The 50880-nt window shown below is 53.5% G+C and overlaps 1 protein-coding gene across 3 annotated transcripts; it reads left to right on the top strand.

Moving 5' to 3' along the window:
- The first annotated feature begins 4900 nt into the window (after positions 1-4900).
- RUNX3 (RUNX family transcription factor 3) lies at positions 4901-45032 on the top strand. 3 transcript variants are annotated; one of them, XR_012838664.1, is made up of 6 exons: positions 4901-5511; positions 6608-6764; positions 11709-11813; positions 29551-29715; positions 41689-43796; positions 44057-45032. XR_012838664.1 is itself a non-coding variant. In XM_075773971.1 (5 exons), the coding sequence occupies exons 1-5, from the start codon at positions 5251-5253 to the stop codon at positions 42210-42212; spliced, it is 1212 nt and encodes a 403-aa protein (XP_075630086.1). In that variant the 5' UTR covers positions 4901-5250; the 3' UTR covers positions 42213-45032. The 3 variants fall into 3 exon arrangements, 2 of the variants coding, with proteins under 2 accessions (XP_075630086.1, XP_075630087.1); XM_075773971.1 differs by having other exon boundaries at positions 41689-45032; XM_075773972.1 differs by lacking the exon at positions 29551-29715 and having other exon boundaries at positions 41689-45032.
- Positions 45033-50880: the final 5848 nt, after the last annotated feature.

The following is a 50880-nucleotide window of genomic DNA, read 5'->3' as shown; positions in this document are numbered from 1 at the left end:
TTTATGACTAGTTTTTATCTCATGCCATGCATACAAAACATACTTGATTTCTTTCCTAAAAGTTTTTTCAAGTGCAAAGTTTTAAAAACATGTGGCTTTTATTGCAGGCAGGAATGAATAACAGCATTCCACCAGTAACCACATTAAATGGAACAGTAATATTCATATGCGTAAGGGCAAAAGCTGCCTTGTTTCCTATTTGCAGTTGAACTCTGAAATTAATTAAGGACTAAAAGGATCTGACAGTCATTAGGATCTTTTAAAAAGGAGTGGAAGTGGCAGATGGGACCCACGCTCCAAAAAGCTCGGCCGTGCTATCAATAGCACAGAGGATGTGAGCCCTGAACATGCTCCTCATTGTCGGGCTGTTGTGGGGAGAGGAGAATCGTGGTCCCGAACAATGAAGAATGGCACTTTCGTGACTTCAGAACCGCAGGATTCACGTCAATCGCACTCGTGTTCCTAAGTCACTTCGTAGCTTTTGAAAACCCCGTCTCATCCCGTTGGCACTGCACACGCTCGAGTATTTCTGCTGTGCCCAGAGTGCAGGGTGCCCACCAAAGGTGGGTGCTGGGGGAGCGGTGGGTCCCGGCTCCCCTCGTGCGCTGTTTAGCGAGGCGATAAATCCCCCGACGGCAGCGGCATCGCTCCTGATTCACCCCGATGCGTGCACTTGGGGGTCACCACTCTGGTCCCCAGGTGGCCGAGGATGCATGTGTGGGTGCACACGTGTGTGGCGTGTCTCCCTGGGGATGCTGACTTAAATGAGAATTGGTAATAAAATGCACTGGTATAAAATGGGGAGAACTGGGAGGACAAGCAAGCCCCAAAGCTGTAAGGGGAGTCTCTGGCGTGGCCTTTTGTAGTCATTCAAATGATGGTGAACGAAACCTGGCCCTGGGCAACCAGGTGGGAATCTGATACTGATTTTCCCTGGTGACAGCATTTCATGCCAGGATCTGAAACTCTTGCTAAAGTCTTCCTCCTCCTCCTCCTCTTGCTGTCCCAAGCAGGGATCCTGGGCACCAGGCACCAGGACTGCGTGTGCAGACAGCAAGGTGGATTTGGGCAGCCATGGCTCCCACGGGGTTAATGGATGTCCCGGCTCGGGATTTGATGTCAAGCTGCAGCCCTGGCCCTGGAAGCGGGTGCTGAGAAGGGTTTCCCCCACTGCGGGTATCGCCCAAGCCCGGGCGCAGCGGGCGCCGAGCAGAGCCCGGTGCAGCACTGCTGGAGTCGTCAACAGGCCAGTCTCGCAGCTGGTCCCTCGCCCAAGCGCAGGCTTCCCCCTGATTTATGTCTGGGGCAGCCACTGCCTTTTCTCCCCCACCCCTGGTTTCCCTTTATTTCTTCCCCTGAGCCCCACAGCTTCCTCCCGCAGGAACCTCTGCCTGCAGCGCCCGTAATTGCCCCATGGGAGCCCGTTTTAGCGGTGACACTCAGGGGTTAAAAATTGTCACCATCGTGCACCCCATTGGACCCAGCATCTGTTGTTTGATTTATGAATGAATAGCACGCTCCCTCCCTGCATGCTGCTCTCAGATCCCCTTCCCTTAACTACAAAATAGATCCAGACACCCGCATGGCCCTACTGAGCGCCGTGCTCCTGAGAGGTCTGAGGCAGAGTTTGCGATGAATTTTTAATAGAAAGCTTCCTATGAGCCACTGCGCTCACTTCCTCGCCGTCAAAATGAGTGGCTCTGCTGCTAAATAGCAGCTCAAATGAATTAAAAACTGCAGAGGAGCCTGTAAGGGAAGTAATCCCAGCAAGTAATGATTTAAAGAGCCGCTGACCTCCTTGCGATGCGAGCAGTAGCTTTTAAGTATTTGAAAAGAGGCCCATGCAAATCCTGGGTCTCATACTCTATTAACCTCCTCTAGAGTGCAGGGAGGGTGGCGGAGGAATAATCCCCACGTGTCGATGTCTCCTGGTTGGTGGAGGAACGGAGCAGTGTGAGATTTCTCCCCTTGGTTGCGACTCTGAATCCTGCTGTGCTGAAAAGGAAGGATAATTCAAATGAAATGTAATTCCCCCAAGGGCACGGTGCCACGGGTCCCTGTAGCTTTAGGACAGCTTGAACACCTCTTTGCAAAAATAGCTGCTGGGTTGCTTTGGTGGGCTCTGCACCTCCAGGGGTCACCAGCCAATTTGGGGTTGGGGGGAGCCTGTTTTGCCACCGCCCCGTGTTTTGGGTCTCCTTTTATATTGCTGCAAGTCGGCGACTGGCTTTGCACCCACGCAGCGGAGAAGCGGAGGGCCGTGCAATGGGTTGTAGGGGTGAGCCTGCATCCCTTCGTCCTCAAGTCAAGAGCAAGTCAGGGTGGGAGGGCAGAGGGTGCCAGGGTGGCTTTTGAGGAGGGAGGAGGACGTGCTACGCTGTGTGCCTGGGAATAGCCAGCATCGGGGACTGACTCGCAGTATTTTGGGGAGGTATTTGTACGTTGCTTTGAGGACACCGAGGTGATGTAGTTAGGTGCCCTCTCCAACAGGTTGCTCCCCGTATAAAAACGGTTTTGAGAAATTTGTGGATGGCAGGGCTGTGAGCGGCCACTGCTGGGACTGAACCCCCAATGGCTCCATGGGGGTTTGCAGGACGGGGCGGGCAGCCACGGCGGGGCTCTACCTGCCCGTGGGGGGGGGACACCCTCCGTGCACAGCTCCACGGCAACAGCTCCCGGGGCGGGGGGGTGACGAGGTGACACCCCCAGGGCTGCTCAGGGAGGCGGCTGGGGCAAAGGCGGGGTATCCCCGGGGGGTCGGTTCAGCAGCGGGAAGAGGCAGGAGCGGCACCGCCTTGCAGAGGGCCGGGGGGGTCTGAGAGGGGTGGGGTAGGGGGGCCCTGAGGGGGTGTGGGGGGCAGTGAGGGGGTGGGCGGGGGCCGTGAGGGGGTGGGGGGGGCAGTGGGGGGCTGTGTGGGGGCCCTGAGGGGGTGGGGTGGGCCGTGAGGGGGTGGGGGGGGCAGTGGGGGGGTGTGGGGGGCCGTGAGGGGGTGGGGGGGGCCGTGGGGGGGGGGGGCCGGGCCTCCCCATCGCGCCCGCCCCGTCGCGGAGCCGCCCCGCCGCCACGGCGGAACCTCGGCGCCAACTAGCGGCCGCGCGGCCGCACTGCAGCGCATGCGCATGCGCGGTGTGTGTCCGTCCCAGTTGCCCCCCCCCCCCCCCCCTCCCGGTGGGTACCGGGGCTGGGGGGTACCGAGGTGGGGACGTGTCGAGCCCCCGACAAACCCCGGCGCGGGGCGGCGGCAGCCCGGGCGCGGTAGGTCCTCCCCGCCCGCAGCTCTGCCTCCTGCTCCGGGTTTTGTGTGGGTCCCCCCCGCTGCCGAACGGGGGGCGAAAAATAGAACGAAACCCGGCGGCCGCTTTCACCTAAAAAGGGCAGGATTTCAGCGCCGGTAACTGCGGGAGACGGCCCGGCATGAGGGGCTGGTGGCCGCTCCCCCCGGGCCCCGCCACCCCCAGGGGCCGGTTGGGCTTGGATCTCCCCCCCGGCACCGGCTCGACGGACCCGGCTGCTCCCCGGGGGGCCGGCTCAGCCCCGGTTGTTAACGGGGCGCTGCAGCGAGGGACCCTCCTCTCATCTTAGTTGGAAAAAAAAATTTAAAAAAAAAAAAAATTATTTTGTTTTCTTTTGGACAAATACGGGGGGGTTGGGGGGTCTGGCGAGCAGCGGGACACGGAGCCCGGGCCGGGCTCGCCCCGCCGCACACTGCGGCTTGCGGAGGAAAATGTTTCATTAGTTTGCGGAGAGAGTTCAGGAAAAGGAGTTTACTTTTTTTTTTTTTTTTTTTTTGGGGGGGGGGTGTTGGGGTTTATTTTGGTTTGTTTTAAGGAAAATTGCATTTCGCACCGCGCACCGCCGAGCCGGCAACGCTGCGACCCGGCCGGCTCCGCTCCGACGGGCCGTCCCGGTCCCTGAACGTTATCGGCAGCGCTCAGGCGGAGCTCAGCCCCGCCGGGAAACAGCCGGGCAGTGCGGGCAAAGAAACCTCCGCCTCGACCCCCCGGTTCTGCCAACCCCCCGTCCCCCCCGTCCCCCCGCCCAGCCCCGCGGTTCGGTGTTTCCGCGGCCGGGGCACCGCGGGCAGCCGCGGAGCGGAGCGGAGCGAACCGCCGCCGTCGTTGTGTTCCCGCAGAACCGGTGGCTTCGCCACGAATTTTCTCGTCAACGATTCCGGACGGAGCCGCCGGCCCTGCCCGCAGCCGCAACACCGGGGGAGCTGCCGGGGGCGCCGGGCGCTGCGGGCACCCCGGGACCGCCGGAGATCGAGGAGGGGTTTATTTTTTTTTTGGGGGGGGAGGGAGGGCCGAAGGCGGAGATCGGGGAGCAAGCGGCTTTCAGCGCAGGCCGTAGGGCGAGCCGCCCCCGTCGGGGACGCGTGTCCCGGCGGTCCCCAGCGGTTCCCCCGCGGCCGCCGCTGCCCCCGTCCCGCCACGATGGAGCCACCGCCGGGGGCGCGGGCTGCGGCAGCGGGAGCGCTTCGCGGCGGGGAGGCGGCGGGGGGACGTGCTCTGTTCCCAGCCGTTCTGCACGGCGACGGCGGCGGCTCCGACCCCAAACCGGCCCCATCGCGCCCCAAAACCCTCCGCCGGCGGCGGCGGCGGCCAGAAGCCACCGGGGCCCCGACGTGCGCCCGCCCCGCCGGGCCAGCCCATGGGGGCGGGGCTACGCCCGGTTCCCCACAGACCACGCCCCCTTTGAACCTTGACCACGCCCCTTTCCGTTTTGGTCACGCCCCTTCGCCCCACAGAAGCCGGGTGGTGGGCGGGGAGAAGGACCCCCCACGGCCGCTCCATTGGCGGGGCGCCCCGTCCGTCAGGGCGCGGCCCGCCCCCCCCCCGGGGCCGGCAGTAAATACGGTACCGGACGGCGCGGCTGACACTTGGGAGCTGGTTTCGGGGCCGCCCGGCGGAGGGGACCCGCCTGCAGCCGAGGGTGCCCGGCCGCGACGTGGCTGTGCCGGGGCTCTGCGCCGCCTTTCTTCGGGCGGGGCGGACGGAACCGCAGCGAAACCGCCGGGGACGAGCCCCGGAGCCGGGCGGGAACGAACACCCCGCGCTGCTTTCCCTGCGCTGCCCCGCCGAGGACGGCGGTCTGCCGGGACGGAGCGAGGCAGCGCGGGGCCCGGCCGCCGCTGCCCCCGCCGCGTCCCGCCACCGAGCCCCGCCGCAGCCGAGCGGTGGGCACCGGGCCCCGCCGGGCCCCTTCTCGTACCCCCCGGCCGCGGCGGCTCCCTGACGCCCGCCGTTGTGATGCGTATTCCCGTAGACCCGAGCACCAGCAGGCGCTTCACACCCCCCTCCACAGCCTTCCCCTGCGGTAAGATGGGCGAGAACAGCGGGGCGCTGGGGGCCCCCGCACCGGGAGCCCGGGCTCGATCCGAGGTCCGCTCCGTCGTGGATGTACTGGCCGACCACGCCGGCGAGCTGGTGCGCACCGACAGCCCCAACTTCTTGTGCTCGGTGCTGCCGTCCCACTGGAGGTGCAACAAGACGCTGCCCGTCGCCTTCAAGGTAAGCCATGAGCTCCGGGGAGGGCTGCGGCCGGGCGGGTAGCCCCGGCGGCTCGGGGGGGACCGGCTCGGCTCCGGGCTTGCCCTCCGCCCCGACCCACTCGTCTCTTTCCCTCCGCCCCTTTCGCTTTAACTCGCTCCTGACATCACCTTCAAGGGAGCCCGGTTTATTATTTTTAATCAAGTCTCCGCATTGCCCCGCGGTCACAGCATCTTAGATATTCCGTACAGTTAGGAGCTCTCAGGCAACTTTGAAGTTTAATGAGAGTGGAGGTTAATTACCTTCCTGGGAGAGGGAGAGAGAGGCAGGGAAGGGAAGATCTAATCTGCAAGAAGAAAGTGTGGAGCTGAAGCACCCGCACCGGGCTGCGCTGCCCGGGCTCCCCGCGGCCGCCCGGCTCCGCTCCCGCGGGACGGGGGGACCCGACGGGGCACCCCCGGGCCGGGCATCCCCGCTGCGGCCCCCCCCCCGGGGGGCTGAGGCTTGGGGAAACGGGGCTGAGGCGAGGGAAGCAAAAAAATCAGCGGGAGGAGAGGTGGGGGGAGCCGGGCAGGACGGCGGCGGAGTCCCGGGGAGCTCGGCGGGGGCGTGTGTGTACGGCGGGGGGGGGGGGGGGGGGGGGTTGCAAACCGGGTTCCCCCGGCAGTCCCGGCGCTGGGAGCTCGGAGAGCTGCTCCCGGGGCTGGGGGGGGGACGGGGGGGGAACGGGGACGACCCTTCTCCACCAGCCGGGCGCAGATTCCGCGGCCGCGCAGCGCTGCCGGTTCCCCGCACTTCCCCCGGGCCGGGCGCAGAGCTCGGCAGCGCTTATTTTTTCGCCCCGAATCAAACAAAATAAAAGCACAATTCCCCAACCCCCCGGCGTGGCTGAGGGCGGCCCGACCCCCCCATTCCCCACCCTGTGGAAGCCCCTCGCTCCTTTTAACCTCCCCCCCCCCCTTTTTTTTTTTAAAGCTCATTTTCCCCTTCCGATTTGCCAGCTTTCCTCGGGGGTTCGGATTGCTTTTGGTTTTGGTTTTGGGGGGGGGGAAACCGTAGAGCAGGTTAATTCTGACCGCGGTTAATTTTAGCCTAAAATCCTCTCGTCCTGCCCTAGGTCGTAGCCCTCGGAGATGTGCCCGACGGGACGGTGGTCACGGTGATGGCAGGGAACGACGAAAATTACTCGGCGGAGCTCCGCAACGCCTCCGCCGTGATGAAAAACCAAGTAGCAAGATTTAACGACCTCAGATTTGTTGGGAGAAGCGGCAGGGGTAGGTACCAGCCGGGAAATGGTTGGCCTTTTTATTTAGCTTTTTCTAAGAGAGGGGAGGAAAAAAAAAAAAAAAAAAGGTTTAATTTTGTTCTATTTTATTTTAACGGTTTATTTCTTGCGGGCCGGTGGTTTCGTTGCTGCGGGAATGGGTTTGTCGTGTAGGGAGGAACCCCCCAGCCCCGAAGCGGTTCCCGAGTGGGCGATGGGAGGGATGCGGGAGGGATGCCGGGGGATGCGGGAGCAGCCCCGGCCGCCCCCCCGCAGCGGTTCTACCCCGCTCGTCGGGAAAGAACGGTGCAGGGGGAAAAAAACAAAAACAAAAAAACCCAAACCCAAAAAAACCAAAAAACCCCCAAACCAACCAAACCCCAAACAACCCCAAACCTCGTTGTAAAACCTCCGCGGTGGTGTAAGGCAGCCCCTCGCAGGTGCAGGGGCTGGCAGGCAGCCCCAGCCCAAATCCTCCCGAATTTACCTCATCCGCGGCGTGTCCGCAGGTGAATGTGCTCGGGGACAATAAACCCACCTGGCAGCTCGGTTTTAAACGGTGAGAATCGAGTGTTTAAAGTAAAATCATAATCCGGTGCTCGGCATGAAGGGAATGCAGCGGGTTGGGGTGCAGAAAGGCTCCTTTCGATTCGGAGGTGCGGGTGCAAGGCAGAGCTGTGGGTGGCTTTTTTTTTGGGGGGGGGGGGAAGATTGGCTCATTTTCTCCACGCTTGTTGCATGGAAAAGCAAGACAGAAATTTTACTGTCTGGCCGTAAAGGTTGGCTCTATCGTTTCGCCTTACACGGATCATGCTGCTGGCTTCTTTTTTTTTTTTTTTTTTAAAAAAAAAACCAAATCGTCAAGGAAATCAGACTGTGCCATCCCAGGAAAGTGAAATAAATCCCCTGAAAATATTGACCACCAGCGGGTGTTGCGGGGGAGAGCCCTGCCCCATCCCTTGCAACCGTATTGTACCTGAACTTCAAATAGTATAAATAGAATTTCAGCATTTCATCACCAATAAACACTGCAGATCGAAGCACTTAATTGTTCACTTAAACAAAAATCCGAATGCTATATGTTAATAGCCATATGCCAGCATTTTCTCAAAGGCTTCAAATGTATACACACAATGTCAGAGATATTTTGGCTTCTCTGCATTAATTAAAAGCAGTGATGTTAGGAATTATTTGCATGTAATAACTGTTTACTTGTTCCTCTTTATGAAACTTGAATAGTTTACATTCTTTCATACATTTCCTTTTTCCTGTTGGCTCCTTCTCCATGTTGCAGTTTCTTTAAAACTCTCCACTTAACTGGTTGCAGGTTGATGGATGGAAAATGTTTTTCTTTTATGAATTAAGTTTTCATTTCTGTAATCAATTATTCTCTTAGGCTCTTTTCTTTCTGGATTTTTTTTTTTAATCGTCCTTACACAAATTTCCAAACTGAATGCAACCCAATCTCAGCTTGACTCTTGAATTCATTATTAACTTTCCTCCTCTGCACTCCCAAACTCTGAGTTAACAGTAGTTTACAGTCTCAGAAAGCGTTTGGGTGAATATTCTCCTTCCTCGGGCAGAGTCCTGGCAAATACTCATTACAGCATTGAAACATCTCTGCTGCCTCTAACGGGCTTTGGAGCGAGGAACATAATTCAAGTGCCGATTTATATATATATATATATATATTTAAAATATATTCTTGTGGGATTAGGCTTTGTAATATTTGCAGAGAAATAACGCCATCAGGGTTCCCTGGGGCTGGCGTGAAGGCGGCACGGTGGGGTTTTCTCGCAGCGTGAAGTGTGTGTTTAGTTCCCCATGTACGGCCGTGCTTTCCCAGCAAGGGGCTCTTTCAGACCTATTTAGTGTGAAAAATCGTTTCTATTGAATTTTTATTCTGGGTGTCATACTTGCTTTCCCTTGTTTGGCTTAATCTTTGAAAGCCCGGTGCTGATTTCATTTATTCTGGCAGAAATCTGGATTCACTGCAAAATAGTTTGTTGGAGCAGGGCTGCGCGTAAATCCGATGCGTGGACGTGTGCATCTGTAAACACGCACAGTCTGCCTCCGTGAACAGCCCGTACGTGTGCCTGAGCTGCAGCAGCCCTGTAAAATCAGAGGCAGCAAGGCTCTTGTTTTGAAAACATGACTTGAAATAGTTCAGAAATGGGCATTTTTTAGTATTAACCTCTCTGGGATCATTCCCGGGCACTGTGAGTGGGGAAAAGCAGGTCCTTACACCCCCACCCCACCCCCAAATTACCATCTCCATGAGCAAGACAGAGGGAGGGGAGAAGGAGCAGTTTCCCCCTATGCTTTGCTCTTAAAAAAAAAAAAAAAAAGCCAAACAACTCTTTTGCTTAGATTGCACTGTGTAAAAAAAGAAAGCCAAGGCCAGTGGGGTGCTGCGATGCCCGCTGCGTCCCACCGCCTGCTCTCCCAGCCGGAATATCCCCCCGGAGCATCTCAGGGAGTCCTGGGTGCTCCCAAACCCACCCAGGAGCTGGGATCCTGCCCCGTGAACCGTGGCTGCCGCAGAGGTGCTGGGGCACGGTGGGAATGAGTAACCTCAGCCCGGCTTCCCGAGAAGGCGGGAAATGAGTAAAAAATGATGCTGAGTAATAATTGTCATTTTCGATTCATGGGAGGATTTTTGAAAGCTGTTAAGAGATGCAAAAATGGCCCGGCCGGCTCCACGCTGCGGCTGTCCTCCCTGGAGAGGTGTTCGTTTCTGCAGCGAGCAAGGGGGGAAACTGAAATGCAGGGAAATCATTTCACATGGAGTATGAAAAAATTAAAAATAATTAAAAAAAAAAAAAATCAGATGCAGTGAGTAGGGGAGCCGGGCACGGAGCTGCTGGGCTCAGCTCCTCGGGCGTGCGAGAGGGTTGTGTGTCTCACAAGCTGGATGCGTGCAAACCGAGAGGCTCCCTCCCCTTGCCTCTCCTCCCGTAGAATTTCCTAAATAATTGCTCTTAATAATCCTCATCCCCGCACTCTGGTTCTGCAAATCTTTTTGCCAACAAATACTCGGTGTTGGTTGTTTTTTTTACGTGGCCGTGCAGGCGCTCGGGAGCCTTCATGCTCCGCAGGCTGCGGCAGCGCGGCTCTTCCGTGCAGGTTGTCAGCGCAACCATTTCACCAAGGATTAAAATTGAACTTGAGAGGGTTAAAAAAAAAAAATAATAATAAAAAAAAAAAATCATTTTTGTGCAGAAAATGAGCTGAAGCTTTGTGCAGTGTTTAGTCCTGTTTTGAAAGCTGAGGCAGGGCACGGACTGATGCTTGCTGTTTGCTTTAAAGCCAGCGTTTCTCCCCCTGACGCTCCCGTAGAGAAACTCTCCCACCTGGGATAATTGCAGGATGTTCTCCAGAGGAGATAATTTCATTTTTCCGTTTATTCTTTCTTCCTTCTAGCTGTATAAATACTGTTTTGTTTTGCCATGTATATTCTCAAGTCCAACCCTGTAGATAGATGATGGTCGGGATCTGAAAACCCCTAATTTCCTTAGGGGAAAAGGAGGTGGTTTTCTTACTGCATTTATTTGTGAAATAAAGGCTGGAGGGAGCTACGGGCTATTGCACGGGCATTTCCAGCCTGATTCCTGCTGGGGTTTATACCTCTGAAATACTCGATACCTTTGAAATCCCACAGCGATCGCTCTTGGGAGGGGTTGGTTAAAGCGGTTTGCTCCCTTGCGTGTGCAAACTCTCCCCTTTGCCCAAGGGACTCCCGATCCCGGGGAGGCTGCGGGAGAGCGGAGGCTACACGCCGGGTGCCACGGGAGGGGGTGTCCGCTCTCCCGCAGCCTCCCCGTCGGCTGGGCATCGAGTGCGCGGTGGCAGCCGGGATCGGGCAAGGAGAGGGCAGAGGTCCGGGATGGGGATGCTGAGGCTGCAGGAGGTGAATGGGAGTGGGGTGGGTGCTGGGGGGGGGGTGTCGGTGTCAGGGTGGCATGTGGGTGCAGGGGTGATGACGCGCTCCGCGACGCTTAAAGTGTTTGTGGGCTGCGGATGGAAACCTGTTCTGCTGGAGCAAGGGGTCAGTCACTATCGTGTTCTTGCAAAATTAGGTCCCAAGAGATTTTCACTACTTTACCCTTTTTAAAAAATTATTACTTTTTTTTTTAAAAAAGGTGACAAACTCGGTGCTTCAGAAGCATCCCTCAAAGCTCCCTCTTGGAGCAGAGGCTTCCTGCTCTTTGGTGTGGGCTGGGAGAGGGGCACAGTCCCCGCAGCCAGCGGGGCCACCTGTCCGGTGGCCACTTCTGGTGGCCAAAGCCGGCTGGATTCAGTTCCCATTTTGCAGTTTCCAACTTCTGGCCCTGGCCCCACCGTACGTGAGCCGTGGGTGCCTGCACGGCCGAGAGCCTGGCGCAGCTCCCCTCCAAACATGCCCACGTAGTGGCCAAAGCCACCAGGTTTCCCCAGCAAATGGCAGCACCCATCTCCTGCAGACTGATGCCGTCTCACCGCCTTGCTCCCTCAGGAGCATCCCATGGGTGCCAGGACCCAAATCCGTCCCTTGCGGAGGGGGTCCTGCGTCCAGTGCCACGTTTCAGGGCTGGATTCCCATGGGAAAAGGGGAAGTATCTGAGGGGGAAGGCACTGGGATGCTGCTGTGGGTGGAGGGGTCGATGCGGGGACAGGGCAGGGGAGAGGGGCAGCAAGTGACTTTTCCATCCAGGAAGGTCCTGGCTCCCGCTCTGAACCGGGTCCAAGCCTCTCTCTGCTGCAGCCAGCTGAAGCCCAGCGGGAGCCGGCCGAACTTTGTGTCTCGGCAATAATGTCTCATAAAATTAAATGTTGTGTGTGCTGGAGTTCGGTGGATGTGGATATTTGTGTCTGAGCTTGCTCCAGCAGGAACCTTTTGCTCCCACAAGAGCTGAACCCACATGAATATCCTCATTTCTCTTACTTTTTTTTATTATTTTCTCGCCCCCCTTAGGAAAAAGCTTTACCCTGACGATCACTGTGTTCACCAACCCCACCCAAGTCGCTACCTATCACCGAGCCATTAAAGTGACTGTAGACGGACCCCGGGAGCCACGAAGTAAGTGATGTGTTTTATTTGGCAGCCACCGAGAAGCGCGGGGATGGAGGGGGGAGGTTTGCAGGGGGCCGAGCTCTCCGTGACCGAAGGATGCCAGGATCCCTCTGCGGCCGGGCAAAGCCAGCCGGGGCAAGGCACCGTTTGCGGAGGTAACGAGACGGCGTTGGTGTGGCCGAGCGAGCCCCAGGAGCTGCGGCGGGCACGGCTTGGCTGCTTTTATTTTATTTTTTCTGCACAGCAGAGCATGGCCTGTGTCCCTGCTTCTAGCTTGCTCCGACCTTGCTCCGTATCCTGTGGCGGAGGGAAAGGTTTTATAGCTCCAGTCCTCACGGCGGTTGGGACACGGGGAAAATGCTTTGGGCTTAGACAGCAAAAATACAGAAGACTGAAATCTGGAGGTGCGCAGGGCATTTCTGGGGGGGGTTACAAAGCCGGAGGTGCTGTGCCCGGCTTCGGAGGCTGACTTGCTGATTATTACACTAAAAATGTTTGCAGGTTCCTTCTGCACTGTGCTTGTATTTGCCTGTCTGTCCGCATGAGCCCAAAAGAGCTCGGTGAACACCTTCCCCTTTTGGTTAGCGGTGGTTTCGCTTTTGGGTTGTCAAAGGCTCCGGCTGGCAGCGGCCGGGGGCTGCGTTGCTCGAGAAAACCAAAGAGACGATTCAACCACAGAAACGTCTTTTTGTTTTGATCGGGTCGGCTCCCTTGGATGCAGGACGGTGCCTCTTGGTTGAGGGTGGCTCTTTGCAAAGGCGGCCGCGAACCCACCTCGCTGGGTTGGTTTTCGGTGTCGGGCTGGTTTGAGCTCACCTTGGCATCTTCCGTGATCCCAGGAGTGTGGGGAAATGCTCCGGTGCGGTCGGCCGGAGGAGTTTCCTTCTACCACGAGTATTATTTGCTCTGTGGGACCCCCTGTGCGGTGGAACCTCATCCCCAGGGCCCCCGTCTCCGGCTTTTTGCTCCGGCTTTGCCTTCCTGCTCGCTCAGCACCACCCCGGGGACTATAAAGCAGAGTTTGTTCCCTTTGCGTGTAAAGCTGTCAGTGCCCAAATTGAAGGGAAACGGTTTGATCCTTCTAAATATGCTTTAGAAAATATTTTCTGTTGATGCTGTCGTTGGGCCATCGGGGCCCCTTGATGTCAGGCCAGGTGGAGGCTGTTACCTCGGCGAGGGGGGTTTTTTTTATTTGCATCGGGGTTTGTTGGATTTTGTTCCCCCTGGATTTTTATTTTGGGGCGTGAGAGGCTTTACGGGAGCTTTTGCTTTTTGCAAAGCCGGCATGCAGGCGATGCAACGCTGTCGGTTTTTCTCTTAAGCCAGAAACACAAGGCAGGTCCCTGTTGTGGGGCTGCTGCGGCGAGCAAACGTTGGGTCGTGGTGGGTGCCGCAGCTGCCCGGAATGGGCTCAGCCTGGGGCTGGGAGGCGAAAGCAGGCAGGGTTTGGGCAGGGAAAATTTCACAACTCTTCCAGGTCAGGAATAGAAACCAAGTCTCCTGACTCCTGGCTCAGCCCCTTATCTGCTGCATCAGATCGCCTTTCTAATAATAATAATAATCAGGAATACATAAATAATAATACAAGGCGAGATAGTTACTACTCTTAGCGTTTGGTTTGCTCTGACTTCACCCATAGCCAGCGCTCGCCAAACCCCCACTGAATCATACCTGCTCCTCCTGAATTTCAACAGCTCGGCCGATCGCTCCCGATCTTTAATTTAAATTTTCTTGATACAGAGGCGAAAGCTTCGTAGCCAGGTGGGGAGCTGGGGCGCTGAGCCGTAGGCATGCCCGCCCTGCGCTGTTTGGGTTGGGGCCGTGCCTTCGTTTGGCACGATTAGGCAAAACCGGAGGATGGAGCGGCTTGCCCTGGCTCTGGCTTGGCGTGCCCGAGGGATGCCCTCCCTGGGACGCTGTCCCAGGCTGCAAGGTCAGCAGTTTTCTGCCTTTTTTTTTCTTTTCTTTTCTTTTTTTCTGATTTGTGGACCTCAGTATGTTTGTGCTGGTGTAGGCTCCTTAAAGAGGTCTGTGGTGTTTATTTGCTGTTTATGTCCTTGCCTTGTGTGGACCCTGAAGGTCAATCTCTTCCCCAGCCCGTAAATTGTCAATCTAAGGAGTTTAGACCCAAGTAGTGTTGTTTTGTTTGTTTTTAATTTTTTCAGATGAGCATAGATTTGTTGGCAGTAAAGGTCATATTTTAATTCCCAATTTGACCCTGGGGATTAAATTCATCATTGATGAAAATCAGGTCTTGCAATGGAAGGGAAAAAAAAAAAAAACCTGAAATTAAAACAAATACCCTTAGTCCTTCCCTCCCTGCAGTCCTCTGCAGAAACCCTTGGTGTGGAAATAGTGGCTGCAAAATGATCCGGGCTCATTCGTGGAAACCCAGCGGTGTTTTCCCAGTTAACTTACCACTGGGTGGCTCTCCGGCATAGCACCCCTCGGTGCGCCGGCACCCCCGGAGCTCACCGGCTGGCAGCCGGAGCCGGTAAAGCCCCGGTAATATCCACCTTTGGCCAAAGACGATGGCTCACGCTGCCCTCCCCTGCTTGGCTTTGGGAGGTGAGAGCTGCCAGCAGGAATTGCAATTTTTTATGTCTTTATATATACTTTTTTTTTTACTTATATATATGTAAATACGTGTGTGTGTGTATATGTGCGTAAAAATTATATGTATTTTTTCCCCTTCTTGGCTGCAGTGTTGCAAATGAGTGGGACACGGTGTGTGTTGGCTCCTGTTGTGCAGGATCGGTGGTGGCCGGGGCTGGGGAGGGGCTGGTGTGAGCGGGCAGAAAAGCACCCGTAATGTGGAAAGAATTGCCCATTTGTCTTGGTATCCTGGGAAAGCCCTGGGCATCATCTTCTCAGATGCGGCAAAATTCTTCCAGCAAATGTTCTCGTGGGGTTTTTGGGTCAAACGCGGCTGGGCTCCACGCCCCACCTCTGAGCATCCCATTCATCTTCCACCCCTGCCCCATCGCTTCATCTCAGCCCTTGAGCGACTCTTTTAACTAAAGCTGCGCCCAGAAAAACTTCTGAGGAGTTTGAAATCGAGTCGAGATGAGTGAGAAATCGCAGGGAAGCGGGTGACAACCGGAGCCCCTCGCGGGGCCGGGGGACGAAGCCTGGATGGGGGGGACCAGGAGAGGAGGACCGCGGGGCTGAAGATGCCCAAGCGGGCTCGGTTGAAGGACCCGCAGCAAAGCGAGGAGCAGCGCCGGGGCGTGCGTGGGGCTGAGAACGGCCGTGGCTTTGGCCAAGCCACCGTCTCGGCTGCTTCGCTGCAGTCCCCAAGCATCCCCTGCAAAGCCATCACACAGGCTCCCTCCAAGTGCCCCGCTTACTCTGAGATTCTTTATTTTTATTTTTTTTTCCTTGTGCCCAGGCTCCTTCTGGGTTAGATCTGGAGAGAAAAAGGACATTTTTTCAAGTTGACACCTTAGCGCTAAACAAATGGCGCAGCGGGTGCCAAGTGTTGACATACTTTGTGCAAACAGGAAGTAATAAAATATTTGAACTTCCTGTGGAATTTCCTTCTTTTTTTTCCCCCCTTCTCTGCAACTCTTTATTTAGCAAGAGCCCGACTCGGCCGAGCTGCAGCCCTGGCGCAAAGCTCTCTTGCATCCACAGCTGCTTGCAAAATAATCCACAAGAGGCAGAACATGGAAAAATGGATAGCTGGAAGCTATACGGGGATGTTTAGTCTGTTCCTGGGTAAATGGGAGCATCTCCAGGGCCTCCCCCATCACACCCACCTGCTGGCTGCCTTCCCTTTCCCTTCCTTTTCCCTTCCCTTTCCTTTTCCCTCCCACTGCTGTCACTTTTGCTCACCTCTCAGCTCCTCCTTGCAGCACCAGCCCCTCCTTGCCCATCTCCTGGGAACTCTTGTGCAAACTCCTTTTTTTCCCTTTTTTTCCTTTAAATGCCCCCCTGCCCTTTGACTTTTTTTTTTTTCTCCTCGCTGCCATTCAGTCTTTCTTAACCTCTCTTCCCCCCTTTCTAAATCTCCTTTGCCCTTAACCCCTTGTTTCTGATTTCCACCCCATCCCTGCTGTCCTGGCCACCATGTCCAGGAGGAAAGGGTGACCAAGAGGACTTGATTCCCCGACCATAACCCTTACGGGGAAGCACAGCTGTACCCAGCCGTGCTCGCCCGGGGTAAAAGCCATCCCTCTGGTTGTGAGCGTGCACAGAGCCCTGTGTGCCCGTGCTGGGGAGGTGAGAAGGAGGTGCAAGGATGTGCGGAGCCGTCTCTGCTTGTAAGGGGAGGGCTTGGACCGCTTTGAGTGTAAAGTTGCTTTCTGAGGTTTAATGCTGCGGAAGTTTGGGTGAATGGAGCTGGTTTTCTTCCCTCAGCAAAGAAGGCAAGTAGAGGGGGAAGCAGGATGCTGGAGCGAGGCGTTGGGGGTGCAGCCCTTGCCCAGTGGTGCGGAACTCCCCGCTCTTACATTGCAGTTTAATTTTCTCCTGCCCTGGGCTGGATGATGCAATGGAGGGTGAAGAAGGGAGGGTTGTAGCTTGGGTTTCCACACCTGAAGAGTGAGGGGCAGGAGGGTCCCCGTGTGTCCCCCCTTGTTGTCCTCTTGGTCACAGCAGCAGTGCAAATGCTCATGGAGGTGCCGGTGATGGTTGTTGGTGTCCCCTGCTCTGCTCATTTTGGGTGTGTATGTCAGAGATTCGGTATTTTCAATTGTGTTCCCCACTCGGTGGGACCACAGTGAACACCAGGAGCGTGTCCCTATGCTGCAGCATGGAGCAGAAGGGGGCTTGTTGTTGGGCTCCCCCCCACCAGGCAAGAACATTTCATATCCCCTCTCCATCGTGTCCCTGCAGGGTTTTTCTGGCTGGGCCCCATCCTGCACAGGCACAAGTCCCCTCTGTGGCCGCTTTCCTTGCCGGAAGGCTCCTTCCCCCCGTGTCCGTGGGGAGGGAGTGATGGGGCCATGGCAGGAGCACTGTCACCCCGGAGGAGACGGTGCAGCGGCCGCTGCTCTGGTTAACCCCAGCACCCGTTCCCCTCTTGCACGGCACGTAGCCGGTGGGTAGAAAGGCTTCTCACCTCCCACAGCTCTGAGTAGTTTCCAAGAACCTCTGCTTTTTGCTTTCGTGTTTTCGAGAGCTTCAGCTGGGTGAGGGCTTCCCTCCCCACCTGCCCCCTGTGCACGATGTCAGCCTGAGCCATAGCCTGGCCCCGTGCTCTCAGGTGGGAAACGAAGAGTTTGGGATCTGCAGAGGGTGGAAACCCCCGTTGTCAGTGCCTGTGCAAAGGTGTTAGTGGCATCTGTGTCCCCAGGGTGCTGGCGGTTGGTGGGTGCAAGGCTGTGACTTGGGTGCTGGCTGCCCTTGAGCATCCCCTGCATTGGGGGGGCTCTTGGCTTCAAGGACAGGGCAAAAAAAGGCAAAAAAAAAAAAAAAAAGGGGAGGGGGAAAGTTTGACTGTGAAAGGGGGAAAATCCTGTCTGTAAATCCAGCCTGAAGAGGCTTTGCCACTGTTAGCAGTGGGGTGCTGGGGTGGCTGCAGGAGGAGGGTGCCCGTGGCCCCCGCTGTATCAGCACTTACTGGGGATGACACGTACCTCGCTGTGGCTTCTCTATCCATCTCAAAGCTGTGCTGATAAAAGCAGCGCCCTGAACCACCCTGTCCTGCATGGGACCCACCAGCCCAGACACACCTCGGCACCGCTGCCCACACCCCTGTATCTCACTGCCTCCATCTCGGTTCTCATCCCACGCCCAGCGTCTCGCTGGCCCCGGCTCCCCGAACCCCAACGCGTCCACAAACCACCCTGAAAAAACCTTTCTCACTTTTTTTTTTTTTTTTTAAAACTTAAGGTGCATCTGAAACCATTTTTCTTGAGATTTGAGGGGTCTGTGCTGTGGGGTTTTTCCTTTTTTTTTTTTTATTCCTAGCGGATACTCCAGTTTAAGGCTGAGAGAGAAAAAGGATGTGCAGGACCGCGCTAGTGAGGCAAGCAACCCCCCCCCCCCCCTACTTTCCCCATCCTTTGTGGCTGTAGATGAGTCTGAGATTTACTACTAGAAATAGCAAAACTGAAACTCGTTTCACTCAGGGAAGGGAAAAGAGGTGCAATATTGCACCCCATTTATCAGAATAAGCTCTGTAGAGGCCCCGGTACGATGCTAACAACTAGAAATCACCAGGCATCCCCTATAAGATGGTGCTGCCCTAATTTGAGCCTCCCATCCCGCCCGATTTGACCCACAGATTTTCGGCAGCGGGGTGGGAGTCCGAGCACCCGGGGTTTGTGTTCACCGCGGGCTGCGGTGGGAAGCTTCGGTGCTTGAATTCGCACGGAGTCGGTGCCTCTGCACCGGGCTTGACCCCTCTCCCCCCCGGCCCCAAACCAGCTCTGCTCCCCTACACCCCCCGAGCGCGGAGGGAATGTATTTATTTGCAGGCAAAGGCAGCTTGCCCGGAGCCGAGGCCGTGCCGTGGCTGGGTGAGGCCGAAGAGCTGAGTCAGCCCCTCCGCGCTCGCTGGCACTGGGCTCAGATTTGGGGGGTTTCGGCAGTGAGAGCTTCCCCGTGGCGCGACTTTCCAGGCTCCTGTTTGTTTTTGCTGGGGTACAGCAGCCCTGTGCAGACTTGATTCCTATAGAGGTATCGTATTTTCATGCCATAATGGCTTAAATGCCATCAAAAGTACAAAATTATGTGTTTAATATATTGCAGAGTTGGTTATTTCCTTGCTAAGTTTTGGGTTGTAATGTCTAATGGTTTCTGGCGAGATTTCTGACTCCTTGGTAATCGCTTGTAACAAAGAACATCTCTTTAGAGCTTCCCTCATTTGCACTGTTTTGGGGGAAAAAAGAGAGAGAAAGACGAAGCAGAAAAGTTCCCGTTAACCTTTGAGAAAAGTGACCGATCCAAGGAATCACCCATCACATCCTGGCCCTGCCAGACACTGTGCTTCACGGAAGGGACATTGGGAAAGGCAGAGCTGCTGTCATTTGCCCCCCAGCCCGGTGGGATTTTGGCCAGCCCGTCTCGGGATGCTTTGTCGCATGGACCTGTGCTGCCGGGGAGGGGGGGGTTGTGTAAATCCACGCCGTGCTTCCTCCACATGGAGGGGGGAAAAAAAAAAGTTGTCTCATGGTTTTGTTATGATTGGAAGTAACTTTGAGAGGAGACGGGGACCTGGAAGAACTCTGCGGGGCTCGGATGCGCTGTGGGGAGGCTTGGGGCGATGCATCGTGGTCCTCTGGTAGCCAGCTCCGTGAATCTGGATGGTGAAATAAAATCTGTAGCTCTCCCGTTCCTGGGACGTGGGGGAATCGGGACCTACCGAGTGGCAGACACGGGCGCGGGTCAGTGAGGGACAGTCTGAAATAGCTGAGGATGAAGAAGAGGGAGTGGGGGGGTCGGACGGGGTTACAGGATGGGAGCCAAAGAGGAGCAAGGACAAAATGATCCCCTGTTGCCATATTCCTACGGGTCCTTTTGGGACCCCGCGGTCTGCAGTGTCCCCAAGGCAGTGACACCCCGTGTTTGCTGCACCTTTTACCCTCGGAGATCTGATACAGCTTTGGCAAGTGCTCGGAGAAGAGATAATAAATTATTAGAGGGTCTTGTGCTTCTCAGAAGCTCGACTGGAGACCCGGGACGGGGGCTGCGTCGTGCCAGTATTGTACGATTTTAGATCTTTGTCTTGGCAAAAAGGCTTCCTTCTGGGGATGCGTAAAATTTGAACTTGAGATGTTTCTGTAATTAAAAGCAGGCTCAGTGCTGAAGTGCTCCTGTGGGGTGATAGTTTTGGGTATTATTAGGGTCTTTTGTTTTATTCCCCTGCTTGTCCTTAGCTAGATATAAATACACAGACATTTCCCAGTTTGTCCGGGAATTAGAAAAAAAAAAAAAAAAGGAAAAAAGAAAAAAAAAAGGAAATGGTGAAGAAAAAGGAAAAATAAGAAAAGAAAAAAGACAACTGATTCAATCAAACCAACAAGATAATTTAAATAAGTAAATGACCTTGCCACGTCCTGGACAGTTATTTGTCGATGTAAACTTGCTAGAATTTCTCTTAATTTCAAATACGATGCTTAAAATACACAGATTTCTCACTTCTCAAGACCTCTCCCCTTCCCGGAGAGGAAGAGGAGGAAATCCTGAGTGACACTTTCTCACCTGGGATGGGGTACGTGCACAGACAGTGCCCAAGAGCCCCGGCTGCCCCGCGCCTCCTGCACAGAGACCGTCCAGCTCCATCCCACCCTTCCCTGTCCTGTTTGTTCTTTGGAGACAAATGAAAAGCAAACGCTGGCCGGGGCAAGGGGCTGGGAGGATGGCACGGCATCGGTGCCATCACTGCACGCCCCATCATGCAGCTCGAGCCGGGCACGACGAAGCGCCCGCTCTCCCTTCCGTCGGCCAGATCCCATAAAAACCTCCCTAACGCCCCATTAACCGCGGCTTTGCAGCGAGCGGCCGGGCAGGAGGCAAAGTTCGAGGTCAAACCCGCATCTCTCGGAGCACGGAGGAGACCCGCGCGTGGTGGGGCAGCAGCTGGCCCCGGGGTAGGGAGGGATGAGGAGACGCCGGCGCGAGGCTCGGGGCTCCCGAGTTCATGCAGGAGCCCTTGCAAATCGGTACTTGCTGCGCAGGAGGGTTTCTCTGTTTGTATTTCCATCGCTAATGTGTTTTGATCCCAGCGGGGAAATTTGCACCCTTTGGTATCTGCCGAGACCGTCCAGGGCATTGTTTTCTTGCAGAGGCAGTTCGGGGACCGCTGTTGATACATGCATCGCAAGCAATTATGTTAAACTACCTCCTCCTCTAATTTCTTATAGGCACTGCTACCCAGTTAACCCCTTCGGGGTCCAATCCTGCAGAGACGAGGCGAGGGGGAGTCAGGGCTCATCTCTGGGGCTTGGATAAAAGTCCCTTGGGGAGGAAGGCAGCCCTCCGAGGGCCGGGCTGTGCAAGACCCCCAGCCCCATGTGAGACCCGTTCGCCCCTCGGCAAGGTATGGGGATGCCCGGTTGCCGGGGGGGGGGGTGCTTGCGGAGTGTGCCCCCGGGAATGCAGAGCGGGGACGGAGGTTGCCCAGCTGTGCTCGAAGTGATGGGTTTGCATCGCCTGGGCCTTTGGTGCTGCAGCTTCAGGCTGTAATCCCGGCCTCAAAAGAAGTATTAATAGAGCAACCGAAATTATATGGGCTCCAGTAAATTCACTCCTCTAATTATTTGCCACATATAGTAAACTCCACTTCTCCTTTTATAATCATCTGGTGCATAATAACTTCAAAATTATCAATATTTTTGAAACGAAGCAGTATTGGGAGTCAGAACAGGGAAATTATTTTTGCTCGCATCGTACAATGAAATCTTTGTTGAAATTGGTTGCAACACCTCCTGGTTTTGAAAGCTTTGGGAAAACCCCAGGGCACGATTCTCAGCTGGGGTGGAAGAGGCATACCTGCCCCTGCTCTGGCTTTGAAAATAAATCAGAATCAGAGAAGCGGGCATTGGCGGTGTATTTGGAAGAGATTAAACTGGAGCAAAAGGATCCTCTGGTGGATGGGGGTTGTTTGGAGAATTAAGTTTCATTGAAGGCTTCTTCCAGAAAGATGTCAGCGGTGTTTTGATGCCGGACGCGGGTTGTGCCAGGTGCTGTATGAATAAATAGCAAAATAAATTCCTGCGGGATCCAGCGGCGTGGCCCGAGCAGAGCTGTGCGAAGGGATGAGCAGGTTGAGCTGGGTGACGGGATGCGTCGACACTAAAACGGAGTTATTTGTGAGCATTGCGGCGAGGATGTTGGTGAGCTTCACTCCTTCGCAAAGGAGCGGTGTTTTGCCCCGTGCCTCAGTTTACCCATTTGTAAAGCGGGCAGCGGGTGACGTGGGAGCGTCGCACGTACGCGGAGGCTGTCGTCGGTGAGGATTTATCATGCTGTAGCTGGGACCGCATGTTGCAGGATTATTAATGCAATGCGGCCCCGGTTCCCTTGGGCAGGATTTGCGAGCTCAGGAGGACAGTGTGAAGGGTCACGGATTGGAAAAGAGAAAAAAAAAAAGTCAATGCTAAAAGGCGAGTTTCTTTTCAGGGAAGACACCAGCTAAAGGACCAGAACTATCAAATAAAACCACAAGATCACATCAGATGTCAGGGCAGGACACATCTCGTTTCTCCCTCTCGAAAGGGCTTATCAGCACAACCAATCACTTTAATGATGTGGCGGAGGGAGGAAGAAGATTTGACTCAGAGTGAGATGAAATTTAGTTCCTAAGACCCTTCTCTTCCGCTGCCAGAGACCAGTCACCTGTTCTCTGGCAATCACCCAGAGATAAATCATATCCTGCAGCGGAAGGTGCTTAGACATGAGTTTGCATTATTTTATCTTACTCTTTCCAGTGAATCTTTGCACTATAGTGAGAGAGGAGGGAGGGAAGAAGAGGGACCCAGCGAGCGGAGAGCAGCTCCGGCGCCCATCTAATCCTCCGAGCCCTCGAACGGAGGACGATGGCAGCGGGAAGGTGCCGAGCAGCCGAGCCCCATGCTGCCGTGCTATTGCGCACGGAGGTTCCTAGCCAAGCACACCCCGAAACTGTGTGCGGGAGCAGGCAGCGGCTCAGCAGCCCCGTGCTGCCTGCAGCCGCGGAGCCCAGCGCAGTCCCCCTGCCTGCGGTTAGCCCGCGCACAGCTCTGCTTTTTTGGCTTTAGAGGAGCAGCGTTGCAGAGAGGATTAAGGGTGCTGTGCAGGTAGCGTTGCTCCGGGGCTCTCGCTTACAGCGTTGCGTTGTGTGCGCTGGCAAAGCTCGGCAGGAGCTGTAATTATCCGACATACCAGGCAGTCTCTGGAGATGGAGCTTGGAGCTCAGTCCTGGGATCGGGGGATATTAACATTCAAATGTCAGGGCTCGGCTCCAGCTCTGTCCTAGGGCAAAGGGGAAACCCAGCACTCAGCACCCTCAAACCTTGGGAAAGTTTGGGTCTGATCTGGGTTGAGCTGTGTTACTGAGAGCGCAGGACCGGCTGGCAAAATGCTGCTATATCCAGTCGGCTGCCGCGTGGCCCCGCAGCGTCAGATGCGTCTCTCATCCATTAGCTGCACCACGGCACATTCCTTGCACAGGTCTGAACCCAGCCAGTGGTCCTCCCCATCCCGGGCAGAGTATCCTTAACCAGTGTCACCCAAAGGAATTTGATGTGCTTGCCCTAATGGAACAGGTTATTCACTGGGAAAAACCAGCTATACTGGTACGGCGCAGGTCCCATTTCAAGTTGTTAGATAGCAGGCATTAACTCACTGTAAATTGGCATCACTCCACTGATCTACGTAGTGACAGCTAATATATGCAGTTGAAAATCTGATCTCAGACTTGACTGAGGCAATACCAGCTGGATGTACTTGAGATCTGTCTGCTTCCTCCCAAGCACCCAGCTTTGAAATCTTTGAATCAGGGGTTTTGCCTAATTTCATGAGAATTGGATCACAGCCCATAAATGAATTTTTGCCTTCCTGGAAATGGGAGCAACTGCAGAGAAGTCAGCGAGGCTGGTGGGTTTTGCACCCTGTTACAAAAGCAGCTGTATTTCCCGCAGATGTGCACCGACCTGCTAGTTTGTGACACACGGGGTGAAAGTTTCAGATCTGCAGATCAAAACTTTTAAAACCCACCTAATTCACTCCGCAGTCTCAGAGCCAGATTTTCAGAGATCTTTAAGGATGGAAAGATGCAGGAAAGCACTTGCGGGGATTTTCAGTGAGGCACGAGCGGGCTACATTCTTAAACCTGATGAATTTTACCCAGTCTGCTGCTGGGAATGGCCCCAGTTTTACCTGTGCTGTATAGTGCTTTAAATACTTTTTCGAATCCAGAAAGACTCAGTCTCCCCGCTGAAACCCTGGGAATGGGGAGCCCGTGTCCTTTAGGGTTTTGTGCTGGAGCTGCATGGAAATTTGGGTGTGATGTTCCTTTTGATTTGAACACGGGCCATGGCTCTCGCATCCCAGGAGGTTTTGGAAATGCTACCCTCAATTTCTGATTTAAATATCTGAGTTGATGCCCTGCTTTGTTTTCCTTCCAGAGGACTTAGGTTTTGGGTCTCCCGGTGTAATAAAAGGCCACCACAGGATTTATGCCCTGCTTGCACGGCCTCCCATCGCAGGGTGGGCAGGGGGAGAGGCAAACTCAAGGGACTAACCCAGAAGTGAGAGGAGATTTGGGGCTTGCAAAGCCAGCTAATCAATACCAGGCTGCCTAGAACGAACATCTCTCCCGCTGCTGTAGCTTCAGACAGTAAAAAACCTACTGTAAATGCAACATATCTCTGTGCTTCCTGCCAGCTGGCCAGGAGCCAGCCTATTTCCTTCAAAAAGAGGGATATTTATTTTCATCCTTTTAGAGGCAGCCAATTCATCTCAGACCACCACCAGCTAAAAAAGCTTTATAAATTAGCAGCCTTTTTTTTCTTTTTTTTTTTTTTTTTAAATTCTCTCCCCTACTCCCTTAAATATTATTTTCCTTTCGTTGTTCAAGTCAGTGTAAATCCTCTGCCAGGACATGCGAGCCGAGGCGCATTGCGACACACTCCCCTTTCTCTCCAAGCTGGAGAAAGACAGTAGCGGTAGTGTCTCAGGAAAGCCAGAGGAAACCAAAGCAAAGCCTTGCCGTGACTGATTCTCTTTCCAAATGGCGTAAGCAGGCCAACTTCAAACATGTGAATAATGAGTTATCTGTGCTTGACTTTGTTCGGCAGCAGAAGAGACGGTTCCTTCTAACGTTTTCCTCCTGCTCCCTCCTGTGAACTTCTGGGCTTCGACTTTTAGAGTTGGGCTGAAGTAGCGTTGGCACTTGTTGGCTGCTGCTGCTCACCGGAGCTCAGTGGAGATCTCCGTCATCCTCCGTGGAGACGTCATGTTTGAGTCCCTTCCAGCTGCCGGCGCTGCGGGTAGCCCGGTTCACGTCTCCACACTGTCCTCCCCTCCCTCTTTCACTGGCCATGGGCTCCACCAAACTCTTCTCAGCCAGGAATTTCCCCTGGCGAGTCTCGAGCCGGAGGTGGGTTTCCAGGGAAAACCTGAGGGATGTTCATGTCTTGTGTTACAGGTGTGCAAAGATGAACCCACCCCAACATCTGCTGTAAGGGACAGGTCTGCTGTTCCCATAACACAGGCGTTTCACACGTGGCTTGTTTCTGGAGCACATGCTGGGACTTGAGAGTCTAGCCGAGACTCAGACTGGGAAAAAATTCAACCCTCTATAGAGGATTGGCGTGTCTCTCTGAAGTACCTATTTTGAGGGCTACAAGAGGGATTTGAAAGGTGTTTTGCGCATTGAGCTGGAGTTTTATCCACTTGCTGATTGCTTTCTTGTGGTCCATCCTCACGGACGTGTAGAAACTAAGCCACTGCATTGTGTGCAGCATGGCTGCATGGGCTGCTCCTGGTGAGCTCCTTCTCGGCTAAGCCGTGGAGTTTGGCTGATAATGTTTGAGCAGAGTCTTGGGTGGAGGATGGTGGGAGCTTGCTGGTGGGATGCTTGGAGCCTTGCTTTGAAGGTGGACAAGTGGGGGGGCTCTATGGTTGCTGATGGCTCGGCTGGAGCTGCTGCCCCAGCCCATGCTACCGCCTCCTGGTTCTTGTCTCCTCCTCAGTGGAGCTTAGGAAATGATCTGCAAATGTGTGTGTTAATGAATATCCCCCCCCCCCAGCTGAAACGCTCCGCGTTTCCTTTGCTCCAGCTTGCCGCCAGCGTTTCGCAGCAAGACGCCTGGGGAAGGCCAAGCCACTTCCCACCATCTGCTCTCCCGTCCTTTGGTAGCACGGGGCTACGATGGGGGACGGGGGTGAACGTGACACCCAAATCCGAACCTGCCGAGATCGAAGAGCAGACTGTGCAGCTCCTTGTCCTTCCCAACTGTAAGCCCATCTACATCTAAACACAGACAAATCCCCCAGAGGGTGTTTTTTCAAATAAAATCTGCCAGCTCTGAAATTTTGGTATTACTCAAGCTGTGGAGTTTGTGGAGCCCCTTTCTACCTTTGATCAATGATATTCTGCATCTCAGTAATCTGGAGAAATAAGCTGCTTTTGGTGAACACTGTGGACGCTCCCCGCACTGCCTGGAAACCCCATCCAGGTCCCAGCTTCGGAAGCCACATTAGGTTGCACACTCCCAGAAGGAAGAGCAGGGTCTGTTTGGTCTTTGAAATGTTTTAATGCAGAAAGCATGTCTTTAAATCACAGCTTTGAGGGCCTGAGCTCCAGTGCGGCACACACTGTTTCGCTGTCTGCATTCCAAGGAAACACCCAAAACTTCCAGTATGCTTCTTATTACTGGCCTAAAGTGTCAAATTCACGTCGGCTCTTCCAGCTGGGAAGTGTTCAATGGGATCGTTTGTTTGATATGCTGATACAGATCTTGTTATTACATCAGGATCGTAGGTGATCTGTCAGTGTTTACATCATGTCATGTTCAATATTGGAGTTCACTGATTTGGAAACCCGATCCAGCGTTAAAACCCTTGCGCTGTTAGCAAGAAGTGCCTACGGTCAGTAGCTGCTATCATTTTATGGTACTAAGGACTGTCGTTTCCATAAATATTGACCTGCAAGCCCGTGCTAGCACAGATGGAAATGCAGTGCAAAATCTCCAACCCAAAAGTGGGTTTTGAGCCCCAAAATTCACAGGTCGGGGTGATTAAGACTTCTCTGATTTCTTGGGATGAGGTCTGGAGCTGTTTGAAGTCTATTGAAAATCTGCCCACTGGCTTCAGGAGGCATTGAGTCAGTCCTTGGGTTAAGCTAGAAACCACCTTCCTCTTCTCTAAGGTATGAGCTATTGTTCACTTGACGGCATTGGTTTCCTCTCCGTGACAGCTGTGGGTAGATGGGGAAGGGCTTTTAATGAAGCCAACCGCTGCAGAAATTAAAAAGCTCAGGTTGTTCTGATGAAAGAAACCCATTAATAGCGATTCTCTCTTGCGTGACAAAGTCTGACGTCCTTAACTCTAAGTGACAAGCGCCAGGAAGTCCTGGGGAGACAGCTTGTACCAAAGAGGGTTGGCAGTCCAAGTTGGTGGTTTTTAACTCATTCGCTGCCTTGTTTCATATGGTTTAGCGCTGCAAGGACCCACCTGTGGAGACGGGGTGGGATACAAACCGGAGAGGGTCTAGGAGAGCTGGGAAGGGTCCTGATCCCACCACAGCTCTCATCTGGGTTTTCGCTCCTAAATGAGCCCCTGCGTTTGCTTTGACTTATATTTGCATCAAGTTTTCTACTTTCTTTTCATCAGGATAGTTTTAGGTTTTTGGGGTTTTTGCTGGTAATTGCTGGGTCTTCCCACAAACCAGCCCCTTTCAGAGGGTGTAAGTACAGCACTGCTATTTACTTGAGGCTTAAAAACCCCACAGGGCCGTGCCCGCGTTCAGACAGCACGGGGACCGGAGCAACCACAGTGCAGCATGATGCAGCCACATGAAGCCCTCGGTTAAGTCGTACGGCTGAATAATCTTTAAAAAACATTATCAACGTAGAGATCACTTGATTTATTTTTCAGGATTTTCTCCGTCACATGCCAGATACTACTGCAGGATAGGGTTTCAGCTGAGGTAGAGGCAGAGAGTTTAATTTCCATTAAATTTCTGTGGAACTTGATCTTTGAAGTCCTTTTGGCTTCTCTGCTAAGCTCTGCCTGAGAAAACTGGTTAAAGGTAAAACGAAAACCTATTTTTCTCCTTCTGTGCTCAAAAGTATACTGAAATAATGAAATGTGGGCCAAAACAAGACACCTCACTGCACACACTTTCCCCCTTGGGGAAAGCACAAATACTGTGTGACAGACGCTGCTCGCATCTCTGAAGGCCCTCGGGTAACGCAGAGATGCCCAAGGTCTGGGGAGGCACAGAGATTATCAGAGATTGTTTCTGGTGTTGATTTGAGGTTTCCTTGGTTTACTTCACACAGCAGGGAAAATACATTTTCAAAATACCGCTGGGTTTTGCTTTCTGCTGAGACTTTGTCCTTACCGAGTTTTCCTCTTTGGCATCAGCGCATTTTCGTTCGGTTTAGACTTTTACTCATGCGGAAGCCTGGGGTTTATAGAGTTTGGGGGGGATGGTGGGGCTCACCTGGATGTGGAGCTCCCAGGGGAGGGTCAAAAACCCTCAAAAACTGTGGCTGAGGGCAGTTGGCTGTTGGGATACCCGTGGAGCGATGCCGTGGCAGGCAGCTCAGCTGGGACCATGAGATCCCTTCTGGAGTCGATGCTCTCCCCTCCCGTCCAAGTCATCCGACGTCTCCGCAGACAGCCTGGCAAGTGCAGCCCGAGTGCAACGAGCCAAGCAAATGCAAGATGAGAAGATATCAGACATCAGATTTAAAGAGGGGGAAGTCTGGGGACTTTCTGTGACTTTGCTATAAATTGACACCGAGCTCTCGCTGTGCAGATGTGAGGGAGGAGGGAAGGGGGGGTGTGAGCAAGAGGTGGCTGCGTTTTTCGCCTTTTTAATGTGTTGCTTTTCTTCTTAAAAGCCACTGAGAGTTGAGCTTGACTTGGTGGATGTTGGGCTGTAGGGCTGGATCTGATAAGGCCCAGCTCTCAGAAGAGCTGCAGAAGGGTTTTTCTTCCCAGCTCCTCTCCTACCTCCCCGGCGTGCCCGCACACCTCCAGTGCCCCCGAGCTCTGCTCTCGATTATGCTGGGATAAGGCATTCGCCACCTTGGGAAGGTCCTTTCATGGCAGGTGCAAAGAGCTGGGGGTGTTGCACGGCCGTCTGGCTGCGGCAGGTAAAGAACAAGGAGAATCCAAGGTCTGAACCCGGCGCTGATGTAAAATTGAAGCAGCTCTGGCTTCTCTGGAGTCCCTCCAGCTTTGTGCGGGTGTAACTGAGACTGGAATCTGGCCCAGAGAGAGTGAAGCCATTCGGCGATGATTAATATAGTAAAATGCGAAAGTTATGTATCAAGTGTATTTCATGTGCCTCTTGCCTCAGGACAATTAGCATAAATTTAATAATTATTGCCCTGTTCCAGCAGCTGCTACCTAAGGAGCTGGGAGTGCTTTACAAACGCTCATTAGTTGCTGCCCTGCCTGGGGGAGGCAGGTGAATAGTCTCCCCATTTTACGGGTAGGAAAAGAGGAACAGAAAGAAGCAAAGTGAGATGGCCAAGGTGTGGTGCCGCGGCTGGGCTGCTCCCTTCCCTCCTCCTGCGCCCTCCTGCTTGGCTCTGGCCCTGTTGGGTGGGCAGAGCTGGGGAGGTGGCTGGAGTAAGATGAGAGTTTATTCTTTGTGCATTGAGCAAATGCTCTAGAAAATACTTAAAATTCCATGTTTCCTTTGCTGGTTCCCCAGTCACCACCCTGCCAGTCACCACCTTGCCTTGCATGTGTCTCCCCTCCTTGTTCGGAGCCAGTGAGGGCTGGTGTAGGCTGGTTGCTCGGGCATGGCACTGGGCATCCTGACCCCGGCGCCCACATCCTGCTCCTTGACCAGACACTGACTTGCCAGATGATCTGGGGCCTCTTGCATGGGTCAGTCTGTGTCCCTTCTTCAGCAGGCTTTGTTTGCCGGAACGGTGAGGTCTTCCCGTGTGCATGTGTGCTGTGCAAAGCCCCCAGGGTGCCGATCTCCGCCGGGGCTGCCACACGTTACCCCTGTGCAAATAATAGCAAACCATGAAGACGGAGGCTGCGTTGACTTGGTGTGTAACCAGGGTGCTCTAGCCAAAGGGTAACTGATCAGATATCAGACTCTCTTATCATGTTCCAGGGCACAGACAAAAGCTAGAAGATCAAGCCAAACCCTTCACCGACCGCTACGGGGATCTGGAACGGCTGCGCCAGTCCATGAGAGTCACCCCAACAACACCCAACCCCCGTGGATCCCTCAGCACCCCAAGCCACTTTGGGTCCCAGGCTCAAACTCCAATACAAGGTAACTGGCTGGATGCCCCAGCCTGGTGTCGCACCCCAAACCCTCGTGCTCCCGACACGGCCAGGCAGGGAGTGGAGCCGTCCTGGCCAAGCAAGCTTCCCTCCAGATGGTATTTTAGGGCTGGAGTCCAGCTCTCCCCTGGGTAAGGAGCCCTGCCTGGGGGCAAAGCCGGGGGACTAGTTGGGTTTCTTGACTCTGGAAGCCTTTTTGCACCCATTAAATCAGCAGATGGCTCCTGAATCATAAACCCAGGTGATTTTGCTCAGTGCACCATTAGATATGAGGTCTTAGGAAAAACTGAGCAGCTTCAGCAGGAGCGCGCGGGAGATCAGAGCAACATACTTTGAATCCAGTAGCTTTTTTGACATGAAGGCACCCGCATAGATGCATCAGCTAGAAAGGGTGTATTATACTTTACATGTAAATCCAAATGGTTTCTTATCTTGTTGCATTGTGTTTATGCCAAGTCTGGTGATCCATCACCCAACTCCAGCATAATTCCCCACACATATGCACACCTGCATGGGTGCACGCGTGCGCACACACACACAGAGGCTTTGCTCTTCCCATATTTGCCGTCAGCATAGCCGAGCCCTCGGGCATTCCCTGTGAATCTGCATCGTAGCTCGTTGCCAGGAAAAAGGTAGGAATTGCCACCAGACTTACCCGAGAGAGGTCAGTCTGCTAATTCCCGTGCAACTGAATTTCACCCCCAAACCGAGCATTGCATTTGAAAATATCCAGCTGCCTTGCTGCTCCCAGCTTTCTGCACGTCTCAGCACAGCCAGATGCACCAGGATGTATTAAGAGAGATGGTTTCTCCTGTCTGCACGTGAGATGTGCTCCTTTTCCATGCATTTTTAATCTCAGCGGTGTTTTCCCTTGCAAATCAGCAGAAATACTAGTGGGTATTCAAGGGACAATATTTAAGCTGTTTGCATTTTGAGTTTTGCTGAAAAGTGGCCCTTTTGGAAGGTTTCATATGAAAAGTTCCAAAAGCCTTTGTGTTGCATCTTCAGAAGTGACGTGGATGTTTGAAAACCTCAGTGTCATTGGCAAAGAGGGTGTCTCAGGCACAAAAACATGTTTGAGAAAGTTACCCAAATTGTAAAAGCTGCCCCGCTCCTCCCAACCCAAAATTACAGTGAAAATTTAATTTATTTCTCATTGAAATGCAAATCTTTATGCTTGGCATTTTCATTGATATTAGCACAGTTTATGAGAAGAACCCGGGCATTTTGTGTAGGATTATCATTTGATTTTCGTTAAAAAAAGCAAGAGGGAGAGAGAGAAAGAGTTTTATAGGCTCGTCTCATTGGCTGAGTAATAAAGAAAGAGATTCTTGGGGGGAAGAAAAAGAGATGCGTATTTTAAATTAGCCCAGCCCCCTGTAGTGCCAGAAACCCAAAGAGCGTCGTTTGGAGCAAAGAATCAGGTGACGACACAAATTCAACAAGAAAAAAAATGAAACTGGCCGCAAGCTACCGCCCGTGCCAAATTCCCAAATGTCAAGTGACAGCAGGAGTGGAGACACACAAAATTAGCCATCTAAAATCATTCCTGCGGAGTGAATCCAAAGTACCAGGAATGCTGCAAAAGGCAGTTCGTGCACGCTCTGCTCTTGGCTCCCTTGTTCCCAAGTTGGAGGAACTGTCTTAAAATTACTGTGGGTTCTTACCAGCGTAACTGGGAGCAGAATCAGTTCAGTAACTTTAATCTCAGCCCTGTCCTTTTGACACAACGTTGACTATAACCAATCACAACAAAAAAACCCCAACACAACCCTACTCTCTCTCTCTCTCACACACACACACACGGCTTATTCACAAAGATCATAATTTTTACCCAAGCAAGTGGAGCCTGGCCCGTGCCAAGAATAACACAGGAGTTAACAGGCCTGTAATTCTCGCGACTTGGCACGTTCTTAGGTAACACACACGAGAAGCCGATTAGCAAAAAGCATAACGAGATATCGGTTAGGAGGGACGAATGGGGCAGGCTGGAGTTCATCCGGCCCCCGTTATCCTTTACCTGGATGCTTCTTAACCTTAATGGTTTTAGCATCCTTGCATCCCTGTGCGGGAACTAAAATGGGGCCAGCGAGGGCGGAGAGGCAGGTTTTCCCCCTGCGAGCACCTACGCCCAGCAGCCCTCCGCTCGTGTGCCGGAGGTAGTTGGCCTCTCGGTTGTGCTGACCCAGCAGTTTGCACGAACGCTTCCTAATCCACTTCTGGCAAAACCAGGCCGGTGAGCTGAGATGCTCAGAAACAACTTCGGCCACCGAGGGGGGGATTCAGGCACCTCAAATTCCTGAACGCAGCACGTGGAGTTTGGGCTTTGAAGCAGACAGACACGTAGGAGACAGCATTTATCCCTGGGAGGAATTGGGGTCCTTCGGAGCTGTGTTTGCTCTGGCCCAGTCCAGTCTTTCCTCCGTGGGAGCGAAGGCTGTAGCCGCGGTGGAGATCACAGCAAGGACACTGGTGCAAATGGGAGAAGGATCTGGCCCCCAGCCATTTGCAGAAGACTTTCAGTAAAGCAGCCCCTGGAGGTTATAAATAGCCCCCATGTAAAATGATCATCCTGAGGTTAAATGGTCTCAAACCAAAAACCTCCCGGTAAGAGAAAACCAATCGTTTCTGAAGGGCATGCCAGGAAACATGGGAGGAGAGCATGCTGAGGAGAGCGTGCTCAGCACCGTGGTCAAGCGGGTCAGATCCTGCTCTCACACTGGTTTCCCACTGCCCAGTATCAGTGTATTTCAGTGGCTTCAGTCTTACTTTACCTCGTGCAGATGGGCAGAGAATCAGTCCCTTCCCATGCCTGTCTGCAAACGGGACAGGCATTGGAATCCCTCCACAGACCAGACTTCATTCCCATTTCCACTGCTGCTTTGTGGGGGGAAATAGGGTAATTCTGGGTTCACCCCAGTGTATCTGGGATGAGAATCTGGCCCGGTAGCCAGGCAGGTAGGACAGACAGATCCTCATCTAGCACCAACTGGTGCTGCTTCCCTGGCTTCAGCAGAGCAGAGCCGTTTGCCCCCGTTGAGGATTTGGCCCAATGCTTCTCTAGTGAGGTCTGGAAAATCTGAGGTTTTGAAATCCCGGCTCTCCCGTCTCCGCAGCGAGACACCAAGCTGTCATTAGGATGGCTTGAAATGGTTCCTTATTATGGGGCATGCAAAGCCAGAGCCTTGCGTGCTTGCTTCATTTTGAGTTTTGTCTTCTAGCTTAAAAAAAAAAAATCAAGTAGCTCACAAAAGTGAAGCAAGATGTAAAAGGAACTTGCTGCTGCCCTTCTTCGGCTGCTTCTCAGGGCCCCCTGGCTCTGGGGAAGTGGGATGGTGACAGACACACGTCCTCTCAGGGAGAACCAGGATGGTCCTAGCAGCCCCCAGTTCTCCGCGCGACACTTTGCCCATGCCCATGGTTCAGCAGTGGTTCATGCTGAACCGTTTTATTCCCATTGCAACAGAGGAGGACCGCCCACGCAGCCGGCTCCTGTGTTCTAGCTTTGTGGTGGAAACATCTTCAACCACTCAAAAGCAATTGTGTGCATTGTCCAGCAACATGTAGGGGCCTTGCATACATGAGGACAATTGCAAAGTGATTTTAAATTTGATCTACTCAGTAACAGAACAAGCTGTTTTGATTAATGCACTTAACATCCCCTTGCACGCTCTTCATATTGCTCCAGCGAAACCAAATTCCCTTGACTTCACAGGGAGAGCAGTCAACGCTGGATCCTTTTGCAAACTCCATCCTGCCTCTCCCAGCCTCAGCGTCTGCTGAACGGTTTGGGAGACAGTGTCTTTGCTGGTGAAGAGCTTTCAGATCTCCTCATCTGGAAACTGCTCAGCTTTAACCAGCTTCATTTCCAATCCATTACTTAAAGCCAGTGCGACGTTTTTAACATAGGCCAGTCATCAGCAGAATGCTTCACCATATGCGTTTAAAGGAAAATCTCTCTCTCTCTTTTTCTTTTTAAATACATATTTTTAAAGTATTACATTACTTTTAAGAAGCCTCTTGGTATAGGCAGCGAGTGCCCTATTGTTTCCGAAATGCAACGTGGCTGCTCTGAGGTTAAGTCCTGAATTATGGGCCCAGCAAATACACTGAATTGCTGCTTCCTAATCCTTGTCCAGATCGACTTATGGTTTCTTTAAAATATCCGTTTCTTAATGGATAAAAACATTCTACCACGGGCAGAGACTAAATTGTTTCCAAAGGAAGCTAGGCAAGCATTAGTGGGAAGAAAACATATTGTGGGATTCAGCTTCAGCCTCAAAGGAAGGAACACGCTTAAGATGGGTTTCCTGCCTGCTTTCAGGCTCCGCAGCCTTCTGTGCCTATCTTTAAACTGCTTTTCTGCTCCTCTCAATTACATTTGCCCGCTGTGTAGTGGATGTCCCTTAAATGAATGTGGCATGTAACGGTCAAAGACGAACCACAGGCTGGTGCTGGATGGGAGCATCCCCTGAGAAAGAGTCCAAGCGCCCACGACCGCTGCTTTTGCCGCTGACGTGCAGCCGCCTCCGTCCCCCAGCCGCAGCTCAGGGTACCAAAGTGCTGCAGTTCCTATGAAAAAGCAGACGAGCGAAATAGCAAGACGAGTTTGCAAATGAGTCTGGCTGAATTTGCCCCAGGCTCCAGGAATGCCATCCTGCCTTTGACCATGAGATTTTCCAATGCGCTGGGATCTTCACTGCCAGATTCAGGCTGCTGGTGGAGATCCTCCAGCCCAGGGTCCCGCTGCAGGAGGGCACTGCCTGCATCGCCGGGCTGCGTGGCTGCGGTACAGCCTGGGAGCGGCAGAGCAGGGCAGGAGCCCTCTCTCCTATCACTCCCCTCGGCCTCCCCTATCAGCCTGCCGCTCCGCAGTGGGTTTCCCATGGCAGACTTGGCCTGGTCCAAACCTGCTCGGCAGGCAAGGTGGTCTAGCTGCAGGCTGGGTTGTAAATTCAGCAACTTCCTTTTATGTAGTCAGGGCTTGTTAATTTTTTTTTTTTTAATACCCTTTGAATACAGGTAAAGAGCAAAGCGCAGGCAGGCCAGAGGGAGTGCCTGCAATCAAGGGGAGCGTTTCCCGTTCAGCCCACCCACCTGCTCCAGTTAGCACCGTTAGCTTATTCATTAGCTTTGTGGGATGGAGCGACGGGGATTGAGGCCGATGCGGTGTGTGCCGGGCAGGGGGATGCGGGCAGAGGAGGGCTCTGGGGATGGCGAGGGGAAGAGAGAGGCTGTCGCGGGAGAGGAAGCTGGGAGAGCCTGGCTTGTTTAGTCTAGCAAAAGGCAGGCTGGGAGCAGAGCTGATGGCTCTGTGTAAATACATCCAGGGGGTAAACATCAGGGAGGGAGAGGAGCTAATGTAAGCTATGAAGGACAGTGCTGGCACAGGAGATGGGGCTGAACTGGCCCTGAGTAAATCCAGGCTGGATGTTAGAAGCAGGGTCCTTCCCAGAAGGGCAGGATGGGTCCTTCGCATGGCTGGGAGCATCCTGATGGACCTTGAAGAGTTTGTAGAGGAGGATGAGACGTGGTGCGTGATTCACTGAGCTGGGAATACCTGGGAATTTCCCTGCTTCACTGCCCTGCCCCTCTGTACAGACCGGGTGAGAGGACCCAGGAGAGCACAGTTAAGGTTTGCGATGCTCACTGGGGTAGGTTTGAGGGCTGAGTATGTCTGCAACAGCAACACACGGTATTTGAAGAGAATTAGAAAACTGAGCAGCAAATGTGCTCAGCAATCTTGAGGTGGTGCCTGGCGATGCTGTGATAAGCGACGTGTGGTGGTGTGTTTTGGTTTGGGGTTGGTGTTTTGTTTTTTTTAAAAAACTCTGCAGAGGAAGTACTTGCACCCAGTTTGTGAACTGGTTCTATCAGATACAGAACAATTGCTCCATGGGCGTGTAACAACGGATGCTGTTCACACCCTCATTTTTTTTTTTCAACACCTCCCCTCCTCCCTCAAAATAAATTTTGCTCTATTTTTTGTGGGGTAGGAGGAAGGGGCCGTTTTCTTTTTTAGTTGGCTCTGACTTGGAAACGAATCAACTTCTTCACATATGTGACAGAGGCGTGAGAGCGTGCCTGCATGCGTGGGTGGGGAGGAGACCGGCACCTTCTCTAGAGATGAGCTGGGTCTTCAGAGATCAAATGCATCTCCTGCACCTTCCTGTACAAAGCAGATTCTCTCCATCTTTGGCCACCTGCCTCTCCGTGCTCCCAGATGGAGCCGTTTATGATCAGGGGAAGGAAGCAGAGAGGAAGAGAGGTCAGAAAAATGCTGAAAGACAACTTGGAGGTCCAAGCATCACAGAAACCAGTAGAGGAAAAACAGCCAAAGGTATATACAGAGAGAGGATTTCTGTCCCTGCTCCGTCTCGCACATGCCTGCTTATTATATACATAAGCATAAAGTATCATTAGAGTTTACATTGTCGTCAATCATCATGGCATAAGACAGGAAAGGAGGGGTTTTTTTTTCCCCCGGGCTAGATTTTTCATGACAATTTTGCAAGGCACGTGTACGCATATAAATAAAACAGTGATATATGGCCAAGTTGAAGATATTTATATATTCTATACACTTGGAGAGTGCCACACTATCAAGTTCCCTTTAAATTTCCTTTATTCTCTCTGTGTGCATCACACACTATGTGCATTTGTGTGTGTTGTGTAATGTACACACATGCTTAGGTTTATTGCCGACTTTATTCAGTAAGCCACTGCGTGTTCCCCACATCTCTAAAATGGGGACCAGAGAGTGATACCCTGTGTGCTGTGGAATTGCTCAGGTTCCATACGTCACTGCACAGTTCCCGACGGTCCGATAGTCTGCTCCTACCACTGTACGTCGAGTCCCGGAGCTGTGCTCTGCGCACATGCCCTGGCTGAGCTTGTTCAGTTGTCCCTCAAAGCTCTTTCCGTGCTGCAGCACTGAAGAGGCCCTGCCATTGCTGTCCTTTCCTCTCCCCAGGCAGAACAGGCATTTTCCTGGGTTAGGAGGCTGAGGAAGCCTCCACCACTTTGCTGCACTGGATGCATGTCAGTGCCGTTAGTCCCTAAAACGTCTCGCAGGGTGCATTGCCTCGGCTCCACAATGGCTTCCAGGGAAGTCCGGGCAGATCCACCAGTCCTGGCCCAGCAAGGGACCAGTTTCACTCCATCCAAGGCAGCTCCCAAACCCAGCGTGGTCTTAAGGGAGGCGGCCGAACACACCCAGAGACACTCAGTGGTCAGCAGCCTCACGAACCGGCCTCCCCACCTCCGTGCTCACCACCAGCCCTCGCCATCCTGCCTGGACCAGCCAAGGTTCAACTCCCATCAGAGGCAGCTCTTTGCATTTATCTCCTTGCCATCCACCCCAAGAAAAGACCCATATTGTTTCCGAGGCGAAAAGAAAGCTTCCGTGTCACTTGAGTGTGGTTGTTTTATCTGGAAAGGGGCTGAGCGGCTTTGAAAGCGTGTTTCTATCCAGCTCCACGTGCGGGGGGGACTTGGGGGTCCTCAAAAGGTGCAAATTGCAGCTGCACAATTAAACAACGGGGTGTGTCCTGGCCTCTGCGGTCCCCTGGGCAGCACAGCTCTAACGAGGAGACAGTGGCATTACTAATCAGGGCTTTGACCTTTACATGGCTTTTATTTAATACACATTCCACACTTCCCCAAACTCCCATCCAAAACATTGACATTTCCGCTGATAGATTGGGTCAGATTTTGGAGTAGTTGGGGGACTCAATTCACTCTTACAATGGTTAAATTCTTACAGCTAAATGGGCTTATTCAGTTAGTGCAGCAGCTGGTGTGATTTCGAGAAGAAAATAAACATTTCCTTCAAATATTTTGATTGGCAACTGGACAACTGAAATACTCAAGCTCAGATTGCCAGGGTCCAAAAAAGCAAATGGGGGCTGGACGGCGAGGAAGCGAGGCAAACCGTAGTAAATCCTCTGAGGCAGCACTACCACGCAGATGGTGTGTGTGAGATGCGCTAAGCTCTGCCTGTGCTGGGGAAGGGGACAGTGAGATGTGATTTTTAAAGCACTTTATCAGCTGTGATTTTGAAGGCAGCGCAGGGCCTGAGCGTACAGCTTTGCCTGCTCCTATTTTCCTGGCTTTTGCTTAGTACATTGCTTGCTCCGGGTTGCTGTTTGATGGCTGGCTGGGCGTGACGGAGGGTTGCTTTGCTGCTGAGTTAGGTGGTAATGGCCATGTTTTATTTGGACCTTGCTGGGGCTGTTTCAGCAGGGATCTCCTCGGATGCAGGGCAGGAGGGCCAATGCCCCCGCATGGGGTGGCGGGCATGCGGCTGCATGGCTCCAAATTGCGTGGATCCGTGAGGTGGAGGGGCAGCCCTGAGGTGAAGGCTGAGATGGAGGGGCAGCTCTGAAGTGATGGCACTGTGATGGAGAGGGGCAGCCCTGAGGTGAAAGCTGAGATGGAGAGGGGCAGCCCGGAGGGGCAGCCCTGAGGCCAGGGCGCTGAGATGGACACACAGCTCTGAGGTGAAGGCTGAGAGGGAGAGGGCCAGCCTGGAGATGAAGGCACTGAGCTGGAGGGGCAGCCCCGAGGCGATGGCTGAGATGGAGAGGGACAGCCCCGAGGCGATGGCTGAGATGGAGAGGGGCAGCCTGCAAGGGCAGCCCCGAGGTGATGGCGCTGAGGCGAAGGGCCCCGCCGTGAGGGCGGCAGCGAGGCCGGCGCGGCCGCGGCTCCCTCTAGCGGCCGCCTCCCTCTTTCCGCCGCGGGCCCGGCGGCCGTTGCCCCCTGCTGGTGGCGGGACGGGCCCGGCCGGGGCTTCCCCTCAGCCGGCGGGCACGAAGGCGGCGGCCTGTCCCGGCCCTGTGTCCTCCGGGGAGCCGGCATCGTCGCCGAGCCCCGCGGCCGGCCGGGCCGCGTACAACACGGCGGTGGTTAACGAGGAGACCCCGCGGGGAACCGCCCTCTGCCAGGCAGCCCTGTGCCTTGGCCCGGCGATGGCTGCCCCGGCCCCATGCCTCTTTGTAACCTCAGACTGGTCCTAGGAAAGCCTGGGCTTTATTCTGGGCCAGACTTAAAGCCCAAGACCCAGCTAAGATGAAAGCAAGTTGCTCACGGTCGCTTGGCTGCCCCAGTCGCTCTGCGGGGCCGTGGGTTTCCCTGGCCGGGTGGGCACAGCCGAGGGATTTGCTTTCTAAGGGGTTTGCACCCCAATGCCCAGCTTTAGGGAGACCTGCGGAGTTCTGTCAGAGACAGGGGGCTTCAAAGCCTGGCTCCTGGAGAGCTCGCCCGCTGCCCGCCAGTGGTCTGCAGGCAATAGCTGCAGCGTCGCTAGACCCGACGGTATCTCTGCTTTGCTCGTCACGCACGCAGCCTGTAATTAACACTCTTGCGTCTAAATTAGTAGCAAGGACCCATTGCCAAACGTTGCAAGTTCAGGCCAATAAAATGTAGCCTTTAAAAAAAAAAAATCCTTTGAGTGTGATATAGAGGAAAAGTGAAATGTGCCCTAAGCACTTAGGTTTTATTTCAATTTGCATTTTATGGGATATTATTTATGGGCATGTGAAAGCTAACGAAGGAGCGTGGTCTGATTGCTGGAGATTGTCAGCTGCTCTGGGGAAGGTAGTGAGCAGCAGTCTGGATTTTCTGGGGCCTGGGGAGGATTTAGAGACTGCTTTCTCCCAGTGTAGGGAAAACAGTCCAGCTATTTGGACCGTGGTGGCCAGGCTGCCTGCGTGTAAGGAGGCAGCATTCAGAAAACAGCACTTTTTCTTTCCAGTCCAAGTTCAGCCGGGATTTTTGCCCCATGGTCTGACCTTATCCTGGGATGCTGCTGGATTGCTGAAGCTACAGGCTCTGGTCAAGCTGCATCTCGCAGAGCTGGTCTCCAAACCTCAGTTCACAGTGGCTGTCAGCAGGTTTTGGTGCTGCTTTTGCAGTAGCGTGGCTTTGGGATGGGGCAGAGCGTCCTGCTGGCAGGCTGAGATGTGAAATCAGGTTGGTTTGGTCAGTTGTGAGCATTTTTCACAGCGTTTCCAGCCAGCCCAAGCACGCTACCCCTCCACATAGCATGCAAGAGGGACGGCCCTGCGGCCAGGCAGCCGCTTCCACGCTCGGCCCGGCTGCATCCAACCCCGGGTGTGTGCAGAGCGGTGCGGTTCATGACAGCTTTGAGCTGCTCCTCTCTTATCTCACACCAAAGCCGCAGCCACGTTCACAAACCAGGTGCTCCCCCGCCTTTCTCCTCCATGGAGCCTGCGTGGGAAGGTAGGCGCTGCCGATCGCCCGCAAAACGGCTGGAGGGGAGGGAGGAACCTCTCCTCCCCTTCTCCTTCCAGCGGCTGATGGCTGAAGGACTCATGGGGGATGAGAAAGAGGGCTCAGATCAAATCCCCTCCCTATCTCTTCCTCCAGAGCATGCCCTTGCCACTGCTTACCTGGAAGGGATTAGCTCGAGTATTTTTTCCCGGTGAAATGCTGCAGGGTGCTGAACACCAGCCCTGAGAAGTTAAAAATGCTTCATCATAATAAATATATCTAAACCACACATCCCTATGCATGCCTAGCAAATGTACGATCATATGGATGTGTGTGTCTGTATGTATATGCATATCTAAAACCAACAAGCATGTTTATCATACTCATCTCACACATTTTCTTGCTCTGTGTCAAATGAAAATCCAGCCGGTGTGACCAAAAAAAAGTCACTGAGGCCAGATGACATCCACTGCCAAAGCAGAAAGGCACGATGCCCCTGCTTTTAGCAAGGGAAAAATAGGGGTCTTGGAGGCAAACCGAAAGGATGAAGAGCCACCTCCAGCTGGCCAAGGCTTTGAGCTTGATGCACCAGCCCGGCGCTTTGGGCTAGAACTGCTCTTTCTAGAGCTTGTCATCTCACGAGGGGTGTTAAAAGGCTGAGAAAGGCGCAGTCGCAGCGTTTCTAGCCGTGTCCTCCTGCATAACCAGTGCCAGAGCTTGGCGCGGGCCACTGAGGTCTTGAGGACAAGGGTTTCGCATCTCTACTTGGAGAGCAAAACTCATTTCTCTCTGTCTCAGACGTGCCAAGGCCAGAGGTGTGCTGGGCTCTGTAAGGAACTGGCGCTGGGCTCAGGAGAGCTGAGAGCGCCACAGAAAAGCCTCATGGTCCTCAAAGGATCTGCTAGTCTGGATTCCCACCTCTAACTTGGGCTTTCTGCAGAAGGACGGGACCTGGCAGCACCAGGCAGAGGTCCCTTTCCAGTTACAAGCTGGCTGCAACCCACTTTGGGTTTAGACCCCCCCAGGAAAAGGCATGGAGGGGGCTCCAACATCCAAGGGAGCTGCGTTAACATCCCCACTATGCTGCCCCAAATCTCCCTTCCCCCAGCAGAAGAAACTCTGAATTTCTCACTCTCTTTATCCTCTTGGAAGGAGAAAAATACACAGAGAAATCAAGCAGAGGGATATTGTGGCTCCTAGCTTGGGAGTTTTCAGCTGTGTGTTTATCAGCTCCATACCCTGATGGTATCAGCACGAACAGGCCACCCACAAGAAGGCTTAGCAGGCTGGTCTGGACTCCAGCTTTTCTCCTCTGTCTCCGTGTGTGTGTATATACACCACCGACTATCTCGGGGACCAGCCGTCTGGGGCCTGTGTCCATTTGTTTACTACACAGCTGATGTAATGGCTAAACATTTTTTTTTCTGTGTTTATGGGGTGTGTTTTTTTAATCTGCCAGAGATGAATAGACCCCTAGAGAAGTCAGCTTAGTCGTGTCCCTTCTTGGATAGGAAACAACAAATTTTAGGGCAGGAAATGGGAACAACTTAAACAGATGGGTTTGGGATTTTTGTATTTAAGTTCCCCAGCTCTCTTCCCTGGCAGATCCAAGATTTTCAATCTGAATTCAGTTCCTTGGGCAGGGGATGGCCCAGGCTTTAGGACAAACTCTGCAAACCTCAAGGATAGTGCTCTAACCACCCACTTTCTTCTTCCACCCCAACAGGCACATCAGATCTGAGCCCCTTCTCTGACCCCCGACAGTTCGATCGCTCCTTCCCGACGCTGCCGGCTCTCACTGAAACCAGGTTCTCTGACCCACGGATGCATTACCCCGGCGCCATGTCCGCTGCCTTCCCTTACACCGCGACACCCTCTGCCACGGGCATCGGGGGCATCAGCATGACCAGCATGCCCACCACGACGCGTTTCCACCACACTTACCTGCCGCCCCCTTACCCCGGCTCCACACAAAACCAAAGTGGACCCTTCCAGGCCAACCCCTCTCCCTACCATTTATACTACGGCACGTCTTCGGGCTCCTACCAGTTCTCCATGGTGGCAGGCGGCGAGCGCTCGCCCACCCGGATGCTCTCTTCTTGTACAAGTGCCTCAGCGGGGAACAACTTAATGAATCCCAACCTGGGCAACCAGAACGACGGGGTGGATGCGGACGGGAGCCACAGTAACTCACCAACGACCATGACAACTACTGGGAGGATGGATGAGTCGGTCTGGAGACCCTACTAGGAGGAACTCAAGTGGGCAGCGATATCTTTACCTTAATCAGCCACCGTTACGTTACTCCTTTTGGTAGTGAATAGAGCAAAATGATGCCTAGGGAAAAGGTAAACCAAAGTCTCCCAAATCAAAAGCAAACCAGGATCCTCTGCATGCAAGCATGGGCAAACATCAAGCGAAGATGGACCAGGACCTATGTTACATTTCAAGATGAACGTCCACGAGCCTTGAAGTTGTCGCTTGATGTGGTTCCTTTCGTATGTTTTAAGTATGTGGATTGTACATAGGGGAAAAAAAAAAAAAAAGGACTTGTGGAATCAGATGTTTGTTTCTTGTTTCTTGCAGAACACTTCTCAGTCATCTCACTCGCACCCTCTTCCTCACACGAAGCATTCAAAAGTTACGGAAAGCTCACCCTTCTTCTGCAAAATGTTTCAGAGAAGAGAAAGGACCAGGGAGTTGTCCAAGCCATCTCTCTGCCAATGCAGGAAGACTGAACTGAAAAAAAAAGGAAAAAAAAAAACAACCCCAAAACCAAAACCTCCTGTTGTCTCCTCTCCCCTCCCCACCAGTGTAGGGCCTCTGACCACCAAAGAGCTCCGGGACGACACCAGAGCCGCGCGTGGCACGTGAGAGTCTGGTTTACAGCACAAGCGCGGGGACTTGGGCAGGCGCGGGGGCTGCGTGCTCCTCATGCGTCGGCCGGCATCAGCCATGTGAACAAGAGCTGTGATGTGATTATTATTATTTGTTGTTGACGACAGAGGTTGTATTGTTCATTTTTGTCATAGTCGTCATTTTTAAAACAGTAACGTGGTTGATCCCGTGCCTGAGAGACCCCCCCTTTCCTGTATGTTTACATATGAGATGTACTTTTTATGAGACGTGTTTTGTTTTTGTTTTGTTTGCTCTTTCGTCCTGACCTCACCATTCAATTCTTTGCTCCTCTTAGCAAATCTCAGCGATGGTGGCTGAAGCGAAGGTGGCGTTCAGGACAAGCCAAGATGTATGAGATGCACTTCCAAGCGCGTTAGCTTCAAAAGGGACTCGGGAGCCTTTGGCACGACCCTGCCACCGGTCTCTGGGTCTTCCTTTCATCCTCTCTGAGTGGCGACACATGCAGCTGGTGGCAAAGCATCATATTTCTCTTATGATTCTTTCCCATGTTTTCACCCAGAGCGGATTGACACATGATGACTTTTTTTTATTAAGAAATGACTTAACACTTGTCAGTTCATACTGAAAGCTCTAACTGAGATTTGGAGAAAGGAGCAATTTCTACTCAGTCCCTTGGTGGTGGGAATATTTCAAAGCAAAGTTATCTAACATTTTGCTTCCCTTCACCCTCCTTTCCTTTCCCCTGAGTGCCCCAGAGCACGGGTATCTTGCTGTAGATGAATAAGCTGAAGAAGGGGCACTAAAGGTACCGCCGGCCCGTCGGTAGCTGGTTGCATCTCGTGGCATTTGGAGGAACCAGGTCTCCCGGGCACCACACACCCTTGTAGCTGATACCAAAGAGACTGCAGCCCAAACGGGACCGCGACGGGAGGTTGTAGGCAGCCGGAGGGGCGGCAGGGGCTCCCCCAAGGCCAGGTTAGCGGCCTGGCTCTGACGCGCGCCACAGGGTTGCGTCGCCTCTTGCAAGCTGGCTGTGCTTTCTGCTGGCATGGGAATTCGGGCTGGTTTCGGGATTCCTCACACTGGCAGGTTCCTGGGGAGCACATAACTGCAGTAGCCTCTGCCCTCCGGAGCCTACCCTGCAGCAAGGGGACAGGGACAGTCCCAGATCCCAGTGCCACCAGTAACCAAGCCTTTTTCTCTTTTTTTTTTTTTTTTTTTTTTCATGAGCGTAGGAAAATTGAAACCCCACAGCTGCCCCACCAGCCCCTCTGTCTAAGTTACACCATTACAGCCCATCACCAAATCTCAGTTGGCAGCTTGTCAGCACTCGGTTGAGGTACAGAGCGTTGTAATTGCACTACCACGTCAAGACTGGAGCAAGACATCCTGGCTTCATTGGAAAGCTGCGATGACCACTCGTGAGTTAAATAAGCAACGAGAACAACTCTTTTAAATAATAATAATAATAAAAAAAGCCCTACCCCAGCAAAACTGCAACCTTCACTTGCCTTAGCGACAGCGAGCACCTCTCCGGTGCTTGCCAGCTGTAGAAACTGGACCGCGGCAGCCTGTGTTTTGATGCATTTACGTTTATCATCCGATTGCGCCACTGATTGAAAGCACAAAGAAAACAAGGCATTCGTAGTACTAGGTTAATTTAAGACTGTTCGTAGTGAATTTAAAAAGTAAAATAATAAAAAGAATGGCAACAATGTTATTTTTATGACATATTGTCATGTGAAGGTGTAAATATATGCACCTCTATTGTATGCAAATGGTCACAAGACAGGCCAATGTTTTTTGCTTTGCACTATAATTTGCTTTTTTAAAAAAATGCACAATCGCTTGTACAGTAAAACCCCTTTGTCTGGCTCACAGAATATTTAACTATAAAATCTAATTTTTGGTCTTATTTGTTATAATAATATAATTCTTAAATGTGTTGAAGGATCCAATTCTTAATAATGCTTCTAATACTTGTATGTGCAGGGTAAAATAACAACAAACAAAGGAGATGAGAACAAAGATCTTTGTAGATAAAGAAGGCTAAAGTTGTTGGTTTTTTTAATGGTGTCTTATGATGGACATTAAAAAAAAACTGCTAGAGATACCAAATAATGTGGTTATTTGTGTAATATACCAGCCCTACTTGAAGGTAATGCCCTATATTTAATATGTAGCCCATCTTTTTAACCTGTAGCACTTGTCACTGGGGAGGGGGGGAGGCGGGAAGGGAGGGAGAGGAAGAGGAGGATCTGCTCCTGTTGAAGTCATTGGAAGAAGCTCTCGCTGGAGACGTCTCTGCTGCACTGGCTTCAATGAGAACAGAGTCAGGCTCCTCTGTGAGCGGGTGGAAATCGCGTTGGTACGAAGCCATAGCAAAGTGGTCGGTTCTGCTTTTCTATTATTGGTGTCAATGTTCTTATCCGATGTACGTGATTATATCGTCAGGCCTCCGTGTAATCATTTTAATGCCTTTCCATGTGGAATAATAAACGTACGGTTACAAGTCTCCCCAGTGCCTTCTGCCTGCTCACTTCGCCCCGGGGGGGAGCAATCTGTGCCCCGGTACAGAGGAAGGTTCGTCACGCTGTTCTTTATCCAGGGTCTCATTCTGGCACCTCTCTGAGCATCCCGGTGCCCGGATCTGGTGTCTGGGGGGGATTCGTGGCTGCTCTCCGCCACAGTTTGGCCCGAGCAGGCGCTGCGAGGGTGTGCGGGGAGGAGGGCAGGCAGGTGCCTTCACAGGGCTGCAGGGAGGCGATGGAGTGTGTGTGTGTGGGGGGGGGGGTCCCCAGGCCGTGAGCTCTGAGAAAACCCCCTTAGGCTTCTCCAAGGTGGGTCTGGACCGCTCAGACTGCGCCAACTAGACCTGGCAGGTGATCCCTGCATCCCCAGCCAAGCATCCCACGCCCTGACCGCTGTCTGTCATCGCCGCGCCGCTTCCTGAGATGCAAAAGTTCCGGCACAAATCCTAACCAGGACCCAAATTCCCAGGCGGTCCAAGCCCAAACCCCTTAGCACTCACCACTCGCCTCCAGAACCCAAATGACAGCTGAAAAGCAAAAATAAATAAAAAAAAAATCCCAGCCTACAATAGCATCTGATGCCAACGCGCTGTAGGCTGGGGGCTCCCGAGGAGCCAAGCCACTCAACGCCAGCGTTATTGATGAGCCCGGCAAAGGCAACGGCAGCGGCGTGCCGGGGCGATGCCAGCGCCTTCCCCATCGAGCGGGGTTTGTGGCAGACGTGCTGGAGCCGATGTTCTACTTCTCCTTTGCAGCAGCTCCGTAAGCGTAGCCCTTAGCGGTGTTTGCACAGAAAGAGAAAAAAAGAAAGAGCAAAAAAAAAAAAAAAGGAAAAGCCTGAACAAAACCACAATAAATGCTAATATGGGTGAGAACCCAGCTCCACAGCCCTGGCCAGCGGAAATATGTTTCAAGTCAAACCCTAGACATACCCGCCTTTTCTTCACAGCTACTGGGAGAGGAAACACCCCGAGGTGTAGCTATTATTTACAGGAACTTTCCATTCCAAATTGATCCGCGCTTTCCTCGCAGCCTCGTTTAAAGCTGCAATGAAATGAGGAGGAGGAGGAAAGGGGAAAAGAAGAAGAGGACAAATTAAAAAGGGCTTTGTTGTACCAATGCGCATGGGGTCAGCTGTGGAAAAGGGGCTTTTGTGGGGTGCAGCCCCTCTGCAGAGTGGTTTTGGTGCTGGTGCTGATGGGGTGATGCCCGTCGGGAGGGTGAGGGATCAGGCGCTGCCGCTCGAGGCGATGCTGGACCGACCCGGTGTGGGGAGGACACGACGGCAGCTAAAATACAGCCGGGAGGCCCAGGTAGCTCAGCGAGCCGATGGTGTTAAATCCACCCAGCACCTGAGGGCCAGCTGGGTGTTAGTTTTATACGGGCCACCTACCAAGCACAGGACCCAGCGTGCTGCCGATGCTGGGGCTGCGTCTTGCTTATACACAGGTTTTGCACTGATTTAATGAACGGCAGCGGGAGATGCGGGGTGCATCAGCCTCTCCCAAAGGCCCTTCGAGAGCCGGGAGCGGCCACAGATGCTGGTCCAGGCTGCCAGCCAGCAGAGCCGAGCAGCCGAGGGCTCCCGCTGTTTTCTGCCCCTGAAAAGGAGGGCAGAAAGCAATACTGTGGGACAGGCAGAGCAGAAGTGTTTGGGTTTTCTTTTGCAAATGAAAGCTGAAAGGGGGGGGAAAAAAAAAAATCACTTCAGCTTGGATGACTTTTTTTGAACATTCAGATATTAAATTGAGCAGAGTTTGGGCTAAAAAATCTCCTAGGAAAAATGAAGAATATTTCCTTTGAGAACAAAGCTAACAAAAGTCTTAGCAAAAATGTTATTATATTCTCTTTCCAGGCCAAACTCTAAACCCCAGCCTCTATTTTAGTGACTGTGTTGTGTCCAAACTGCCGGTCTTCGTAAATAAACTTTCAACTTGCAAAAAGTTTCTAGGCTTTGCGGGACACAGGGGAAGGACCTTGCCTTGCTGCTGCAGGGTCTTGCCTTGCCCACGCTGTCCCTTTCCCTTGTCAAGCCCTTAACGAACCTTGCACAAACGAGCAATCGGCATCAGTAAGGCACAATCCTGCTCCTCTGAAATAGTGGGGCCAGATGGCCCCGCGAGGTGCAGAACACCCATCCCGCACCCCTGGGGACCCCTTGAACCTGAAAATATCCCCCCCTGCCCCGGATGGCCATCGCCTGGACCAGCGTGGAACAGAAACACCGGCTCCCACTTCAGCATCGTCTCTGTGGGCATCCACGAGGGGTTAATCCTGCTGCAGGGCTGTCCTGCTGGAAAGGATGGGTGGTTTGTTGAGGTTGGGTTGTGTGGTTTTTTTTTTTTTAATACTGCCTATTTAGAAGCTAAATGATGGAAAACATGGAAAATTCATTAGGGTGTCTGGGAAAGTGTTAGGTTACACGTCATTCACATCTACTTACTCAGCGGGACCTCGCGCCTTGGGGGAGATAGATATATATTTATATATATATATTTTATATATAGGAGTTGTTGGGTTATTTTTTTCTCCCCATTCAATTCCCAGACAGGCACAAAAGTGAGCCCTTTCACTTCTTCCAGGCTCTTCAAAACTCACCCCCCGAAGCGGAGCTGCCGTCCCTTCGCCCAGCCTCGCCGGGGCTCTTCCCCCTTCCCACCCCTCCAGGGCCAGCCCTGATGCTCAGCATCCCTGCGAGGTGACCGGTGCTGTTCCCACCCGCTTGGAAAAGGCAGGAGCTGTTAAACCAAGGCCCATAAAGGGCAAATACAGGACCACACCAGGACCTGCTGGCAGCGAGCCCCGGCTGGCTGGTCCTTCGGCGCTGGCTGGCAAGAGGCTTGGCGAGGATGGGAGCTGGGAGAAGAGCGGGAGGCGGGGCTGGAGGGCTGGTTCAATGCCCAAACTATAAAACCCCCCCAAAAACCCCCCAATCCTTCATTCCTGAGCACTCAGAATTTGTCATTTGGTGCAATACAAAAACAACCCAATAAAAACATTGTTTTGTTCAGCTGGAGCCAGGATGTTTCGGTTTTTCAGGTCCGCTATAACTCCTCTGCTGAGCTGTTTCTCCCCAGCTTCGGCCAGTCCTGATGCCACCATCCCGCTGAACCACAGCTTGTTCAGCTAAAAATGAACCCCAAATCTTGCCATATATCGCAGAGGAGACTCTCTGATTCAAAAAAAAAAAAAAAACCAAAAAAAACCCCCCACCAAAAAAAAGACAGGCTGTGTTTTCCCATAAATAGGACACCATCAACAAATCCTTGCTGCTCGGCTCGTGCCAGGACGCCTGATTTCCCCGGCGCCGGCTCACTCCCGGCCGGGACATCCCAGCCCTCCTGGAGGGATAAGGCTGAGGCATGGCTGTAAGAGCCAGTTTGGGGGAGCTCCACCAAGAGCAGCAGCCGCATCTCGAAATTCCCCCAAAGTGCCTGTTGTGTCATTCTGCACCAGGGCTGTAATTCAATAACGTACTGGTTTTTTATTTAAGCCATGCAAAGTCGCTTCTCTAACTGTTAATTCCCTGACAGCAGCAGGCTGAGACGCAGGGAAGGTGTTTTCTCCTGCAGAGGTTGGGCTGGGCCCGGAGATCAGATGAGTCTAAATTAAAATAGGCTCATGCCCTGTGAGTCTTTATTCTTGGCTTAACCCAAGACACGGTTAGGGACACAGCGCTGGGATCCCGGCTCGCTCCGCTGAGCACCTCCCGCCACCATCAGACAGCGGGCAATGAAAGCAGCTCGACTTCAAAGGGCCAGGGCAGGGGAGGATGGAGAACGAGGACTCATTAACCCTGGAATCGCGTTAGATGGGACGATAGCGGGCTTTAATTAGGCCAGCCGGGGCGGGCAGAGGAGACGAGGCTGCATCCCGGCGGGACCGTGTGTATGTGTGTGTGCGCGTGGTGCCGTTTCGGCGCACCCCCCCCAGGTGAGCGCCCCCGGGCGTGCACCTGCCTGCGTGGGCAGAGCGCACACGCGTGACGGGGCATGTCCGCGTGGCGGGGGGACGCGCGCCCGGCAGCACCCGGCGGCAACCGGCGGCACCCGGCAGCACCCGCCACCTCCCGCCAGTCGGTCGGATCCCTGCGGGGATGTGCTGCTGCCCTGGGGATGCTCCGCTCCTGTGGGGCAGGATCTGGCCTTGGGAGTGGGTCAGGAGCATCACACACACACACACACACACACACACACACCCCCACCCCCATTCCGGTGCTCCAGCCCTGAGGGGTCAGTGCCCCTCCTGCCACGGGCCAGGCAGGGTGCTGAAATGGGTTGGGTGCTGCTTGGAAACACGTGAGGCACCCCGGGTTCCTGGCGAGCAGTGCACCCTGTGCCTCTGGCCCGGCACTGCATCCAGGGAGCACGGGGCTGGAAATCCCACTGGTGTCTCAGGTGGGCAACCAAACCCACCCTGGGATGGCTCCGGGGACAGCAAAGCGGTCAGGAGGAGAGCGGTGAAGCACCGGGGTGCTGCCCTCAACTCCTGCCCGTGGCGCGGTGCTGCCCGCAGCCCCACCACGCAGCAGAGCAGGAGGGACAAGAAACCACCAGCGACCTTTTTGGGCTGGATCACCCAAATCCTGGCTCTGTCCACACAGCGATGGCAAGAGGGTGGGTGGCCAAGGACCAGGTCGGGCTTTCCATCACCGCGCAGAGCTCCGGTGATCCCCCTCCGGTGATGCGGTGAACCCCTTCTCCAGCCCCTGCCCGGGCTCAGCTCCAGGAGGGATATTTCACACCGGTGCTACCAGGCAGCAGATTTCCTTTCCCTTCCAGCGACTTGCAAAGCCCCTCCCTGGGTCCCTGCAAACATATACGGCTAATTTTTTAAGATGGAGAGGAAAATAACCATCGCAGAGCCGGCTTTGGTTGCAGAGAGGGGACCCGGAGGTGCCGTCCCTGGTGCTGTCCCCGGGGGGGCTGCAGCCCGGTCCCCCCCCCCTTGGCAGGTTTTGCTGTTTGTCTTTGCAGCTGGCGGGTTTATTACGGCCGGGAACACCCAGGTTTTTTCGCTGTCTGCCATGAAATCGATACAGTAATTTCATTTCTCAGTCATAAATGAAATGAGCTGTAAAGTTAAGTTGGGTGTTTGAGCCAGAGTGAAAGAATGAATTGTTCTAATGGGGGATGTTAACGAGGGGATTAAATGTTCTTGCGAAACCTGGGGGTCCCCAGCTGCCCCTGCCCGCCTGCCGGTCGCTTTTAGGGTTCCCCGCACCCCTCCCTCGTGCCGCCTCGGAGCTGTGTGGTCCAGCACCCCCAGCCCTGGCCAAGCCACCGCCGTCCCTGCCTGGGTGGGTGGCCGTGCTTCGCCCGCTCGCCTTCCCCGCACCCCGGGGATGCCGCCGGGCACGGAGAGGCTCCGGAGGGTTTTCGGGGTGCTCGTGGCACAGGGAGGGAGCCGAGGGAAGGTGCCTGCAGCAGGACGGGGCCGTTGCAATGCCCACGCCTGCACCAGCATCCTCATCACGACAATGGGTGGCTTCCATGTGGAGTTAGACTAAAAGCAAATGGGGAAAAAAA

The sequence above is a fragment of the Balearica regulorum genome, chromosome 22 (assembly GCF_011004875.1).
Source record: "Balearica regulorum gibbericeps isolate bBalReg1 chromosome 22, bBalReg1.pri, whole genome shotgun sequence".
In the NCBI taxonomy this organism is placed as follows: Eukaryota; Metazoa; Chordata; class Aves; order Gruiformes; family Gruidae; genus Balearica; species Balearica regulorum.
Note: the sequence above shows the minus strand (reverse complement) of the source record. Positions and strands in the feature narration are given on the sequence as shown.

Excerpts from the sequence above, each read along its gene's own strand:
- RUNX3 (XM_075773971.1), top strand. The coding sequence starts at position 5,251 with ATGCGTATTCCCGTAGACCCGAGCACCAGCAGGCGCTTCACACCCCCC. Across the intron at positions 5,512-6,607 it reads CGCTGCCCGTCGCCTTCAAG|GTCGTAGCCCTCGGAGATGT; the intron begins GTAAGCCATGAG and ends GTCCTGCCCTAG. Across the intron at positions 6,765-11,708 it reads TGTTGGGAGAAGCGGCAGGG|GAAAAAGCTTTACCCTGACG; the intron begins GTAGGTACCAGC and ends CGCCCCCCTTAG.